The sequence below is a fragment of the Oncorhynchus clarkii genome, chromosome 28 (assembly GCF_045791955.1).
Source record: "Oncorhynchus clarkii lewisi isolate Uvic-CL-2024 chromosome 28, UVic_Ocla_1.0, whole genome shotgun sequence".
NCBI lineage: Eukaryota > Metazoa > Chordata > Actinopteri > Salmoniformes > Salmonidae > Oncorhynchus > Oncorhynchus clarkii.
This window is the reverse complement of record NC_092174.1, coordinates 18,451,712-18,523,800: the sequence shown is the minus strand read 5'-3', so window position 1 is coordinate 18,523,800 and position 72,089 is coordinate 18,451,712. Positions and strand designations below refer to the sequence as shown.

The window sequence follows — 72,089 nt, the reverse complement described above, 5'->3', positions numbered from 1 at the left end:
AAGAAGGGCTATATAAATAAATTGGATTTGATTTGATGAAGCTGGAAACGGCAGATTTTTTTATGGAATATCTACATAGGCGTACAGAGGTCCATTATCAGCAACCATTACTCGTGTCCCAATGGCACGTTGTGTTAGCTAATCCAAGTTTATCATTTTTAAAGGCTAATTTATCATTAGAAAACCCTTTTGCAAGTATGTTAGCACAGCTGATTAAAGAAGCAATAAAACTAGCCTTTTTTAGACTAGTTGAGTATCTGGAGCATCAACATTTGTGGGTTCGATTACAGGCTTAAAATGGCCAGAAACAAAGAGCTTTCTTCTGAAACTCATTAGCCTATTCTTGTTCTGAGAAATTAATGCTATTCCATGCGAGAAATTGTCAAGAAACTGACGATCAGAACAGTGCAAACGGACTTTAAGCAGAATAGAAAGGGGAGTGGGAGGCCCTGGTGCACAACTGAGCAAGAGGACAAGTACATTAGAGTGTCTAGTTTGAGAAACAGACGCCTCACAAGTCCTCAACGGTAGTGTATATAATTTTTAGAATGATGGAGGCCACTGTGTTCTTGCAGACCTTCAATGCTGCAGAAATGTTTTGATGGCCTTCCCAAGATCTGTGCCTCGACACAATCCTGTCTCGGCGCTCTACAGACAATTCCTTCAACCTCATGGCTTGGTTTTTGCTCTGACATGCACTGTTAACTGTTGGACCTTATATAGACAGGCCTTTCCAAAGTAACAGCAGGTGGACTCCAATCAAGTTGTAGAAACATCTCAAGGATGATCAATGGAATCAGGATGTACCTGAGCTCAACTTCGAGTCTCATAGCAAAGTGTCTGATTAATTCTAAAAACCTGTTTTCACTTTGTCATTATAGGGTATTGTGTGTAGATTGATGAGTAAAACACTGAATTTAATCCATTGTAGAATACGGCTGTAACATAATGAAATGTGGAAAATGCAACAGTTGAAGTCGGAAGTTTACATACACCTTAGCGAAATAGTACAAATTCCCTGTCTCAGTTCAGTTAGGATCACCACTTTATTTTAAGAATGTGAAATGTCAGAATAATAGTAGAGAGAATGATTTATTTCAGCTTTGATTTCTTTATAACATTCCCAGTGGGTCAGACGTTTACATGCACTCAATGTTAAATTGTTTAACTTGGGTCAAACGTTTCAGGTAGCCTTCCACAAGCTTCCCACAATAAGTTGGGTGAATTTTGGCCCATTCCTCCTGACAGAGCTGGTGTAACTGAGTCAGGTTTGTAGGCGTCCTTGCTCGCACATGCTTTTTCAGTTCTGCCCACAAATTTTCTATAGGATTGAGGTCAGGATTTTGTTGTCCTTAAGCCATTCTGCCACAACAAATGCTTGGGGTCATTGTCCATTTGGAAGACCTATTTGCGACCAGGCTTTAACTTCCTGACTGATGTCTTGAGACTTGAAACTTCCGACATCTATTTTGTGAAGTGCACCAGTCCCTCCTGCAGCAAAGCACCCCCACAACATGATGCTGTCACCCCTGTGCTTCACGGTTGGGATGGTGTTCTTCGGCTTGCAAGCCTCCCCCTTTTTCCTCCAAACATAACGATAGTCATTATGGCCAACAGTTTTATTTTTGTTTCATCAGACCAGATGATATTTCTCCAAAAAAGTATGATCTTTGTCCCCATGTGCAGTTGCAAACCATTGTCTGGCTTTTTTATGGCGGTTTTGGAGCAGTGACTTCTTTCTTACTGAGTGGCCTTTCAGGTTATGTCGTAATAGGTCTTGTTTTACTGTGGATATAGATACTTTTGTACCTGTTCCCTCCAGCATCTTCACAAGGTCCTTTGCTGTTGTTCTGGGATTGATTTGCACTTTTCGCACCAAAATAGGTTAATCTCTAGGAGACAGAACGCGTCTCCTTCCTGAGCAGTATGACGGCTGCGTGGCCCCCCATGAACCAGACATGTGGAGGTCTACAATTGTTTTTTTTTTAGGTCTTGGTTGATTTCTTTTGATTTTCCCATGATATCAAGCAAAGTGGCACTGAGTTTGAAGGTAGGTCTTGAAATACATCTACAGGTACACCTCCAATTGACTAAAATCATGTCAATTAGCCTATCAGAAGCTTCTAAAGCCATGACATCATTTTCTGGAATTTTCCAAGCTGTTTAAAGGCACATTCAACATAGTGTATGTAAACTTCTGACCCACTGGAATTGTGATACAGTGAATTATAAGTGAAATAATCTGTCTGTAAACAATTGTTGGAAAATGACTTGTGTCATGCACAAAGTAGATGTCCTAACCGACTTGCCACAACTATAGTTTGTTAACATGAAATTTGTGGAGTGGTTGAAAAACAAGTTTTAATGACTCCAACATAAGTGTATGTAAACTGCCGACTTTAACTCGCTCTCTCTCTCTCTCTCTCTCTCTCTCTCTCTCTCTCTCTCTCTCTCTCTCTCTCTCTCTCTCTCTCTCTCTCTCTCTCTATATATATATATATATATATATATATATATATATATATATATATATATATATATATATATATATATATATATATATATATATATATATAGCATCTACAGATGGACTATCCAAATAATATGATATAAAAAACAGTCTAATGCTGAAATAGTGAGCTGGATGACCCATTCCACTTCTTGCTGGTGCTTTCCCCCCTGCTGCCATCTGTGATCAGCAATATTACTCATATCAGGTCCCCTGGTGCGTATGAGATTCAAATTTCTAGAGCTAAAGGGCCCTGGCTGAATCACAGAGTTTTCTATCACAGTAACCAGGAGCCTCTCTAACTGTTGAAGAGTCTATAGGGAACGTCTATACAGTCTCTCAAAGTGCTCCTCCCCTGTGATATCCAACCAAGTGTTGGGATCTAATTTGATCATAAACTGGAAGATGTCTCAGTTTTCATTTTGGTCCCAGTCCAAACTGTTTTGGCAAAACGTTTATGACACTTTTCAAATTCTGTAATATGGCCATAGCTTAGCCAACAATAATGACAAGTATACAGTGCCTTGAGAAATTATTCACAGCCCTTGATTTTTTAAAACATTTTCTAAGTTAAGAAGTGGAATTAAAATACTTTGTCATGTCAAAGTGGAAGAACATTTCTAACATTTGTCAACACAAATTATGAAAAATAAAACAATAATATATATATTTTTGGAAAACTATTCAACCACCTGAGTCAATACATGTTAGACTCATCTTTGGCAGCGATTACGGATGTGAGTCTTTCTGGGTAAGTCCCTAAGAGCTTTCGACACCTGGATTGTGCAACATTTTCCCATTATTATTTTCAAAATTCTTCAAGCTTTTCAGATCTTGCCAGAGTTTTTCAAGCAGATTTAAATAACTACTGTAACTCAACCACTCAACTCCAGTGTAGATTTGGCCTTGTGTTGAAGGTTATTGTCCTGCTGAAAGGTGAATTAATCTCCCAGTGTCTGGTGGAAAGCAGACCAAACCAGATTTTCCTCTAGGATTTTGCCTGTGCTTAGCTCCATTCCATTTATTTTTTATCTTGAAAAACTCCCCAGTTCTTAATGATTATAAACATACCCATAACATGATGCAGCCACCACTATGCTTGAAAATATGGAGAGTGGGACTCAGTAATGTGTTGTAATGGATTTGCCCCAAACATAACACTTTGTATTCAAAAAGTTCATTGCTTTGCCACATTTTTTGCGGTATTACTTTAGTGCCCTGTTGGAAACAGGATGCATGTTTTGGAATATTTTTATTCTGTACAGGTTTCCTTCTTTTCACTCTGTCAATTACAGTATGTTAGTATTGTGGAGTAAGTACAATGTTGTTGATCCATTCTCAGTTTTCTCCTATCACAGTCATTAAACTCTGTAATTGTTTTAAAGTCACCATTGGCCTCATGGGGAAGTCCCTGAGCAGTTTCCTTCCTCTCCGGCATCGGAGTTAGGAAGGACGTCTGTATCTTTGTAGTGACTGGGTGTGACAAAAAATATATACACTTAATCAATTTTATTCAGGCTGTAACACAACAAAATGTTGAAAAGACAAGGGGTGTGAATATTTTCTGAAGGCACTGTAAGTACAATCTGTTTCTAACGTCAGAGTCATCAAGAGTTGCACCAGTTGGGCTTAAAATAAGTTGGTATTAAATTGTTATCTTAGACTCTAGAATGTACACTTCCGTAACATTGGCAACAATGTATTTGTGCAGTGAACAGTATACATGCAAAGGAAAGCACTCTCATTAGTTAATATTGTCTTTTCACAGCAAAGAATGGCCTAGTTTGGGGGAAAAAACGCAAAAGGACACCATTTATTCATTAATACATGATAGAACAACATGTAAACAGTTACAGTGTAGCTCTTCCTAATGTGTCACATCCCTCACTGTCATGCTACATGATGTGACAAGCACACAATGTGCATACATGTCCATGTTTCTGGCCACAGACATTACTGGTAATGTTCATTGTGTCCTAAAGTAATTTCCCCCAATGTTTTAGTGATTCAATGTGCTCAACCAGGTTGTTTTCAGATGCCATCTAAAAGAAAAGTGGAATTGCAGTCCAGAATTGTTGTTATGTGTATTGTGACTGTGACCCATGTGCATGTCCTTTTATATCACTGTTATACATACCCCTTAGTGGTTTGTTTATGTCAGAGTGGTGACCGATCATCATTAGGTTAATGGAACTTGCTTTTGTTCCGGAACTTTCTCATGTTCTGAGAAAAGCATGTTTCCGACAAAGGGGCAATGATGTCATGCTTTTGTAGTTTAGTCCTTTGTTGCTGTTTGTGAAACACATTACAATTTAATTGAAGTGCATTTTGACAGATTTTCTGGTTGAATGGAAAATGTCTTGTTATTCTATTACTAAAATATGACATTTTGGGAAACCAAAAATTCCCCCACAAAGCATGACATTGGCTGTGAATAGATCCTTTATTTTTTGTCATCATGTCCAATGCAGAACCATTTAATTTAATTTATGTTCAATTAATTTCCTGTTTGAGCCACCCCACTGGGTACACACTAGTCGAATCAACGTTGTTTCAAAGTCATTGGTCACCCTAATGTCATGTGGAATCTACGTTGGGAAACACATATTTGAATTTGCTAAAAGTCATCAATCAGTACTGGTTTCATCTCATTTCAACCAACGCTGTAAAGATTGAAATTGAGGTAAAACGTCAACCAAAATAAAATGACTTAACCTGGCTAACAGGTTGTTGCATCAATCTAATGATCATCAGAACTATGTATACGCTGACGTTGTGTTGAAAACTCTACATGGAAACTAGTTACATAATGTCCTAATAGACCAATAAGAAAGCGAGTTCCAAAGCTGTCCCTTTTCCCATTCCGTACTCAGACCACTCCCAGACAGTCTTAGCAAAATTCTTCCTTCAGAAATTGCTCTTTGCTAAGAAGCTATTTTTGTTTTATTTTGACAATTATAATTTAAAACAATCACATTAAGGTGCTTACTGTAATTACTACCCAGAAATGATTTGATATTGAGATAAAAAATGACTGCATTGAACCTTTAAGTGTCATGCAGCTAGGTCTATGCAAGCTTACACGTTACATGGTGATATGCTATTCAACCCAGTCAATTGTGGAGAAAAACATCATTAGCAAATTCAGAGCGAATAAGTTATATGTGTAAAGTGTTTTTTTTTAGAATAAAGTACTCAATTAAAAGTAGAGCTGTGGGTTTCCATTAGTGTACTACTTAATGCTGCCTCCTGCCGAGCATTGCTTTCTTGTGGTGTGCCAACTATGTTAACATGACTTTCTCTTTGATGATACAATATATGGGCCGTTTTACATAAGTGTTGCAAATAAGAGATTGAAAACGTGACGTGAATGACTTGCATGATGAAGGATAGTTTTCTCAATACAATTTTCTCAGTATCAGCAGGAGTTTTTCTCAATATCAACTGAGCTACCCACAACCTATAACAATACCTGAGGGAAGGAGCCTTAGTGGAGTTGCCAACAACCAGAAGTTCCAGTTTTCAGAGCAAATGGAAGAGAGAGAAGGTGAAGCGACTACCGCTTTTGGACGTTAACAATACAACACTCCATCTTAACTCCTCCTCCACATTTACTGGATTGGTTTAATAGTACAGAAGAGAACCTCCCCCGACAGCTTTTTAAAAATTCTTGTCAAGACCAGAATGCCGGCGATCTAGTTTCAGGTGTTTATTTTAATGGCTGGCTACGTTGGGTTAGTTACTCATTAATCTTGGGCTCGGCCTCCAGAACCAAATGGACTAGATACAAACACGAGTTATTGTAGTCTATAAGAAACGAAGAGTTCTTCACCATGTACAGTGCACTGATTATATTCGAGTGAAGTTCCTTCCAGGGAAATGATGTTATTCTTCTCTATACAGAATAAAGAGTTGTTCAACGTGCACAGTATATATTTGGTATATGGCTTTCTTGCACTTGTCTTGTCTTGCAAGCACTGACTTTTCTGCTAGCTGTTTTATTGAGGACGGTTGTAATTACCGTGACTGTGGCTGTTGTACCTAGTTGACTGTATGTCACTCTGGATAAGAGTGTCTGCCAAATGACTCAAATGCAAATGCAAACATATAATGTTCCCTCAGGCAAAATAAAGTTATTCTATATACTGATTCTATTCCATAGGTCAACAAGGTGTGAAGGTGCTTACAATATACTGGAAGCCGTGACCTGCTTGTGCAAGCTTACACATTTAATGCTAATATGTTTAGTTGATTGGCCAGACTAATTGCTATTGTACACATATAGAAAAACATACTTCTGACTATAAAAATATTCCTAGAGGAAATTGAGCAACTGACCTACCCACAACCCACGGCAATACTTGAGGGAAAGACATAACTTACACATAAAGAATAGACATGTTCACCGTGTCATGTCATTCCATTCCAGAGGTCATCGAGGGGTGAAGCAGCCCTGTGATCTGTCCCTCCCTGTGTTCTGCTACTGTATGTGTGAATCCCAAATGACACTATCTATTCCCTAAATAATGCACTATATCAGGTGCCATTTGGAATGCAAACTATGTGGGTGACAGGGACTGTAGGGGCCAGTCCAATGGGGCAATCAATGGCCATGGGCTGGTCACATAGACACATAGAGAATGTTTCTATTGACCCTTCGCACTTTCAATGACATAGATCATGCACTCTACATTAATGCTCATTTGAAACTTATTCTGCTACAGTATATTTTTCTCAGAAAGTCATGTTTCTGGTATGTCTTTAGTTCACAGTTCATATGACTCAGGAACAGTAGAACTGTGGAGTTACAAGTTTCTATGTATTTGTATGAGTATAGCAATTAGGTAAGGGGACACATCCCCACCACATTTTAGGAAATTGCCAGTTGTCCCACTTTTTATTCATAGCAAGCGCAATTAAGTCAATGTATTTCTGTGAAAATCGGATAGGCGTCCTCCCAGCAAAGCCTCTCAAGCAAGGTGGAAACAGAATCAGATAAAATTGACCTGTGTATCGAATGGAATCTAAATCAAACGGCATATGAATCATTCTATATTGTTTTTCCAACAATCATGGTTAACTGTCAATCTCATATTACGCTTAATCAGTTTGAACAAAGTTGTTGACTCATTCTTTCCGGCTCTTCAGTTCTCACCGTTAGTGTAGGATGCTTGATAACAGAGATTTGCCTGTCATCAAACAGTATAGTTTGAAGGTTTCCGGCCCTTTACCGACAGAAGGTTGCCAAGATTGACCGATGTTACTGTTGAATCACACATTGAGATGTTCACTTACAGTATGTTTTCATGGTTTTTATTTTACACATACTGTATAGGCTTCACTAAAGTTGTAATACTTTTTTAAAGCCCCATTAACAGAATCAAAGTACGTTTCGTAAAGATGACTTTACAGATTTTCTTGAACTATCCATTGGCCTCTGACCTCTCAGTTATCTCAAAAACTGTGGCTATGTCACAAATGGCAGATTATGCCCCCCCATAGGGTTCTGTTAAGAAGTAGTGCACTATATTGGGAATAGGGAGCCATTTGGGACGCATCCTATGTGAACAGAGAACATGTTCCCTATTCATCACAAGCAGACCTGATGGGACTCATCCTTTCTCCGGCTCAGCCACAGGGGAAAATGACTCAAAAGAAATTAAAGGGAAGGGACAAACACACACACTGGTTGACCATTCACTCATCTGGAACCAACTTGGAGGCTGCTTAGAGAGCATCTTGCTCAAGTCAAGTCTAGGGCTTTCATTATGACAAGGGGACACAGAAAATATTTTAGATAATGGAGGAGAACAGTCTTCTTCCCCGAGGTTGAAGTAATTGAACTCAGCATTACATAAGAAATATTCTAGTAGGACATTGGTTGTGTCCCAAATGGCACCCTATTTCCTACAGAGTGCACTAATTTTGAACAGAGCCCTAACAGTAGTGCACTATATAGGAAATAGGGTGCTATTTGGGATTCAGACATTCCCTCACAGCATACATTACTGGGGCTTATTAGGGTCTGCACTGTGTAGTCACATGGGTGCATAGTTGGTTAGTACGTGTTACTCCTCGCCCACACTACAGTATAGCTAATCATTGCATCCTGTGCTGTATTTCTCAGATTATAAATGCAAGCCCTGGTGTTGTTTTGTCTTGGTGGGCAGGCATGCTGATCCAGCTGAACAACACATGTGAAACAATACCAAAAGGAGAGGAGCAATATTGTTTCGAGATTTGAATGCCTTCATCCTTAGAAGCAAAAGCTGAGGAACATGAACTCAGCAAAAAAAGAAATGTCCTCTCACTGTCAACTGTGCTTATTTTCAGCAAACTTAGTATGTGGAAGTATTTGTATGAACATAACAAGATTCAACAACTGAGACATAAACTGAACAAATTCCACAGACATGTGACTAACAGAAATTAAATAATGTGTCCCTGATCAAAGGGGGGAGGGGGGGGGGGGGTCAAAATCAAAAGTAACAGTGAGTATCTGGTGTGGCCACCAGCTGCATTAAGTACTGCAGTGCATCTCCTCCTCATGGACTGCATCAGATTTGCCAGTTCTTGCTGTGAGATGTTACCCCACTCTTCCACCAAGGTACCTGCAAGTTCCCAGACATTTCTTGGGGGAATGGCTCTAGCCCCCAGCCTCCGATCCAACAGGTCCCAAACGTGCTCAATGGGATTGAGATCTGGGCTCTTTGCTTGCCATGGCAGATCACTGACATTCCTGTCTTGTAGGAAATCATGCACAGAACGAGCATTGTTATGCTGGAAGGTCATGTCAGGATGAGCCTGCAGGAAGGGTACCACATGAGGGAGGAGGATGTCTTCCGTGTAACGCACAGCGTTGAGAATGCCTGCAATGACAACAACCTCAGTCCGATGATGCTGTGACACACCGCCGCAGACCATGACAGATCCTCCACCTCCAAATTGATCCCTCTCCAGAGTACAGGCCTCGGTGTAACGCTCATTCCTTTGACGATAAACGCGAATCTGACCATCACTCCTGGTGAGACAAAACCGTGACTCGTCAGTGAAGAGCACTTTTTGCCAGTCCTGTCTGGTCCAGCCCATAGGCGACGTTGTTGACGGTGATGTCTGGTGAGGACCTGCCTTACAACAGGCCTACAAGCCCTCAGTCCAGCCTCTCTCAGCCTATTGCGTACAGTCTAGGCACTGATGAAGGGATTGTACGTTCCTGGTGTAACTCGGGCAGTTGTTGTTGCCATCCTGTACCTGTCCCGCAGACGTGATGTTCGGATGTACCGATCCTGTGCATGTGTTGTTACACGTGGTCTGCCACTGCGAGGATGATCAGCTGTCCGTCTTGTCTCCCTGTAGCGCTGTCTTAGGGGTCTCACGGTACGGACATTGAAATGTATTGCCCTGGTCACATCTGCAGTCCTTATGCCTCCTTGCAGCATGCCTAAGGCACGTTCACGCAGATGAGCAGGGACCCTGGGCATGTTTCTTTTGGTGTTTTTCAGAGTCAGTAGAAATTCCTCTTCAGTGCCCTAAGTTTTCATAACTCTGACCTTAATTGCCTACCATCTATCTATAAGCTGTTAGTGTCTTAACGACCGTTCCACAGGTGCATGTTCATTAATTGTTTATGGTTCATTGAACAAGCATGGGAAATGTGTGTATAAGTGTATAAACCCTTTACAATGAAGATCTGTGAAGTTATTTGGAATTTTACGGATTATCTTTGAAAGACAGAGTCCTGAAAAAGGGCCGTTTCTTTTTTTGCTGAGTTTCTGTACATCTGTAGAAGCTCACATGGTATCTCAACAGAATGAAACTGCTTGCCAATCATTACATATATCCTTTTCATAAGGAGTTGTATTCTTATGTCCTCAAAATATTTGTGAACGATCACAGTAACATCAAAGATAAGTTACAGTATTTCAATTAAATATTAAGAAGTGTTTTTAGCTTTAGCAAACAAATGATCACTGACGCCTTTGCAGATTGTTGTCTGAATTTTGTTGTCACAGTCCTTGGGGATAAAACTTGGCTCAAACATTAATGCTCTAACCCAATAACTTTAGGTCTAGACTCCAGACAAACAATACAAGTGTTAGGCTACCACTGCAAGAAAATAGCAGTTTCTGGGAATTTACAAACCTTGAGCAAATCCACGCAATTTCGCATGCACGAGGAGGAATTTCAATGCTTCTAGGGAGAAATGAAATAGATGTTATTGTTTTGTGATATTCAGACTGTGTCTAAATGGATGGTTTTGTGATATTCAGACTGTGTCTGAATAAGTGACTGTGTCTGAATCTGGTTTAAAACACACAGATGTGTTCCTCGTGCTTTTTGCAGGTGTTCTTTGTGACGTTAGAGAGGATTACATGGAGTGAATTACCTACCTGGGGCGGCAGGTAGCCTAGTAGTTAGAGCGTTGGGCCAGTAACCTAAAGGTTGCAAAATCAAAAAATCTGTCGTTCTGCCCCTGAGCAAGGCACTGTTCCTAGGCTGTCATTGTAAATAAGAATTTGTTTTTAACTGACTTGCCTAGTTAAATTTAAAAAAGCATCAACCTAAAGGGAACGTTGGGGGTTTTGTATTGAGGTTAATTAACAAGCATGTGATTTTATTACTGATTTGTCATTAACAAAGTATCAACCAGCTGAGTCATCATCACACTGCGGTGTACTTTTATGTCTGAGCAATAAATCAGACATCCCTTCCTTTCTGTCTTTATTGAATGAAAAACACTGTAAACTGTACTCTGGACAAAGTTCTAGGAACAGAATAACCTCTCTCTGTTGCAGTTTAAGTTTAATATTTACATACTATCCAGTTGCAAGTGTTTTGGAATAATGTAATCAACGGCTTTTGATTACACCAAAACTATGCTCCCATATTAACAAAGCCCATGAAAATGTGGGAAGTGTTCCATTGCATAGTCTGATATTGATACGATGAGAACCGGCTGTGCAGGCTGGTAGACTGTGTATTTGTTAATCTAGACATACCATGAAGTTTTGGATAGCAATGATATCCACTGCCTATGTCCTAAAATGGCACCCTATTCCCTATAACATGCACTATGTTTGACCTATATTTGGAATAGGGGGCCATTTAGGACTGAGACAGTGTTTATAACAGGATGATGGGGTGCCTCTTTCTCTGCTGCATTGTGTGTGGGTGGTCAAGTAGAAAGACATGAGTTTGTGGTTGGTGGTAGGTTGCCAGGCAACATGGATTTGTCTATTGCCTTATGATGTTAGGAACAAATTGAGGGTAGAGTTCCAAATGGCACACTATTTGGCCACTAGGGATGCAGGTGAGATCTTTGGTGAACATAAAGGAGGTAACGTTTCTTATTCCCTTGAAGTAATTATTTCTAGCGTCAACAAAGGGGTCTTCGTTTTTTTGTCACAGTATTCTGCCAACCTCGTCAACATTGTCGGAAGGGCATGATCTACTGTGCTGTGACCACAACAAAATAGCCTTATCCTACACAGTGAATGAATGAGAAAGCTCTCTCTAAAAGTCTTACGAAACGTGAAATCAAATCACTGTGTTTATACATTCCAGTTGATTAGATGGTAGACCGAAACTAACGATAAGAAATGCTTCACAGAACATTTTCACAGAATATGGTTACTGTGATTGTAACATTCACACACAGAAGATAATGGATCTGTCAGCAGCATGTAAGATGTGCTGTAACTGTAATTGTTCTTTAGAAAGATAAATTAGCCACCAATTGTGCAAGTTCTCACACTTAAAAGTTCTTCCACTTAAAAAGATGAGAGAGGCCTGTAATTTTCATCATAGGCACACTTCAACTATGACAGACAAAATGAGAAAAAAAATCCAGAAAATGACATTGTAGAATTTTTAATGAATTTATTTGCAAATTATGGTGGAAAATAAGTATTTGGTCACTTACAAACAAGCAAGATTTCTGGCTCTCACAGACCTGTAACTTCTTCTTTAAGAGGCTCCTCTGTCCTCCACTCGTTACCTGTATTAATGGCACCTGTTTGAACTTGTTATCAGTATAAAAGACACCTATCCACAACCTCAAACAGTCACACTCCAAACTCCACTATGGCCAAGACCAAAGAGCTGTCAAAGGACACCAGAAAAAATATTGTAGACCTGCACCAGGCTGGGAAGACTGAATCTGCAATAGGTAAGCAGCTTGGTTTGAAGAAATCAACTGTGGGAGCAATTATTAGGAAATGGAAGACATACAAGACCACTGATAATCTCCCTCGATCTGGGGCTCCACGCAAGATCTCACCCCGTGGGGTCAAAATGATCACAAGAACGATGAGCAAAAATCCCAGAACCACACGGGGGGACCTAGTGAATGACCTGCAGAGAGCTGGGACCAAAGTAACAAAGCCTACCATCAGTAACACACTACCCCGCCAGAGACTCAAATCCTGCAGTGCCAGACATGTCCCCCTGCTTAAGCCAGTACATGTCCAGGCCCGTCTGAAGTTTGCTAGAGAGCATTTGGATGATCCAGAAGAAGATTGGGAGAATGTCATGTGGTCAGATGAAACCAAAATATAACTTTTTGGTAAAACCTCAACTCGTCGTGTTTGGAGGACAAAGAATGCTGAGTTGCATCCAAAGAACACCATACCTACTGTGAAGCATGGGTGTGGAAACATCATGCTTTGGGGCTGTTTTTCTGCAAAGGGACCAGGACGACTGATCCGTGTAAAGGAAAGAATGAATGGGGCCATATATCGTGAGATTTTGATTGAAAACCTCCTTCCATCAGCAAGGGCATTGAAGATGAAACGTGGCTGGGTCTTTCAGCATGACAATGATCCCAAACACACCGCCCGGGCAACGAAGGAGTGGCTTCGTAAGAAGCATTTCAAGGTCCTGGACTGGCCTAGCCAGTCTCCAGATCTCAACCCCATAGACAATCTTTGGAGAAAGTTGAAAGTCCGTGTTGCCCAGCAACAGCCCCAAAACATCACTGCTCTAGAGGAGATCTGCATGGAGGAATGGGCCAAAATACCAGCAACAGTGTGTGAAAACCTTGTGAAGACTTACAGAAAACGTTTGACCTCTGTCATTGCCAACAAAGGGTATTTAACAAAGTATTGAGATAAACTTTTGTTATTGACCAAATACTTATTTTCCACCATAATTTGCAAATAAATTCATTCAAAATCCTACAATGTGAATTTCTAGATGTTTTTTCTCATTTTGTCTGACATAGTTGAAGTGTACCTATGATGAAAATTACAGGCCTCTCTCATCTTTTTAAGTGGGAGAACTTGCACAATTGGTGGCTGACTAAATACTTTTTTGCCCCACTGTACCTTAATTTGATCACTCTGTTGTCGCAAATATTTTCCTGTACAACAAAGGCTTATAAGTTCGTAATTTCCACTTTAAAATGACTTAAAATGGCAAAAAATGTATCAACCCATAGAAAAATGTCCATGAATTATAATCCATGAAATAATGAGGGTTTCACAGCAAATTCACAGCAAAAACTCACGCACAGACTTTTTTCTAATTTGGCACACAGAAACTAGAGGCCTTGAGTAACTTGATCAAAAACAATGGCACTGATTGGCACTGATTCGTGGTGCTGTTATAAGCAGTCTCACTGAAACCCACATATCTGCCACCCAGTTTGACCTAGAGACTTGGAACTTTGTAGGTGTCGTTTTTTATGCTGAACAAATTTGGGTCATGGACCCATAAGGTCCGTCAGGAGAGATCTTTATCTTGGACATTTTGGAAAAACTTAGAAAATGTATTCTCAAGAACCATGAATCCAAATAACACCAATTGTAGGCCCACGGTACATATCTCAGTTTGAGAAAAGCTAAGAGATTGGTTAAGAGAGGGCTGAACTATTGATTAGTCAGGAAATCTGATTTTACAACCCCATTTAAATCCTCCACTCCACAATGGATTTTTGTGGGGTCATCAAAGACATTACCCTGATGAACCATGTTAAGTTTTTCATTGATATCGAACAATTCACTTTTTTTGCTATGTAACGCTAATGCTTAAAATAACAATTTCAAAAATATTCTCCTCATGGACTAAAAGTCAGATTCACTCAAAATGTGGTCTTTGCACTCATTGCAATAGTCCCTAAAGAGTTTGGGAAAATAATGTGGATGCCTTCAAAGATGGTCACACTATACGAGTAGATGCATATTAGCACATCTTTGAAGATGGCACATAGGCTAATATGCAAAAATATTCTTGAAATACTTCAAAAATCTTCTTTTCATTAACCGTAAGACCAAATGACACCAAATTGGAACGTAGGCCTGTGATACATGTATTAACTTAGTTTGAGAAAACCTAAGACATTAGCTAAAAGATGGCTGAGTTATTGACAACTCAAAAATCTGTTTTTACTTGTCCATTTAAACCATTGTAAATGTATTCCACAGTGGCCTACCAAATTGAAACTTGTCATCGCTATTATGGACATATCTAAGAGTAACCACACTGAATTTGGTATTGATATCTCAGAAAACAAGGGAACTATCAACAACTCATTATTTGCAGATGTAACCCTAATGCTCAACATCTGCATTCATCTATGCTCATGGACAATATGTCCAATTCACTCCAGATTTTGTATTTAGACTAATTTCGTCAGTCTTTAATGGTTTTGAGAATTCAAATATGGATGCACTGTACCTATTGATGCAAGTTAGCACATATACTAATGCTAAAATTACTTAAAAAATCTTCTTCTCATGAACAGTAAGTCAGATTGACTACATATTTGTCATATAGACTCAATGAATTAAGGCAGGTATTCCCAAATGCAATGCCGTCGTCGGGGGTACGCCAAATAAAATAAAAAATAATTCCTTCACATTTTCTAACAGTCCATTTATATTTTCCAACGGGGCTAAACATTTGGGTGAGGTTCTGTGAAAATGTAATTTAATCAAGCCACTGCCAGATCTCGAGATTGGTCTGCGCTCAGAATATCCTGCCTTGGCAAATCGCGGTGTTAAGACACTGATGCCATTTGCAACCACGTATCTATGTGAGAGTGGATTCTCGGCCCTCACTAGCATGAAAAACGAAATACAGGCAAAAATGATTTAAGACTGAGACTCTCTCCAATACAACCCAACATTGCAGAGTTATGTGGATCCTTTCAAGTACACCCTTCTCTCATTAACCTGTGGTGAGTAATTCACAATTTTCAATTAACAAATAAGGTTTTATATGTAAGATGGTTAAATAAACAGCAAAATTATTGATTATTATTATATTATTATTTGAGCCCTGGTCCAATAAGAACTCTTTGTCACCTCCCATGAGCCGGGTTGTGACAAAAACTCATAGTCATTCTTATGTTTAATAAATGTACCGTATAGTGTGTGTGTGTGTGGCAGGTTTAGCCCTGGTGCTAGCTGGAGGTTGAATGTTTGAAGATTTTTACACCACTAGATGACACCATATCACACCAGGACTATACTTTGTCTCATGTACAGTAAATTAATGTTAGATTGAAATTATGCAGACAAACAATGTGAAATATCATCAAAATAACGCTGAAAATACTTCACAAATCTTAACAAAAACCATTAGTCAAATTGACGCCAGAATAGACTTTGATAATGATCACCTGCTGCATTCAAAGATAACCGACCTACAAGACTATACAAAAGTTCACTTGCGTCATCCTTATGCTACTGAGAGATAAACATGGTAATGCTTTCACTGATTGCACATAAAGGAAGCTAGTTCCTCCATGACAGAGTGTTTGCTTTGTAACTGATCGTGTGTCCTTTCTGTCATCCTGTGAATTTCACGGCACTGTCAGAATGTCCCAGGCAGGTATAACCATGTCTAAGTAGTGTGCGATTACATGGTTGCTATTGTGCATCTTCCCAGTATTTAAAACATTCCCCAACCCCTACTGTATATGTTCCACCTCATGTAGCTGGTGAGACAAATGTTCAGTGAAAACCCCTTTTCCCTGGAGATACCAACAATTATAGTTCTGAATGAGGACCACTGAACTGTTCACTCCCTGAAGAGTTCACAATGTGCACAATTATCAAAAGCACACAAGGAACTAAATATTTGCCATTTTGAATTACAGTATAACCAATGAGAGGAATCATTTAGCAGTGAGCATGGTACATGTATGTAGAGACTGAATAATGTAAGAAGTGAGATATATATATATTAATTTATGACTTAAGACTTGGATGATGGACAAATGTTTGGAGGAGGGTACTAAATAAAGACATTTCTGACTGAAATGTTGACAATAAATGTGTAGGTAAAATCATGTGTGTGGGAGTTATTTCAAAAAATATCTACAATGTCAATATTGGGGGAAGTAAATCCCTGCACCACACATGAGAACAGCATGGTAGTGTGCTTGTTAAACCTTCACTTCTAATGTTTCTCTCCCTATCCTATGTGGGGGTAAAGGTCAAATAAAGAGGCGTGAGAGGAAGGAGAGGAGCATCTACTCCCTCCACCTCAACCCCCTCCATCCCTCATTGGATTATGTGGATTAGAAAAACCGACATGTCGATCAGATACCCATGTGGTGTAGAGCGGTGTGGATCTAAATCCATCATAGTGGAGACAGATGGTCTGGCATGGACACTGCCATCTGGGAGCTGCATGCACTGCTGAAGTCAACACACACAGACACACAGACAGACAGACAGACAGACAGACAGACAGACAGACACTCATAGCCAAAAATAAAACGCAACACCTGGAAAATAGAGTCACAATGGCATAACAAGCATTAGTCAAAATGCTCGTAATGTCCACATGTATGTCATTTCATGGAAGATACAGTAACGTACAGCTTGTACACTGCCCAAACAATACCTAACACCTGCCAATGTTGGCCTCAATGTACCAAACACCTGTTAACTTTGGCCTCAAAGTCTTTGCTCTCCAACTGAGGTGCATGGATTGAGGAGCAATCGGAAGTGTAAAGAAAATTCAGCATCTCTTGGAGGACAGTGGAAGTTGATAAAAGAGCTTATTTATTGTTAAAGTAATGACTTAACAATACGGCACAGGACGCACATCGTACCACCGTCTCTCCTCAGCTTAACCAACAACACAATGATTGACAATGTAATAACCTCTTAGGGTGCTTGGACACTGTGAGCCCAACAGTTGAGCCCAAAAGTTGAGTGCAAGTTTATGAAAAAGATTCTTTATTGTTATGTATTTAATGACATTGCCAATTATTGCGTTGTTGGTTAACCCGAGGAAAGTTCAGTGGTGCCACAGGTGAGCCTCAGCCTCCTGTGCCTGTTGATTAGCCTGCTGTGCTCTGGGCTGACCTTTTCACGGGGCACGACTCAGACAGCAGGAGAGGACCAGGCCCAGACGTGGTCGATAGATACCAAGGAGAGTAGTGGGAAGCAGTGGCACACAGGACACCACATGGGAGAGAGGGCCCCATACTAGTGTTATGATGAGAGCGACAGGATAGAGGAGCCTCCGTCTGTGCAGACAGGATGAGAGTTAATTAGGGAGATGAGGGACTGAGAGTGGACACTCAGACAGACAGACAGGCAGGCAGGCAGGCAGGCAGGCAGGCAGGCAGGCAGGCAGGCAGGCAGGCAGGCAGGCAGGCAGGCAGACAGACAGACAGACAGACAGACAGACAGACAGACAGACAGACAGACAGACAGACAGACAGACAGACAGACAGGCAGGCAGGCAGGCAGGCAGACAGACAGACAGACACACACAGGCTCGCTTTAGTCATGCTGTTGAACAAACCAGGGAAGTGGTGGCCAGTGGAGGAAGAACTCCAAAGCTGGACTCATAGTCGAGGTTGGAATTAAATGAATGGAACAGTATCAAATACATTGTTTTATACCATTCCGTTCCAGCCATTACTATGAGCCCATCCTCTGATTTAAAGTGCCAACAGTCACCACTATAGGGAACATTGTGTGCATGGTAACCTAGTGGGTTCTGAGAAGATGAGATGTGGTTACTTCCCAAAGTACCATGTTGATGTTTTAGTCAGTTAGAGCAGAAGAATTTTACCATAATGGTATCTGTCAAATAAAGCAGAATATATACTGATACATCCTATACTTCTGATGTGAGTTATGTGTGTGGTTGGGGGTGTAAAAGGTAGACTCCTCTTATACTGCCTGCATCCCAAATGGCTCTGGTCAAAAGTAGTGCACAATATAGGGAACAGGGTGCCATTTGGAACGACCTTTCTTGAACTACACTACTGGTCAGAAGTTTTAGAACACCTACTCATTCAAGGGTTTTTCTTTATTTTTACTATTTTCTACATTGTAGAATAATAGTGAAGACATCAAAACTTTGAAATAACACATATGGAATCATGTAGTAACCAAAAAAGTATTTAACAAATATATGTTATATTTGAGATTCTTCAAAGTAGCCACCCTTTGCCTTGATGACAGCTTTACACACTCTTGGCATTCTCTCAACCAGCTTCATGAGGTAGTCACCTGGAATGCATTTCAATTAACAGGTGTGCCTTATTATACATTTATTTGTGGAATTTCTTTCCTTCTCAATGCATTTGAGCCAATCAGTTGTGTTGTGACAAGGAAGGGGTGGTATATAGAAGATAGCCCTATTTGGTAAAAGACCAAGTCCATATTATGGCAAGAACAGCTCAAATAATCAAAGAGAAACAACAGTCAATCATTACTTTAAGACATGAAGGTCAGTCAATACGGAACATTTCAAGAACTTTTAAAGTTTCTTCAAGTGCAGCAAAAACCATCAAGTGCTATGATGAAACTGGTTCTCATGAGGACCGCCACAGGAATGGAAGACCCAGAGTTACCAGAGGTAAGCTGCAGAGGTTAAGTTCATCTGAGTTACCAGCCTCAGAAATTGCAGCCCAAATAAATGCTTCACAGAGTTCAAGTAACAGACACATCTCAATATCAACTGTTCAGAGGAGACTGTGTGAGTGAATCTGGTCTTTATGGTCGATTTTATGCAAAGAAACCACTACTACAGGACACCAATAAGAAGAAGATACTTATTTTTTTTATTTTTGAATTTTCTCCCCAATTTCGAGGTATCCAATTGTTGCAGTACTATCTTGTCTCATCGCTACAACTCCCGTACGGGCTCGGGAGAGACGAAGGTTGAAAGTCATGCGTCCTCCGATACACAACCCAACCAAGCCGCACTGCTTCTTAACACAGCACGCATCCAACCCGGAAGCCAGCCGCACCAATGCGTCGGAGGAAACACCGTGCACCTGGCCACCTTGGTTAGCGCACACTGCGCCCAGCCCGCCACAGGAGTCGATGGTGCGCGATGAGACAAGGACACCCCTACCGACCAAGCCCTCCCTAACCCGGGCGACGCTAGGCCAATTGTGCGTCGCCCCACGGACCTCCCGGTCGCGGCAGGTTACGACAGAGCCTGGGCGCGAACCCAGTCTGTGATTTACTTAGAAATCAAGGCACAACAAGGCTACCACAGCATTCTGCAGCGATACGCCATCCCACCTGGTTTGGGCTTAGTGGGACTATCATTTGTTTTTCAACAGGACAATGACCCAACACCCCTCCAGTCTGTGTCAGGGGTATTTTACCAATAATTGGAGTGATGGAGCGCTGCATCAGATGACCTGGTCTCCACAATCCCCCGACCTCTACCAAATTGAGATGGTTTGTGATGAGTCGGACTGCAGAGTGAAGGAAAAGCAGCCAACAAGTGCTCAGCATGTGAGAACTCCTTCAAGACTGTTGGAAAAGCATGTGTGTCTATTCGAAGAATCTCAAACATGAAATATATGTTGATTTGTTCAACACTTTTCTGGTTACTACTGTACATTATTCCATATGTGTTATTTCATAGTTTTGATGTCTTCACTATTATTCTACAATGTAGAAAATAGTAAAAATAAACAAAAACCCTTAAATGAGTAGGTGTTCTAAAACTTTTGAGCGGTAGTGTGTGTACAGAGAAATGCAAACATCAGCTTTTCCCGTGCATTGAAAAACAGATATTTACATGGATTTTTGAGGGAAAATCATTGACGTATCAACCAACATGGTCTTAATCCTATTTCGAAAGAGGAAAATGTTAGGACAGAATTAAGTGCCAACGCAAAAAGGCCTTGAAGCATTCTCAGCCCTTCAGGTGAACTTAATACCACTCATCTGACAGGTCATCAAGAGATCTTCATTACAAAGGTCACAGTGGTAAGAGAAAGCGGAATGTGTTACCATAATGCTAGCCTGGTCCCAGATCTGTTTGCATTCTTGCTATCTCCAATGCTGTCATTGTCAAGCCAAACATGGAATGGAAATTAGTGAAGGAGTTGGCACGATGGCACAAACAGACTGGCAATAAGGCTAGTCTAATGCCTATCTTGTCACTGTATTAAATCATTTATTTACAGTCAGCTGCTAAGATGTATTTTTGTTCTGATATTAAGGTGAATATTCAGATGACTTAAAAGAGCCAGAACTACTTTGGCTCAATTTGGTGAAGCAGAATGCAGCGCATTGACTTTGTTTGTTGTATTCAGGTTTAATGTTACAAAATATGCTGATGAGGTAGAGTTGAGGTTAATTAGAACAGACAAGAGGCCCGTGATGAACAAGAGGGGTTTGGACAGAAGATTGATGCTGGCTAGAGAGCTGTGGCCATTGATGGAGATAGTCATCTCTCTGCTCTCTGCCTGATAAACCAGAGTGACAGACGGCTCAAGGAGCAAACTGCGGAGACCCCTTCAACCTGCCCCTGCCTGCCTGTGTCCGTACGTCCACCCTCTGACTTGTACACTGGCTCTGTCCCAAATGGCACCCTATTCCCATTATAATGCAATACTTTTGGTCAGGGCCCATAGGGGTCTAGTCAAAAGTAGTGCACCAGGGAATAGGGTGTCATTTGGGACACACACACTGTGTGTTCTGAGTAGAACACCACTGCCTTCCTGCACTGGCCACTGACTGTCTACCCTGAGTCTTCACTCTCATCAGCAATCCCTTGTCACCAGTGATGCCTTTTCACAGTCATTTCAATGTTATCGCTCCACATTTTACTGACAGGTAGAGGACGCAGTGGGTACGTCCAAAATGGCACCCTTTTCCCTACATAGTCCACTACTTTTGACCAGAGCCCTATTCAAAAGTAGTGTACCATAAATATTATAGGGTGCCGTTTGGAACGCAGGCATAGGGGAACAAAGTAGTTTTGTAGTGCTCATGAGCCAAAACGGGTCCCCGAAAGTTTTTGCACACTTGTGCACTACATCATGTATTTCGTATGATATGTTACGAATTGAGCAAAAAATATACAGTATATAGCTATTTATAATCCAGCTGTTAAATCCCAGATAGCCCCTTTAACTTTTGTCCTGATGAAAGTCTGGTTCTAGGAATTAAACAGAGATACAAATAATGTTTGTTGATTCAGAGCCACTCCTCCAGAAGCCGTTGTGAAAGGGTAATAAATAGATGAGAGAAGATAAAGTGCTTCTCGGGGATATACACAGAAAATTATGATGACCAGGCCATAGTAACTCCACATCCGTCATTGGGGGATTTTCAATGACATTTTACATTTTCCTATGGTAGGTAGCTATCTGCTTCTACATAGGAAAGAGGCTGCCATTTGAAATGCAGACCACATCCCCTTGGTATCAGCAGTGTTAGTGAAAGCAGCGCTAGAGGCAGAGGGAGTTTGTTTTTTCCTCTTTGATGAGGACATCAAAGTCAGCACTGGCACTAACACAAAAACCATTGCCCTTTAATTCAATGAAACCTAGTGCTGAGGGAAACTACCTCAACCCAACTCCAGGCTTGTGTGATGTATTACAGAGATTTGCATATGCATGACTATGTCTCTATGTCTATGTCGCTAGGTTCAGCTTGTCCTCCAGTGATCATTAGCAAATAGAACATGAAACAGTTGGGGAGGGTGGGATGTAGAGACGTTTTTTTACCTTCAGCATTACTACATGAAGGGAAAGTAGTCATCGACCGTACATATATCTCAGGATGTTGTGTATCCCTGGAAATCTAATCAGAAGTCATGTAAACATAGCAGTTTTGAACAGGGGCTTCATGCACCCATTAATTTAGAGGGGGCACAAAGTATGTGAGGATGGGGGGGGGGGGGGGGGGGGGGGGTCTTTGTCCGAGAATTTAGCCTATTGTCTGCAAAAGATTGTTACATTGTAACTACTGTACATAGTAAATATAAAGGTTATACTCTACTGGGTTTCACTTTAAATGAAGTTCCTTGCTCCTAGGTAAGTACAGTACATGATCATTACTAGTATATCCTATGTAACTACAGTTCCTACATTACACTTGATTTAGCATAGCCTTTGAGCCAGGTCATAACATAGAAAAAGGTAATACAAAATTACTGGTAGTTAACGACAGGGTGTGCCTTGTTACATTTGTTGTTACCAGGTCCTAGTCTATTTATCAACCCTGGTATTACATGTGGATTCAATGGCAGTGGCACCTTGTAGTTAGTTACATGTCACAAGGTTCCGATTTTGGTTCAAGTTATAATCGTTGTAATTCATAAGTGACTTTCAAACGTGTAATTACAAAACACCAGTTACATAGTGAGACAAGAAAATGTATAATAACATACAAAGTACCCTGTAATTACATAGTAACACAGTAAGACTTATATAACTACTATGTTGTTACCACGGTTATTACTGTGTAGTTACATAGTGTAATGTAAAGCGTTACCAAGAAACGAATTATGCTTCTCTGCGTCTCTGCTAAAATTTGGGTAAAAGATTGAAATTAATGTGAGTATTTTTCAGTGCATTTAGTAATCTACCAACCTTGCCAGCAGGCATGCCAGCTAAGATAGTTCGACAAGCCACTCTACCTTGATTGACAGCCTGAAAAGGTTTGGTAGCTAGTTATGAGGTTGAGAGATTGGGAACCTATCTAGCTGGCTAGCTAAAGCCAACTTCATACAATTGCTAGGTGACTAGTATTACAGAGATACAAGTTTTTCTTTATTCATTCATCAAGAAGGAATCAATAGGCTACATAGCTTTATCAAATTAATTCACAAACACAACTCCTGCGAGTCCAGCCAATCACTGGCAGCTAAAATCAAATCAATTGCTGTGTGTGTCCCTCTCTACACTCTCTCGCATCCTCGACTGCATGATACTGTCTGCACTCACACCGTGCCTGCACCTTGGAAGGAAACACTTACTAGGGAGAATAGGGTGGGGGGGGGGGGGGGTACTCTTTGCCTGGTCCAGTCAGTGTGCCCCCTCCGCAAAATTATTTAAAATTATTTAATGAATGGAATGTGGGTTTTGTGTATTGTATATCTTAAATGTATGCCTACATTCAGATATACCTTGAGTATACTACCCCCCCCCCTACACACACACGCACGCACACACAAGTGGAATCATAGCCATGTCCTTGACATATATCTACAGTATGCATCAATATCCTGTCTGTGGAGGTGGGAGAGAAGAGAGGTGGATGTGGGAGAAAGGAGGGAGAAGGAGAGAGATGAAATCGCAGGAATTTCAGCTTCCTGCAATTACAGGAAGTGACATAATTGGGGTTCATGGGGGCGGTTTTCAAAGGTTTAAAAAGGTTGAAAAAAGTTTTTTTACTTCCACTGGACACAAAGGTCTTGCTGTTTAAGAAATTCAGAGCCTTCATAGAATGAAATCTGTCAAAAAAAAATTAGATTGACTTGAAACTTAAAACTGTCTGTGTCTGTCTGTCTGCATGCCAGCGTCTGTCTGTTTCTCTGTAAGTGGATATGTCTGCCTGTCTGTCTCCGTCTGTCCGTCCGTCCATCTGTCTCTTTGTCTCTTTGTCTCTTTGTCTCTTTGTCTGTCTGTATGTCTGACATGAAAATGAAGCTCTTTGGCCACACCAGTGGTGGGCTTGGCATCAAATTGAGAATGCATGAGCATAAAATACCCCCATACCTACTGTAAAATGTGGTGGTGAATCCTTCATTTTATAGGGCTATTTTGCTTCATCTAGTCCTGTGGCCCTTGTCAACGGCATCATGAACTTTACTCAGTATCAGGACATTTTAGACAAAAACATGGATGCCTCTGCCAAGAGGCTGAAACTAGGCTGCAAGTGGATCTTCCAGCAAGATAATAACCCCAAGCACACATCAAAATCCACAAAGAAATGGTTAATTGGCAACATCATCAACATTTTCGAATGGCCATCTTTCTCAGTCTCCTGTGGTTTGATTTGAAGAGGGCAGTCCATAAGCGCAGACGAAGGATATCAAGGATCTGGAAAGGTTCTGTATGGGAAATGGTTTAAGATGCCTCCCAACGTGTTCTCCAACTAATACAACATTACAGAAAAAGGCTCAGTGCCGTTACCTCGCAAGGTGAGGTATTGAAATCTATTGAAAACAAGAGTGTCAATCATTTTGAATTAAAGAAAATCTCATTCTCTGAGCAATTGTATTAGTATAAAATAATATAATTTCCCAATTTCTTTGCGTACAATATAGATCAGTATATACATTATTTTATACAGTAATTTTTGCAAATCTTTCTCAAAGACTTTTCGCATTGAATGCAATGTATTGAGTTATGCGTCACATTTCAAGATACATATCATTTTGCAAAAGCATACCAGACTGAAGCTTATCAGTTGATACCAGGCTGGTACACCCTACCTCTTCCTGCTCCTGAAGGAATGAATTGTGGGGGTGCGATGGAAGCCAGTTAACTTGTATTGTATATGTCAGCTACATTTACATAAGTTTATACCATCCAAAGGAACCACAGCCATATTCTATAAATGACTCTGAAAAAGACTATATGAGTCATATTCACAGAACGGCGTTGAGATATCAAATGTATCTTCAATAATTCAACCGTTGAACCCAGAACTAAATTAGACATTGTGTAGTTTGTCATGAACAATTGTACTTCCAAATTGTCAGTATAGTTCTGTAAGATTTCAAGTTGTCAACTTTGTACTGTAAGGTGAACATTTCATCACTAAGGCAACAATCAAATCCAAAAGTAATAACATCAGGGATTCCTCACTGTTCTCCACACACATTTATTTGAGCTTGTTTACCTCATACATAAAAAGGAAACACAGGGGATAGCTCTTTAATAGCTCTGTGATTGGCTGAGTTAATATGTTCAATTCATTTACTGTGGGTTTCTGTAACGTGAGCCTGAACAAACAACCTACAGCACAGACCATAGGCTAGGCTTTCTTCCCTCATGTGGAAAGAGATTTTCGACATCCCAAATGGCACCCTATTCGCTACAAAGTTCCCTGTAGTGCACTATTTAGGGAATAGGGTGCCATTTGGGACTCAGATATTCTAATCTGCTCCTTGACTGAACCCCATAAACATGTTAACACATCCCTTCTCTATGATCTAATCAGGAGGATTATGCTGCTATAAATACACATGCTATAAATCTGCCCATCAGTTCAATGAGCCACTCTTGTGTAGCAGAGGCTCCTACCGAGTGGTTTGGGTGGAGATCATATTTTAGAATTTCTTCTAGTTACTGCTTCAGGATTTCTGATCCAAATGACAACTATCTTGCTCATTGCTCATAGCCTGGTCCAATTTCTTGACATAATATATAAAGTCCAGCGAATAAGAACCAAATACACCCATTTCATGATAAAATGATTAAACTTGGTACACTAATACTAGATACCGTAAGGAACATTTTAAGATGTTTGGGATGCCTGTCAATTAACCAGGGCAGCCATTTTGATAAAATGGCTGCCATTTTGATTTCCTGTTAGACGAAAATAGAGGAATATAAAAACATGAGCTGGCGCACACCCAGAAAAATGTGTTTGTGTGGAGGTGCTGACTAACGGCGAATAAACTATAAACAATCAAAATAAATATATACAGTGCCTTGTGAAAGTATTCGGCCCCCTTGAACTTTGCGACCTTTCGCCACATTTCAGGCTTCAAACATAAAGATATAAAACTGTATTTTTTTGTGAAGAATCAACAACAAGTGGGACACAATCATGAAGTGGAATGACATTTATTGGATATTTCAAACTTTTTTAACAAATCAAAAACTGGAAAATTGGGCGTGGAAAATTATTCAGCCCCTTTACTTTCAGTGCAGCAAACTCTCTCCAGAAGTTCAGTGAGGATCTCTGAATGATCCAATGTTGACCTAAATGACTAATGATGATAAATACAATCCACCTGTGTGTAATCAAGTATCCGTATAAATGCACCTGCACTGTGATAGTCTCAGAGGTCCGTTAAAAGCGCAGAGAGCATCATGAAGAACAAGGAACACACCAGGCAGGTCCGAGATACTGTTGTGAAGAAGTTTAAAGCCGGATTTGGATACAAAAAGATTTCCCAAGCTTTAAACATCCCAAGGAGCACTGTGCAAGCGATAATATTGAAATGGAAGGAGTATCAGACCACTGCAAATCTACCAAGACCTGGCCGTCCCTCTAAACTTTCAGCTCATACAAGGAGAAGACTGATCAGAGATGCAGCCAAGAGGCCCATGATCACTCTGGATGAACTGCAGAGATCTACAGCTGAGGTGGGAGACTCTGTCCATAGGACAACAATCAGTCGTATATTGCACAAATCTGGCCTTTATGGAAGAGTGGCAAGAAGAAAGCCATTTCTTAAAGATATCCATAAAAAAGTGTTGTTTAAAGTTTGCCACAAGCCACCTGGGAGACACACCAAACATGTGGAAGAAGGTGCTCTGGTCAGATGAAACCAAAATTGAACTTTTTGGCAACAATGCAAAACGTTATGTTTGGCGTAAAAGCAACACAGCTCATCACCCTGAACACACCATCCCCACTGTCAAACATGGTGGTGGCAGCATCATGGTTTGGGCCTGCTTTTCTTCAGCAGGGACAGGGAAGATGGTTAAAATTGATGGGAAGATGGATGGAGCCAAATACAGGACCATTCTGGAAGAGAACCTGATGGAGTCTGCAAAAGACCTGAGACTGGGACGGAGATTTGTCTTCCAACAAGACAATGATCCAAAACATAAAGCAAAATCTACAATGGAATGGTTCAAAAATAAACATATCTAGGTGTTAGAATGGCCAAGTCAAAGTCCAGACCTGAATCCAATCGAGAATCTGTGGAAAGAACTGAAAACTGCTGTTCACAAATGCTCTCCATCCAACCTCACTGAGCTCGAGCTGTTTTGCAAGGAGGAATGGGAAAAAATGTCAGTCTCTCGATGTGCAAAACTGATAGAGACATACCCCAAGCGACTTACAGCTGTAATCGCAGCAAAAGGTGGCGCTACAAAGTATTAACTTAAGGGGGCTGAATAATTTTGCACGCCCAATTTTTCAGTTTTTGATTTGTTAAAAAAGTTTGAAATATCCAATAAATGTCGTTCCACTTCATGATTGTGTCCCACTTGTTGTTGATTCTTCACAAAAAAATACAGTTTTATATCTTTATGTTTGAAGCCTGAAATGTGGCAAAAGGTCGCAAAGTTCAAGGGGGGCGAATACTTTCGCAAGGCACTGTAAACTCGCAGTAATTTATTGGGTATATACTATTTACCAACGTTTTGGCATCACTGTGCCTTCTTCAGGGTAATGTTATGAAAACTTGAACCAGGTTATGTAGACAAACAGTGCAATTAGTGCAACCAATGACAATAGTGAGGGGTGTGTCATAATGATTAAGTTAATTAGAATGAATTAGTGATGGCATATTAAATGTATTAGGCTATTGTTATCATAGGGTAAAATAATTCCAAACAATATCAAAATGACTTTGTAATGTAATCTACTCACTAAATCAACCCCACCGATAATGTAGAAAATTATTATTATCATAAAGCCATCTTAAGACCTTCGTGGGGGTGATATTGAGGTCATATTTGACCATTGCCTTGTGTAAATAAGTATTTTTGGCTATAGTGCCATTGCAGACATTTTCTATTACCACCCAGATGGCCATTTCCAATATGCCCCACCCCCCCAGATGCCCCCCCCCCCCCCTCTAAAACGACATCGGAGGCAGTTTATGATAGCGAAATGCACATTAAATTCTCTAGAACGTTTCTGCAGTCAGCATACCAATTGCACAATCCCTCGAAACTTGATTCATCTGTGGCATTGTGTTGTGTGACAAAACTGCACATTTTAAAGTGGCCTTTCATCGTCCCAGCACAAGGTGCACCTGTGTAATGATCATGCCGTTTAATCAGTTTCTTGATATGCCACACCCGTCAGGTGGATGGATTATCTTGGCAAAAGAGAAATGCTTACTAACAGGGATGTAAACAAATTTGTGCACAACATTTGAGAGAAATAAGATTTTTGTGTGTATGGAATTTTTTTTTGTAATTTCTTTTTTACAGCTCATGAAACACAGGACCAACACTTTTACATGTTGCGTTTATATTTTTGTTCAGTGTAGTTTGAGAGAATTAAATGAAGCATGCTTATTCGTGGCAACATAATCCATGTAACATTTTACCTCTACTGCCGATAAGCTTGAGTGATGGTATTTGTCACGTCCCTCATATGCTCACTAGCATTTGTTTGCAATCATTCCAGAGGAGCCTTGTGTGGTCTCTACTACTCAAAACAATCCATTAGTGGAGCCAGTGATGTGGGAGGTTCCCTCAAGCTGTAAGGAGGAGGTTTCTTACCAGCTTTGAGGAGGAAGTATAACGAAACAACTGTTTGATCTCCATATATGGCTCAAATCTATGCGTAGTAACACTATTAGCCTGAGGCCTCTCATTCTTAAAAGTTTTGGTACAGATATTTTGACAAGATAGTAATTTACAGATTCTCATTTTGAAGACGTGATTAAACCCACTCATAATTCCCATATCCCATCCTCTCATATGCCAAATGCTAGAATAGGGGTATAATATGACAATCAGGATGTGTAGAGAAATAGAGTGAATCCAGTGTGGATCAGTGGTTCCTTCTTGGACAGCATCTTCTCTTCCAATTAGTGCTGTTGCCTCCGCCCCAGAGCAGCTATGTCAGCTCAGATCACCACAGCTCCCCGTCTCTGAGTCAGCAACACGTTCAGCTAGCATCCTCGCATCCTGGCCTGCGTCCTCACATCCTGGCTTGCGTCCCAATTGGCACCCTATTACCTGCATAGTGCGCTACTTTTGACCAGAGCCGAATAGCCCTGGTCAAAAGTAGTGCACTATGTAGGGAATAGGATGATTTGGGACATATCTGGAAAGTAACCCAAAGCTCTTAGCAGAGTCTATGAACCAGCAGAAAGGACAAGGTTTAATCAGTAACAGCAAAACATAGGCTGTAACAAATATCCTCATAGTGGGATCTCCTTGATCGTATTAGCTTTCCTCTAACTTTTATTCTCTCTCCATTTGGGTTGTTTACCACGCAACAAGCCCTTTAGGGATTCTTCTACCTATTAATAGTCATTGGTATTAGCATCGGAAACGACCTTGGTGGTGCCCTTCAAAATGAGTTCATGGGCCAAGCCTCATCAATGACGAGATGAGTCATAAAAGGTGCTGAATTGTTTACTCATCATGATCTCATGACATACATGTACCCAGACATTAAAACAAAGCATCATTCAATAGCATGTTGCTAATATATAAAAATGTTTGTTATGCAACCTTATAAAATGGCTCCCCGTGGTGGGAGGGTATAGCGGTGAGAATGCAGCTAATGGAAAGATATATTTGACCATAAAGGCAAACATTTTGTTCTCATAAGGACATACAGCCTTGTAGCCTAGTCCCAAATCTGTTTGTGCTCTTGCCAACTCCATGGCTGTCTATGTTAAACCAACGACAATGCGTATGGCACTTAGCCTGACAATGAGTGACAAGTTGTTGACATGAAAACACAAACAGACAAACATTCAGGCTAATCAAGACAAGGATACATCACTAATGTTCATCAAAGCTATGGCATTTAATATACACATAGGATGCGCCCTAAATTATACCCTATTCCTATTTTGTGCACTACTTTTGAACAGAGCTGGTCAAACCTGTTGCACTATGTAGGGAATAGTGTGCCATTTGGGAAGCAGACATAGCAATAGGATGTGGAATAAATAATTACGATTAAATAGCAAATATTAGGCACTTAACATTTTGATTGACTACTGTACATCAATGACAAACATGCCCAAAAAAAACACACAATCCTGGCAGTATTTTACATGGCAAATACACGAGGTCGTCTGAAATATCTTAGGTGATCAGGGAATAACCTTACAGTAGATATAACCTTTGGGAATCATTTTTTACTAAACACAAAAGATTTCAATGTTGGAGCCAAGGTTTTGTTCTTATGTGACCTCAAGTCTAAACATTGTCACCTTCTCAGTGAAAACACTTCTGAGGAAAAAGCCAAGCTAATCAGCATTCATTTCCTGTCTTTCTTTCATATCTACACCAAGCACCTGAAATCACGGTCTAGTACGCCGGGTGGATGTGTGTATAGCATCCCAGACTGGAGCATTTAAGTTATCTACCACAGAACTCATACCTCGAGTTAACATTTACATGGACAACATAGCTGTATAACTTACATCAGAGAAGGCTTTGGTTGATTGCCTTGACGAATGAAAAAAATAAAAAACATAGCATACTGTAAAAGACAGAGGGAAATTACATTCACATGATGCAACACTTGATGCAACACTACACCACAATCATGTGGTATAACATTCGTGGTCTTTGCAGAAAATAATTCTGAGTAATAACTCAGCAAACATGACATACCAGTACTTTGCAGTAGGTCAAGATACTCTTATGTACACAATGGTCGTTCACCTCCTCTAAGCCCTACTCTTACGGTTCTTAGACAACTGATGCAGAAAACCTGTGTTAACAAAAAAACAATCTTATTTTATAATCCTTTCGATGGCAACCCAAAGCAACATGTAAAATGTACACATGTAGTAGAACTAAAAGACATCCTTGCCCTGACAATTCTAGTTTCATTGTAATCATGTTTTGACAACATTGCATTGGATTTACTAGAACCACAGTCAGCTCGGCTAATATAGCATTAAAAAAAATGAAGGAACTCAAACCTACTGTTGAGAGTTAGAATAGCAGAATACACCAGGTGCAATTTAAAAATGTGGTTGTGCATCAGCAGCTTTTCTCTTGTTATGTCAGTCACTGACAGTCACTCAATTAACCCATGTCAGCTAAAGTTTTTTAGATTGGTAAACTAGTCGAGCCAGCGATCTAAACTTGTCGTAATCATGGTTGAATTACCGAACATGGGGGCCCCATTGATTTTGTTAGTCACTCTCACTCAGATATCCTATTAAAAACTGCAAACAATTCAGTCCACCCTATATGACTAAACGTGTAGAATTGAAGGATATTACCTATGAACCTGAACAACTATCTCTGCCCCATAGCAAAAGGAGTAGAATTGCATGAAATATATATATTTTTTTAACTACAACATTATCTGAGGTGAAGAGAACATTTTACCGTTTTAAAGCTAATTTCTTGCAAATCTACACATTTTGCCATGATTTATGTCATGTTCATATGATATGAGTGAGAGTGACTTACAAAATCAAATGTCATTTGGTGATGATTACTACAGGGTTTAGATTGCTGAGAAAGGTAGTCTACCCAGCTATCTAAAGAATTGAGCTGACATAGCTGGGCTAATTGAGTGACTGTCAGTGACTGACATGACAAGTGGCAAACTGCAATGCATGACCATATTTCTAAATTGCAACTTGTGTATTCTACTTTGTAACTCTCAACAGTAAGTTGAAACCCCGACTGAGTTCCTACGTTTTTTTCCTTTTTGGGTCGGGGACACCTTAGTGGCCGTGGAACCGTGGGCGTATAGGCAGAGGCATCTCTGGTCGTTAACCACAGAGTGAAATCCATTTTACTACAGGGAGAGGGAGAGAGAGATAAAGATTTAAGAGCCATGCAGAGCACTTCTCCTTGGCATCCAGTAATGAAAATGTTTACTTAAACCAATTATTACAAATATTGACATTAACGCAGCATAGCTCAATTGATTCATATCTGTTCAAAAATACCCTGTTACGCCATCTGCCATAAAAATAAAATAAATAAAACCCTGTACCGGGGTCCAGGTTTTAGTGACAAACTCATTAGAAGATCCTAGAGTGCCATTGTGCCAATTGTTCTGCCAATACCGTGGTCCAAGCTAACTTTTTAGTGCCCACAACTGTAGGCTGTGTGTGCTGTAGTGTGTATTTAGGCCAATACCAGAGTTCCAGAGCGTTTTAATGGAGACCGATCCCTCTTTAACACGCAGCCCTCACACTACAGTGGTCTCTGACTGCAGGAAGGACTGAGCACGAGAATTACGTTGGAACTGAGCCATGTTCTCTGAGCCGTTTCTGGAGGCGTAGGTGTTGTGCTGGGTGTAGTTTCTGGCCATATGGCAGTTGAGGCATATACTCCGCCATTTTCTCTTGAGTTCCCCTTGAACCTGAAGTAGCAAGGTAAATCTTTTAGCACAGAGGAAAAACTAGCCCACATCTGTCACTACATTAAATGGTATAAATGTTCTTATAAAATGCCGTACTCATCGTTTTACTACAATGAAAACAAAGCAGACAACAATTAAAATGAACATTTGTAGTAACTGCTAACAAAATACCTTTAAACATTATATATATATATATATCTCATAATTTACACTTATCACTGTCAAGTACATTTTTCCTCAATAAAGTTGAAACCAGCCAAGTCAGAGCTAGTAAGGGGGAAAAAGTCAAGTGCGAGTGTTAGTTCACAAATGTGTTTTTGTTTTGTATATTTTGGGGGGGCTGAGTGTTGAGGAGGGGGTGCGAGGGGGGGGGGGGGGGGCTGTGGGATTATTTAAGATATTGTTAAAAGAGGTAGGTTTTCAGTTTTTGAAAGATGGGCAGGGACTCTGTTGTCCTAGCTTCAGGGGGGAAACTGGTTCCCCCATTAGGATGCCAGGTCAGGCAAAAGCTTGGACTGGGCTGAGCTGAGCGGGAGCTGCCATCCCGTAGGGGTGGAAGGGCTTAGAGACCAGAGGTGGCAGAACGGAGTACTCAGGTTGGGATGTAGGGTTTGCGCAGAGCCTGAAGGTAGGGAGGCGCAGTTCCTCTTGCTGCTCCGTAGGAAAGTACCATAGCCTTCCAGTGGAGTGTGAGGAGGAGCGGGGTGACATGGGAGAACTTGGATAGCTTGAAAACAGGCAAGCTGCACCATTCTGGATAAGTTTCAGGGGTTTGATGGCACAAGCGGGGAGCCCAGCCAACAGCAAGTTGCAATAGTCCAGACGGGTGATGACAAGTGCCTGGATTAGACCTGCGCCGCTTCCTGTGTAAAGTAGGGTCGTACTCTACGGATGTTGTAGAGCATCAACCTGCAGGAGCGGGTCACTGCTTTGATGTTTGCAGAGAACCACAGGGTGTAGTCCAGGGTCACAGCAACGTTCTTTGCACTATGGGGGGGGGGGGGGACACTGGAGTTGTCAACCGCGGAGCTACTCCGTCTTGTCGAGGTTGAGGTCAATTACAATGATGTACACAACAGCTTTTATAAAAGCCTGAACATTGCTTGTCATCTATCCTAATTTGTGCCAAGGAAGACTTTGTCAACACTGATTCAACACTAATCATTTACGATGTTGTGCGTCTTCTTAACTGGGCCATCAGTGCCCAAGGCAACCTATTCATTCCAGAATAACATGTAATTAAGAGCAATCAAGGCAAGAGCTTACCTCACTGTTTAAGAAACAGTACAGGATGGCAACCACCAGGCCCTGTCAACAGAAAATCTTCAAAATGAGAAACAACCAAAAAACAATCCAAAACAAAAATGCCCCAAATATAGCCAAAATATATTGTGATAGATTAAAATATCCAAAAAGGATCAGTTTTACCTGAAAGGATCCGATAGCAAGGTCAAAGAAGATTTTATAATTTTCCATGGATTCATTGAGAGACACAAAGACAACGTAATGGATGCCAAACAGGGGGATCAGCAGGAGAGTGGATTTGGCCAACCTCCTGAAACCAGACACACAATATTACAGAGACACTCTATGGGGGGGACCTAGAGACTACACTGTTATACAATCACATACACCGAGTATAGCCAACATTGGGAACACCTTCCTAATATTGAGTTGCACCACCCCTTTTGCCCTCAGAACAGCCTCAATTAGTTGTGTCATGGACTCTACAAGGTGTCGAAAGCATTCCACAGGGATACTGGCCAATGTGAACTCCAATGCTCCCCACAGTTGTGTCAAGTTGGCTGGATGTCCTTTGAGTGGTGGACCGTTCTTGATACACACGGGAATCTTTTGAGTGAAAAACTCAGCAGCGTTGCAGTTCTTGATGCAAACCGGTGTGCCTGGCACCTACTTCCATAGCCTGTTCAAAGGCACTTAAATATTTTTGTCTTACCCATTCACCCTCTGAATGGCACATATACAAAATCCTTGTCTAAATTGTCTCCAGCCTTAAAAATCCTTCTTTAACCTGTCTCCTCCCCTTCATCTACACTGATTGAAGTGGATTTAACAAGTGACATCAATAAGGGATCATAGCTTTCACCTGGATTCACCTGGTCAGTCGGTCATGGAAAGGGCATGTTTTGTATACTCAGTGTATATTTTAATAATAATTGTTGTTAATACGTCCACAAAACGTTGGTGTTTACCCATTAAATGATAGGGAGCATGAGGCAGGGATGGGCAACTTTGATGGGGGTGGGGGCCACAAAAAAATCTAAACTAATCATGAGGGGCCACAGTGGCTTGTGGGTCTATGTACGCACATCCATACCCACACATGCAGTCAGAGCCTTTTGAGGGCCCCATGTTGTTTGCGGTGCTGTGAGAGTAACCCATAGTGCACTACTTTTGACCAGAGCTCTATGGGCACTAAAAGTTGTGCACTATGAAGGGAATGGGGTGCCATTTCAGACACATCCTAAATCGTGAAGGGGCCCTGACTGCTAAGTGCCAACCGAGGTGGACTTTCCTGTAGCAGTAGACAGCAGCTCATCCAGTCTTTATGTTGCCAGCCGCTTCTCAGCCCTTAAATCCGCTCAGACAAGATGGGAATATTTCTCCCTGAAGGCAAATACGTGCTGTGCTGACCACCTCTACAGCTTAGCCGAATCTAGTGTCAGTCTAGTGTACAATTTGCACAATAGAACAATAGGCTACATATCTATGTCTTTTGCTTGAGAAGTCAACTAAAATACCATATGTCAGAGTGACATACAAAGGCATGCTGAAACATTTGAGCACTTAATTTCTCCGTTCAGGAATGTTGACACTGAGTATTCATGGTCTGTTGCCTGAGTGCAGTAACACATAGGTCTCCCTGTTTTGTGACTGACTGAGCACAACAACACATACCTGTATTGTGACTGGTCGTTGCCACCCACATCAGGACACCTCAGCTTCTGAACCAGAATCCTTATAATACTGATGAACAGGAGGAAGTTCACCTGGAAACCCAGTCAACATATATTGACTTACAGTTTGTTTTATTTAGTGAAATTTGGTTATACATTGAGGGATGTGTTATGGAATCAGATAAGACGACAGTACTTAGTTCCATTTAAATCGTCCCATATAAATCACCTGTTGTAAAATACAATGACAGTTTGATAAAGCTAGTTCAACCTTGAACTACATCCAGGCCAGCATCAATTCACACGCATGCAGTCTCTAGGTTTAACATGCTCTAGCCGTTACAGTCCTATCAGCTCCCCAGTATGCGCTGGCTACCTAACATGACAGATCGGAATATTCTCTGTGTGGCATTTACTTATCTCCTGGACGCATTCTGTTTAGTTAATGCTTGGGATGTAGCAAGGGTTTGATCCTGCATGTGGTAAAGGATATTAAAACAGCAGCAACCGAGAAGGATAAATTATATATACCCACCATGATGGAGAAGCCTATGGGTACATTGATCACCCACTTGGGGATTGGGTTATCATTCTGTTCCCAGCATCTGAAGGAATAGGAAATTATACCCATACGAAGATGTTAGTCAACACGTGCCATGCATCCCTGGCCATACTAACCTAAGCACAGCACTCCCAGGTTCCTGCATTTCTAAGGAGTTCTTCCTAGCCACCGTGCTTCTACATCTGCATTGCTTGCTGTTTGGGGTTTTAGGCTGGGTTTCTGTATAGCACTGTGACATCGGCTGATTTAAAAAGGGCTTTATAAATACATTTGATTGATTGATTGATTGATTGAGCACTTTGAACTGGTTTAAACTGATTTGAGAAATAAATTAAAATGACAAAGGTTGCCAATGCTTCATTAACTTTATAATCACAATCAAATTCTTTCATGCAATCCAAGACAAACAGCACATCTACATTAAGTCTGGCAACAGGCACAGATTGGGTTCAACCAGTGCCCAAACACCTGCCCTTTTCCCCCCTTATGGAAAAGTGCCCACGCAGCTCATCGATCATTTACATGTTATTATAAAAAATATATAAAACATTAAAAATATATATATATAAATAATGTTACCTATTTTAACCCACATTTGATCATAATATACAATTGGTAGTTACGACCTTATCCAAATGCTGCAACTCCCAACGAGCTAGAAAGAGATGAAGGTCGAGACGTGAAACATGACCCGCCAAGCTGCACTGCTTCTTAACACACTGCTCGCTTAACCCTGAAGTCAGCCGCACCAATGTGTCAGAGGAAACACTGTTCGACTGACCAAAGTCAGCTTGCAGGCGCCCAGCCCGCCCATAACAAATTACGCATATAATTAGGTAATTTCATAAACTCTTGAATCTCATAAAATACACCCCCTCCCCGAAGACCACACTCATCTGACTTGCATGCAGTAGCCACCGGAGGGGAGACATTGCCCCGTTCTTTGCCCCTAACAGTGAATGAGACTCATGACAGATCCAACTTCAATAGTAGCCTCCTACCAGGAAAGAATGGGGCAATTTGACTGATTGTTAGTAAGAGGCAGATGTCAGCAGCCGAACATACTCAAATCAAGTGATTTTTTTTTTCTCCCCCCGACAGCATTGCTAACTAGCTAGCATATTTAGCCTACATCATCATTCGCTCTCTGGTTGTCCCCAGGCCTAGGAGTCACTGGTTTGCTTACAATGTTTGATGAGTGAGTGTGTTGTACCAGAAAATATTAGACCGATTTTCTTTTTTTGGGGTGCGGGGTGGAGGGGGCTGCCCTTATTTTGAGCACTGCCCCCGAAATGTCTGTGCACGGCCCTGTCTGGCAATCACACATGAAAAGAATCCACTACCCTACCAACCATGTACATTTATGCTTTCCAAGGTGACTTACCCAGTATCCTCAAAATAAACCCTTGTTATAGCCCATGCAGAAACAAACACGGTTGGGAATCCTGAAATACAGATGGAGAATTCACTGAATACAATCTCATAGCATAAATGGATTGGATGTACTGTATGTTCCTCACTGTTTTTGATACATTGGATATATATTAATGACTAGCTTACCCCAGCCGATGAGAAGATAAACAATGAAGTGTCTATTTTCAGAGAAGATGACAATCAGGAGCGTATGGAGGTAGAGGCCCTCAACCAGCAACCAGAAGAAGTTGGCCATGATAAAGTATTGAAAAATCACCAGGCTCGCCTTGCATCCAATCTGGAAAAACATTGTAGTACATCACTTGTGCTGCTATACAAAGAGAAACTACAGGACACGCAACACAAATAACCAGTGTATCTATATGGAAGCTGAATTCCCTGTCCTTATTCTGATAGAGTGGTTACCAGATCTTTGTCTAAAATATACTCACACCAACACAATCGGAGTGAACTGAAGGAGCAAGAATCAAAATGTGTCCAGCGGAAAATGAATTCCGTACCTCAATTTCAAAGGAGTGAAAGAAACATGTTTCATAGCAAATCTATACAAATACAGTTGAAGTCAGAAGTTTACATACACCTTAGCCAAATACATTTAAACTCCGTTTCACAATTCCTGGCATTTAATCCTATTAACAATTCCCTGTCTTATGATCACCACTTTATTTTAAGAATGTGAAATTAGAGAGAATTATTTATTTCAGCTTTAATTTCTTTCATCACATTCCCAGTGGGTCAGAAGTTTACATACACTCAATTAGTATTTGGTAGCATTGCCATTAAATTGTTTAACTTGTGTCAAATGTTTCGGGTAGCCTTCTACATGCTTCCCACAATAAGTTGGGTGACTTTTGGCCCATTCCTCCTGACAGAGCTGGTGTAACTGAGTCAGGTTTGTAGGCCTCCTTGCCCGCCACGCTTTTTCAGTTCTGCCCACAACTTTTCTATAGGACTGAGGTCAGGGCTTTGTGATGGCCACTCCAATACCTTGACTTTGCATACTATTGTTTGTACAGATGAATGTGGTACCTTCAGGCATTTGGAAATTGCTCCCAAGGATGAACCAGAATTGTGGAGGTCTACAAATTTTTTTTCTGAGGTCTTGGCTGATTTCTTTTGATTTTCCCATGATGTCAAGCAAAGAGGCACTGAGTTTGAAGGTAGGCCTTGAAATACATCCACAGGTACAACTCCAATTGACTCAAATGATGTAAATTAGCCTATCAGAAGCTTCTAAAGCCATAATTTATGTGCTGGATTACTTTCCGCCTGGAATTGTGATACTGTGAATTATAAGTGAAATAATCTGTCTGTAAACAATTGTTGGAAAAAGTACTTGTGTCATGCACAAAGTAGATGTCCTAACCGACTTGCCAAAACTATAGTTTGTTAACAAGAAATTTGTGTAGTGGTTGAAAAATGAGTTTTAATGACTCCAACCTAAGTGCATTTAAACTTCCAACTTCAACTCTACATCTATACCAATACATATCAGTTGGAATTGTCAAATGATCTATAAGAACCAGAGGTATACAGGCTGATGAACAACCTGACTCACCAGTGAAGGCTGCTCAGAGCACTGATTGCGAGAGAAGAGGATGTCGTCCTTCACAAGGACTGCCACCGCTCTCAGGATGAAGGAAAAGAACAGGTTGAGGTGAATGTAGTTCCGCGTGCAGTGGAGTTTTCTATAGAGGGAGTGGAAGAAATGATTTATCAGAGGATCTCTGCTGTGTGACAATACCCTGCTGCTTCTCTTTACAGTGAGTGACTAAGACTGTTTCCCAAATAGCACCTTATTTCCTACAGTATATGATGCACTACATAGGAAATAGGGTGTCTTTTGGGACTCATCCTAACTCTCACCTGAATAGACAGAGAATGGCGCTCCCGGTTGTGAGGGCGATCAAAGACAAACTGTGGCCCAGCGTATACAGAGTCTTCACCACCGTAAAGAAGACAAGCTATAGGTGAGAGAACATGCAGTACACAGTCATTGGCAGTATCAAAGCTGTATATATAATGTATCTCAGATGGGCATTCACTTCAGCACCATAGAAGAAGAGTCAGGAGAAAGAACATACAGGGCACAGGCCCAGCACATCGGTCACTTTCAGAATGGACTTTGATCCGAACACCAAATGACATGTGTAAAATCATATAAATTATCAGCAACATCAACATGTTGATACTGAAAGACTGTATGATCTTTAGAAACATCATTTTCAGAGTCACAAAAGTGTACTTCAGAGACTGTGTTTAAAAACAATGGGGAGAAAAACATGTACCGAGCATTACTGTCAGAAAGAGCCTTCCCCTGAAAGGAGCCATTGTAAGTAGTTTTCTGCCAATCATTCAACCCACTCAAAGAGTGATTCACAGATTCAAAGAGATTAAAATCTGTCAATAAAATGACCTGCTCAAATTTGCCCTCTTATCTTGTTTCCCCAGGAAATTAGTCAATGGTTTGATTCCCCCCCTCCCCTTTTTTACTACAGCCGAGTGAAAAACAAAGAGACTTCCTCTAAAACAAATGTCAGACAAGGACCGTACCAACGCACCAATGCTCGCAGTCATTCCTTTGAGGCAGTGCCAAATTGACATTCTCTTAGTAAAACAGTCACTCTTTCTAAAAGCATTGAGTGAGCTCCTATCCTGTAGCAGTGACATCTCTTCTCCACCTGCACTTCACACTTTCCATTGCTCATTGTTCTACAAAACGTGGACACACGCACACACTTCCTACAGAACGAATGTATCCCTGTAGACAGTTGTAAACAGTGAAAGGACAGATAGTCAATTTGAAGAAAAGGTCCATTTGTTTTGATGCTGCATCTCCTCCAAAAGACTTAAGAAAACTTTGCGTACATTTAGTTGATAAAAACACCCCAATTGATTACATGAAATACACCTTCACGACGAAGTACGTATCAAAACTGCAAGGTGTCTTCAGTACACTTTCCAAGCGTATTCAGATGGAACTGTTGAAAGTTATCTATGGGAAATGCCTAACACCTATCAACCAATAAGCATCCAGGATCCAAACTACCCATTTTATTCTACATAATGATACCTCACATAAATAATTAGCCACAGCAAAACTGTGTTATGAATTTTGTATAATTGGTAGGGATCATCATGTCAATAGGGCAATCAACATCTGTCCCGCTAATCTGCTCATCTGTATCACCAAAAATAGCCTTTGATCCTACAAATATTGTTATTTAAAATAGCTTTAAGGTATGAGAGGAACAAGTGAGAGTCCTAAATGTTTCCCCTGACTGCCACATGGACTGAATTGGCTCTCCAGGGCGTCACGTTGTTCTTAGGAAATTGCCTTTAGAGGACACACAGCATGCCACTGATGTGCTTTATATGATAGACAACCTAATATACTGTCAAACTTACATAATTGCTTCAGTAAGAATGTCAATGAATCTATTCATGTATTATCGCGGAGATATCACACTTAATATATATTAAAGGTTACATTAGGTTTGAACATCACACATCAATGAACATCATAACTCACCTTCAAATACAACTAGAAGAAAAGGTTATATACACCCAACGTTGATGTTAAATAGTCTGGTCCCAGATCTGTCTGTGCTCTTGCCAACTCCATTGTTGTCATTGTCAAGCCAAACATAACAATGAGTGACAAGGAGTTGGCATGAAAACACAAACAGACTGGCACTCAGGCAAGAGGTTATATCCCAAAGAGCTTGCACTATATTAGTAATGGCAGGGGGCATCGTTTGGTACTTCTTGCCCCTCCATCACCTTCAAGAATTCCTTGCTTCACTACTAGTTGCAGCCCAAAATGTATTAACTACAGGTGTGAAACAAGTTATTGAGGAAACGTGTTCCATTCTCTTCATACTGAGAAGATGAACTTTCCTTTCCGAAAGACTGGACTGAACTTAACACAGATGGACTGGTGGAAGGCTACACAGCTAAAGGAAAACCTTTCAGTACATTTAATACTCCATATTTTTTCAGATGGAGATAAGCAAAGTGCCAATGGTGGCCCTGTGATCCAGACCAGAGATGCATCTTGGATAACCTCCAACAGAAGAGAGATTCATGCCCCAATCTGAATAAAACAAGTGAATGGGAGGGAATCGTTGACAGCAATTTTACTTCAGTCAGTATGTCAAATGTGAATTACTGGTGTTGGGAGAAGGGATGCAAGTAATCTGATTACAAAAAAAGGAACTGTTCAGTAATGTTACCAGCAAAATATTGTAATCTGTTTACAGATACTTTTGAAAAACGGATGTTAGATTTTTTTTTTTTTTACAGAAAGGATGTTTGCGAAAAAACACACTGCTCAAAAAAAATAAAGGGAACACTAAAATAACACATCCTAGATCTGAATGAATGAAATATTCTTATTAAATACTTTTCTTTACATAGTTGAATGTGCTGACAACAAAATCACACAAAAATGATCAATGAAAATCAAATGTATCAACCCATGGAGGTCTGGATTTGGAGTCACACTCAAAATTAAAGTGGAAAACCACACTACAGGCTGATCCAACTTTGATGTAATGTCCTTAAAACAAGTCAAAATGAGGCTCAGTCGTGTGTGTGGCCTCCACGTGCCTGTATGACCTCCCTACAATGCCTGGGCATGCTCCTGATGAGCATGCCAACTCCTGGACAGTCTGTGGTGTCCCAGATGTGCTCAATTGGATTCAGGTCTGGGGAACAGGCGGGCCAGTCCATAGCATCAATGCCTTCCTCTTGCAGGAACTGCTGACACACTCCAGCCACATGAGGTCTAGCATTGTCTTGCATTAGGAGGAACCCAGGGCCAACCCCACCAGCATATGGTCTCACAGGGGGTCTGAGGATCTCATCTCGGTACCTAACGGCAGTCAGGCTACCTCTGGCGAGCACATGGAGGGCTGTGCGGACCCCAAAGAAATGCCACCCCACCGCCAAACCGGTCATGCTGGAGGATGTTGCAGGCAGCAGAACGTTCTCCACGGTGTCTCCAGACTGTCACATGTGCTCAGTGTGAACCTGCTTTCATCTGTGAAGAGCATTTGCCAATCTTGGTGTTCTCTGGCAAATGCCAAACGTCCTGCACGGTGTTGGGCTGTAAGCACAACCCCCACCTGTGGACGTCGGGCCCTCATACCACCCTCATGGAGTCTGTTTCTGACCGTTTGAGCAGACAAATGCACATTTGTGGCCTGCTGGAGGTAATTTTGCAGGGCTCTGGCAGTGCTCCTTCTGCTCCTCCTTGCACAAAGGCGGAGGTAGCGGTCCTGCTGCTGGGTTGTTGCCCTCCTACGGCATCCTCCACGTCTCCTGATGTACTGGCCTGTATCCTGGTAGTGCCTCCATGCTCTGGACACTACGCTGACAGACACAGCAAACCTTCTTGCCACAGCTCGCATTGATGTGCCGTCCTGGATGAGCTGCACTACCTGAGCTATTGTCTATTCCATTTGCACAACAGTATGTGAAATTTATTGTCAATCAGTGTTGCTTCCTAAGTGGACAGTTTGATTTCACAGAAGTGTGATTGACTTGGAGTTACATTGTGTTGTTTAAGTGTTCCCTTTATTTTTTTGAGCAGTGTATATTACGACACCTTCCTGTTTTCTTAATGACATTCAATTTAGCATGGAAAAAAAGCGCAAGTTTAAGTTTGTTCCACCTGAGGGAGTCTGACCACAAGTCAGAGACCACTATGATGACACACAAAATGTGTTTGATGGATCCTTTTTGTCTTCTTCGAATGCCTCTTAAGGGGAAAGTCATCCAGAAGTAAAATCAGATTAGGTTACTGATTACAATTTTGACACATAACTAGCAACTGCATTTACATTTACAAAGTAACCTACCCAACCCTGGTTGAGAGTATGATTTTAATTATCTCAGTTTGATTTTCCTTTTTCAGGTCTCATCTCTGATCAAATGCTGGGCAGTGGAATAGCTTTATGAATCAGTCTTCTCCTAGTACATTGTTGCTACTTGCTTGGCCTCTTGCTAACATCTGCTGTAGTGGGCCAACCAGGAGGACAGTAACTCGGAGTCTGCATCCAAAATGTCACCCAATTCACCACCAGGGTTTGGTAGGTTACCTGTCCAAAATTGTAATCAGTAACATAACTTTTGAATTATCCAAAGTCAGTAATGTAAACAGATTACATTCAGTTACTTCTGGATTACTTTCCCCTTAAGAGGCATCAGAAGAAGACCAAAAGGATCCATCAAACGCATTTGGTTTGTCATCCTAGTGGTCTCTGACTTGTGGTCAGACTCCCTCAGGTGAAACAAACTTAAACGTGCACATTTTTGCAATGCTGAATTGAACGTCACTGAGAAAACAGAAAGGTGTTTTGAATTTTAAAAAAGACAATATTTTTGCTGGTAACATTACAGAATACAGTTACAGTTTTGTAATCAGATTACATGTAACTGATTACTTTTATTCACAGTTACTCCCCAACCCTGTTCTACCTCATGGCTCTGGTCAAAAGCAGTGCACTATAGGGAATAGGGTGCCATTTGGGATGCAGCCTGGTACAATGTTTAGATTGAGGAGACAGCTGGGTGCCACAGTGAACAGGATGTTTTATTTAGCCTTTAAGGCGCCTGTGTTTCATCTGTTTTTCAAGTCATCAGGTGGAAGTGAGCACACAAACACACACTGCAGTACACCTTCCCTATCAAAACAGACCCAGGACAGAATTTCAATTAATTTAGCAAAGGGTTCTTAGCAAAGGGCTCTACTGCTAATTTTCATTATCAGCATGAGGGCCTTGACACTCAGAAATCAGACCAAACTAAATCTAATTATATTTATTATAAAACCATGGAAAAATCTATCACACAAGAACATTGTCTTGTTTCTCTCTCTCTCTCTGAGGTCCAACGTATCAACGCCTTCATTGCAATATCTAATATATGATAGAGTACTGTATTGTATTTCCAAATAAAGCTACTTTCAAGTCACATCATCTAATTTCTTGGTCAAACTAAGAACAATGATACAACACCAGAGAGACAATAGAGGTAGAGATCTAGAACTTAAAGATCATCACCCTGCTTACCTTATCATGCTTTTCTTCTGCCCCACACACACTGCTGATGTTGGGGAAAACATCAGACCATCCGTCCGCTGTACAGTTCTTGTTTATGTTTCCTGTGGATCGGAGAAAAACATTGTTTTTGCCAGCTAAATGTTTCTATTGCCTGTTCTCGAAAACCTTTAGAAATGGTTATCCAGACCCAATATTCCTTTCATAAATCATAGTCCAAGAAACATGCAGCATGTTTATTTGTTTGGAGATGCAGGGGTTTGATTTCTCTGGTGAGTTTGATGAAAGATTTCTCTTCAGCCAAGACTATCCTCTATTGTTGTCACAGATAGTAAGCCCAATCAAGCTGACTGAAATATTGGCTTCACACACAACCCCAAAGTGAATGGCTGTGATCCCATTTTGAGCATGACAGATGATGGCTTCAATTAAAGTTTCATTCATCAGGCTCTTGTTTACAGTGTTCTAATATATTTTAAAGGCTGTTTGTAAATCATTATCAAATGAATATATCAAAATTATTTCTGGGTAACAAGGAAGTACCTTACTGTAATAGTTTTCCATTAAAATTGACAAAAATAGCTTTTAATCAAAAAACGAGTTCTCAAGCAAGAATTTAGCTAGGACTGTCTGGGAGTGTGTAGGGGAAAACTGAAAACTAGCCTTATTGCCAGAGAACTCTTTGGAAACTTCTTTGTTATTGGTCTATTAACCAGTTTACCACCTGGTAATGGTCACCCGGCAAGCCAAAACTCCCATCCATGCAAACCTGCTGATTAGAAAGTCCTGTGTAGATTGTATTTTCAACACGGAAATTTTTCACACTGTTACTGTTAGTTTCATCAGCTGTTGTACAATACGATTTAAAAAACACAGAAAAACAGAATTTTTACTGTACTGGGCCTTTAAAAGATATTCAGACAGACTTTTCAAGGGCAAATAGATGTAATTTTGAGAGATTGGTTTTTGACAAAAACCACTCACTCTGGGAAGAACAATCAATTGTTCAATGCTTGATTCAAAGGAGCCTTCAACTTAGTCGGTTAAATATTGAATGTGTTTCTTCTCTTGGGTTTGGCATTCCACAGAGGTCTAGATGAGAGAATGTGTCTGGAGATATAAACGTCTGGAGTGTGCTCTGCTCTGTGGCAGGGACAGACAGGGGCAGGGGGAGAATGTAAGCGGAACAGAGGATGTGAGAGCCTGTGTTTATTCTCTCTGTGTTATTCTCGAGGAGACAACGATGACTGTCCCAAATGGCACCCTATTCCTCACAATGCACTACTCTTGACCAGAGTCTTATCGTCCCTGGTCAAAAGTAGTGCACTCTATAGAGAATATGGTGCCATTTGGAACGCAGCCGATGGCAGTGCCTGAACCCAGTGTGCAACGTCCTGTAATGTACTTTGCCACATACTATGTATAACCACAGGCCTCTTTCTTTCTTTCTCCACTTCTGTGATCGGAATGAGCATGTCTCACTCCATTAGTCTACTCTACACAGACCCTGCCACAGCAGCCTGCCTAGCCGTAGGTTTGACGAGTGCTATAGGGCTTCCCAGAGGTTTCTGTTACAAAGAAGTCTTCCAAGCCAATTTACATGCCCAACTCGTCCTTTCCAAAACAATTTCACACAGCTAGTTTTAACCCAGACGTACACTATACAGACAAAAGTATGTGGACACCCCTTCAAATGAGTGGATTCAGCCACATTGGTTGTTGACAGGTGTATGAAGTCGAGCACAAAGCCATGCAATGTCCATAGACAAACATTGTCAGTAGAATGGCCTGTACTGAAGAGCACAGTGACTTTCAACGTGGCACCATCATAGAATACCACCTTTCCAACAAGTCAGTTTGTCAAATTTCTACCCTGCTATAGCTGCCGACTCAGCCGTGAAGTGGTAGCTCACAGAAAGGGACCGTCAGTTGCTGAAACGCGTACGGCAAAAAAAAAATGTCGATTCTCGGATGTAACACTTACTACTGAGTTCCAAACTGCCTCTGGAAGCAACATCAGCACAAGAACTGTTCGTCGGGAGCTTCATTAAATGGGTTTCCATGGCCAAGCAGCCACACACAAGCCTAAGATCACCATGCTCAATGCCAAGCATCGGCTGGAGTGGTATAAAGCTCGCCGCCATTAGACTCTGGAGCAGTGGAAACGCAACATTTGGCAGTCCGATTAGCGAATCTGGGTTTGGCGGATGCCAGGAGAACACTACCTGCCCCAATGCATAGTGCCAACGGTAAAGTTTGGTGGAGGAGGAATAATGGTCTCGTGCTGTCTTTCATGATTCAGGCTCCTTGGTTCCAGTGAAGGGACATCTTAATGCTACAGCATACAACAACATTCCAGACGATTCTGTCATTCCAACTTTGTGGCAACAGTTTGGGGAAGGCCCTTTCCTGTTTCAGCACGATAATGCCCCCTTGCACAAAGCAAGGTCCAAACAGAAATGGTTTGTCGAGATCGGTGTGGAAGAACTTGACTGGCCTGCACAGAGCCCTGACCTCAACCCCATTGAACACCATTGGGATGAATTGGAATGCCGACTGCGAGCCAGGCCTAATCGCCCAACATCGGTGCTCGACCTCACGAATGCTCTTGTGGCTGAATGGAAGCAAGTCCCTGCAGCAATGTTCCAACATCTAGTCGAAAGCCTTCCCAGAAGAGTGAAGGCTGTTATAGCAGCAAAAGGGGGACCAACTCCATATTAATGCTTATGATTTTGGAATTAGATGTTCAACGAGTAGGTGTCCACATACACTAAATGGCCAAAAGTATCTTGAATGTGGGGAGTTCATCATAGGACTGGAACCTGTCTTCAAGAGAATAAGATAATCTAACAGCATAATCCATAATTTATCATCCTCTTTGTCTGGGTAATTAGTTTATAATGAATGAAGTGTCCGTGCAGATTCATCCAGACTGATGGGAAGGAGGAGAACTCCGCAGAATCCTAGTCTGCCACACGGGCCATTGGAGATTGTGGAGTGAGCAGACGTGATTCATTTTGCCTCTAGTCCATGCAGTGCAGAACATATTCTCTGAACCTTGCTTGGTACAATTCACCATGATTCAGTGCCACACTATATAAAAAAGAACGATACAGACTTGGGGGCCATTTTTGTCCCTGCCTTTCAATGCACTCCAAAAGGTAGAACATCTACATTACACTGGTCTATACATCTCAGTAATTCTGTGAAATGAGAAACATGGGTCTGGTGTGACTCCAAAGCCCGAACATAGCGTGAGCTTTAACCCGAAAGAAAACGTACATAACATTGTAGTGTAGCTTTAGATGTCACAGACCACATCAGAACATTGCTTGAGGAATATCTCAAACTACCCTTTCATCTCAGCCTGGGTTTGAGAACAGAACACTCCAGAAATGTTACTTTGCCATTGATATCAAAATGAAAAAAATACAATACTTTACCATTTCTGCCAAAAAACATCTTGAGCACTCTGGGGCACTCTCTAGTGACAGTCTCTCCAACCTCTGCACGGTCCCAACATGCTATGTTATCCCAGATCGCTTTGCATCCTTCTCCTGTCAACAGATCAGACAGCAGCGTCTTAGAAAAATACAACACTTTAAGTAAATAAAACATGTTTATCTAAACTCTGCCTCCTGTAACTGTTGAAATTGTGATTCAAGGTCATACCCTCTACAGCAGGGCTCTCTAACCCTGTTCTTGAAGAGCTACCCTCCTGTAGGTTTTCCAAACCCAAGTTGTAACTAACCTGATTCAGCTCATCAACCAGCTAATTATTAGAATCAGGTGTGCTCGATTAGGGTTGGAGAGAAAATTTACAGGATGGTAGTTCTCCGGGAACAGGGTTGGAGAGCCATGCTACGGTGCCTTCGGAAAGTATTCAAACCCCTTGACTTTTTCCACATTTTGTTACGCTACAGCCTTATTCTCAAAATGATTAAGTGAATAAAAAAATCCTCAGCGATCTACACACATAACACCACTAATGACAACGCGAAAACAGGTTTTTAGAAAACCTTATTTACTTAAGTATTCAGAGCCTTTGATATGAGACTCAAAATTGAGCTCAGGTCCATCCTGTTTCCATTGATCATCCTTGAGATGTTTCTCCAACTTGATTGGAGTCCACCTGTGGTAAATTCAATTGATTGAACATGATTTGGAAAGGCACACCTGTCTACTGTATATAAAGGTCCCACAGTTGACAGTGCATGTCAGAGCAAAAACCAAGCCATGAGGTTGAGACAGGATCAGCGGCAGGGACTGGGAGACTAGTCAGGATCGAGGCAAAGATGAACGGAAAACAAAGTACAGAGAGATCCTTGATGAAGACCTGCTCCAGAGCACTCAGGACTGGGGGGGAAGGTTCACCTTCCAACAGAACAATGACCCTAAGCACACAGCCAAGACAACGCAGGAGTGGCTTCAGGACAAGTCTCTGAATGGCCCAGCCAGAGCCCGGACTTGAACCAGGTTGAACATCTCTGGAGAAACCTGAAAATAGCTGTGCAGGAACGCTTCCCATCCGACCTAACAGGGCTTGAGAGGATCTGCAGAAAAGAATAGGAGAAACTCCCCAAATACAGGTGTGCCAAGCTTGTAGCGTCATACCCAAGACTTGAGGCTGTAATCGCTGCCAAAGGTGCTTCAACAAAGTATTGAGTAAAAGGTCTAAATACTTATGTAAATGTGCTATTTCAGTTTTAAATGTTTTATAAATTAGCAAAAAATTCTAAAAACCTGTTTTTGCTTTGTCATTATGGGGTTTTGTGTGTAGCTTGATGAGGAGAAAAACGATTTAAATCCATTTTAGGAAAAGGCTGTAACAAAATGTGGAATAAGGCAAGGGGTCTGAACTTTCCGAGGGATAACATCATAGAATTATTGAACATGATCAATGCCTCACGTAGTGTAGACACAATATACAATATACACTGCACAATATACACTACACAATACAGCAGGGTCTTTCAGAATGAAAGGTAGTCAATTAGGCTGCTGGTGTTTGGAACAATATGATAGACTCTCTGTGTGGGAGTGAAAGTGGCTAAATGTGTGACTCTATTTGCTTCACCAATGTCAGGAGGAGGACCACGGCTGAGAAAGCCTTTCGCTGAAACTTGATTCCTGAAATGGCTTGTTATGAAACAAAAGGGTGTGAAAGTCCCAAGGGCAGACTTAACAGTCAAACCCTTTTAAGCCACTTAGTGGAAAAAATGGAGCGCTTAAGCTCAGTAAAACGTAGCTAGCAGAGAGAATACACCAGTAAACAACGTGGCTAGCTCTATCAAAAGAAACCTTTTAACTAACATCAGATAAAAATAATTAAATGAAAACAAAATTGTGAAACCCAGACAAAAAAAATACATATTCATGATGTGACCCACATGAGTGGTATAATGTGTGTCCTCCTGCGTCTCAAATGGCACCCTATTCCCTTATAATACACAGGGCTCTGGTCAAAAGTAGTGCATTATAGGGGATAGAGTGACATTTGGGACACACCCAATGATATTATTTTAAGTGCAGCTCCTGCTTGCTGTATGGTATCTTCATAACTGTGATTCAGTGCATGGTAATGGCAGTTTTGTATCACACTTTTAGATGATACTGTTGAGCACTTTGCCACCCACAGTGCGCACTGGCACTAATCAACGCATAGATTTCTTTCATAAATGTTTCATAATCACATTGGGCTTTAGAACAAGAACAAATCAATTATCGATTTGCATTAAGCATGGCTTCATTCCAGTACCAGGGTAACTGACGCATGAAATTCCAGCTCCCTTTAATGTTGACCTGGATGCCCTTTATACTTTCATACTACAGTTGGCTCAGTTAGTATGAGCATTGTGCCAGCAACGTCATGGTCCTGGTTTATATTCCCCCTGTTACCACCCATATGAAAAGGCATACATCTATTAATGAAGTCAAATGATTGTGTTCTCTTTTGTGTTATTTTATGTTCAGAAAAATGATTTGTTCCTGCTGTAACTGGGTACTTTCAATGCATATTGTACTTAATATTGTCTATGAGAACTGTTTTATACCTATGCTCATGTTATGGTGAAAGAAGGCAAGTTACATTGCAAAATAACGTATAATTTTAACTATACGGCAAAGACTAAGTGTCTTGTCTTTGATAACGTGCACTAATTCCCTTGACAGTTCACAGTAACTCTACATCCAATTAGTTTAAATTATGTAGCACAGCCTGGGTTACAACTCGCAGTAAAGTGTCAACATAGTGAGTCGGCAGCATGGTGGAGCTGCCAGGCATGAAGTTTAGTTTAATAATAAGAAAAATAAATCATTAAAACTGCAAGCAGAAATGCCAGGGTTCAAGCTGTGGGACCACTGTGCTACCATCAGGACAAACTCGACACATTGCCCTAGGATGAGCTACTTCTGTAATCCATACCATGCTTGCCAAATATCAGAACTAAAACATCAAACAGATCATGCAATATGTCTTTGATGTATTTTGGACCAATTGTAATGATGTTGACTACTTTAAATGCCTTCTTCTCCAGAACCACCTGACCGATTTGCACCAAATTTGGTACATGTATCCATGTTTCTGGCTCAAACAATATGGCCTCTATGAGCCAATGAGCTTGCATGTTTTTTTCTGTCCAACAGTGCCACCATGCAACCATACTATACAGGTTAGCTAGACTCATATCCCTATCAAACAGGTAAAGATATATAAATATGTGCCTGTTTTAGCGTCACCGTGTGATCGATCTGAATGTGCTTGCATATGTTGAGTCTTGACAGTGTTTGGAACATGTGTACCAAGTTTGGTTACAATACAAATATCTGTGTCTGATAAAGATGCATTAATGTGCCAGACCACACTCACATTAATGTTTATTGGTTAGTAGTAGTCATGTTGTTTGACATACTAGTCTGGAACATATTGTGTTGAGAGATCTTGGTCCATAGATGTTAAGATTCATCCAGATCAACCCAGTGGTTCCAGAGGAGATTTAAGTGTTTTTAACTCAATTCTAACTGGTGGAAAATCCATCATGGCGAACCTTATGGGTCATTGAGGCAACTTTGTTCCTTGTGAGAAGAGGGACCGATTTACTCCATTTCAGGACTCTAGGTCATATGGGGTGAGGGATGTGATGTTTCAAAGTTTGCAACTTCAATCGCCTGTTATAGAGCCACCTTGTGGCCAATTGGCATGGCATTGCATGAGAGGGTGTGGACTATGGGCCTTTACCATCATGTCAAGTCGCACCGTCCTCGGCTTTACCATCTCACAGTCATTTGCATGTTAAATTAACTTGCAAGAATAACCGGTATAATGATAATGAACGGCAACAAATACAATAGGGTTTCACCCAGCTTCACTAAATATTATAACCCTAAATTATTAACCCTAAATTATAGAGCGACTGCTCATAGGCATGAGCTGTAAAACATTCACTATGTACAACATTTACTTCAAGATAGCTAAAGTGCGAGCTATTCAGATTTTAATATTAAGTGCCAATACAGCAAAGGTTTGTGGTCACAATCTGAATTGTGGCGCTTATCTGGACTAGGAAACACTGCACAACTACTGAAGGTCTTCATTGAATTTGACATTTACGTTTCAAAGGCACTCGAATAGGTGGCATTTCATATTTTCGTTTAAAAGTTTCATCAAATTAATTTAGTTGAGTGACCTAAAAATCTATGTAGCTTGTACTCTTTCACCACTAATCAAAATATGCAGTTGGTTTCCATTCCCGAAATATTCAGAAATCTATTTTCAACCCATGGTTTATTCTGTCTGATGAGAAGAGATGAATGGGAAATCAGTGATGTCACCTTTGGAGTAATTTGAAGATTCTTCGTCCCTCAGCTTCACAAGACATTCTTCCTGGTCTGTTTCAAGCTCCAGGAGGAAGTTACATGTTGGATGCCTTCCACTCACCTAAAAAAAAAATGCAATATAAGTTTTATTCAAATGAATTGAGTCGTATTTTGAGATCATATTAAAGAGATCAATTGCGTAGTAGAAAGAAAGGTGTAGTTCATTTATGTTGTAGATTCAATACATTTTTTTCACAGGACATCATATATTTTCTTAAGCAGCAGAATGCAGGGAAACACCAGTGAACAAGACATCCACAATATCAGGGACGGGTTATACATCAGCTGTTCTACATCACATAAATCGAATCATGTTTAAAAATACATTTATTTTATGTTTTTAAATGACACAGCAGTTCATGATAACACCACCTTACTAACTATATAGATTAGTTGAGAGAGAGAGAGAGAGAATTAAATAATAAATAAAATGAATGAGAAGTTTTACTGGAGGAGAGAGATTCCCATTAGAGGTAGAACAAAATCGATGGTGAGAAAAATTGCTAAACTTGTCACATGGAGAAGATAGATAGAATAACCAACATGTTTATGCATCATGACGTTCCACACTAAACAAGCAGTGTTAGTATATGGTTTTGGGAGATAGGACGGTAGGGAATTCCTTGACAAACACCTTCAGCATTCTAAATGGGAACTGTATACGTTCCCTAGATCCACTGAAGGGTTTCAGACATATGTGATGACATACAGTATGTGTGGCTGTGTGTTGAGGTTGTGTGTGAGTGGGTGTGCATCAGTGTGTGTGTGTGTGTAAGTGTGTGTGTGTTAACCACGTTAGGCCCTTTCTGGAGGATTCAAGTGCAGTAAAAAGGTGATGATGGCCTGAGTGTAAAGAACAGAATAGTCAAACTGGGCATTGTGCCATTATGAGGTGTGCTGGAGGAAGAGAGTGGCCTGAAAACATGACTGAACATCAGAATGAACTGTCGTTTCTGAATTGACCCAATCCCTGCCAGGAGAAACAATTGGCATGTCACAGAAAGGGTGAGAGACACACTGTGTGCCGCAGAGAGCACACCTCAGGGGACACACACAGCACCAAGTAGCATTGTCAGAAGCGTTAACAAGCAAATCGGGGGCACCAAGCAGAAGAGACCTCACACTGGGTCAATAGGCCCTCAATTCTGCATCCATATTCCCTACATATTGTACTACTTTTGACCAGAGCCCTATGGGCCAAAGTCAAAAGTAGAATACCACTCTCCCCTATGTATTTGGACAGAGATGCTAAAATGATTTATTTGTCTCTACACTCCAGCATTTTAGATTTGAGATCAAATGTTTTATAAGAGGCGACAGTACAGAATGTCAACTTTCGTTTGAGCGTATTTTCAAATATATCTGTTTTATTGTTTAGAAATTAAAGCACTTTATGTACTATATCTAGTCCCCCCCATTTGAAGGTGTCGTACTTAGAAGAAAATAACTTATAGTGTATTACATTTAGTAAAAAGTTTAGCATTTGGTCCCATATTCCTAGCACGGAAAGACTACATCAAGTTTGTGACTAACAAACTTGTTGGATGCATTTGCAGTTTGTTTTGGTTGTTTCCAATTATGTTGTGCCAAATAGAAATGAATGGTTAATAATGCATTGTATCATTTTGGCGTCACTTTTATTGTAAATAAGAATAGAATATGTTTCTGAACACGTCTACATGAATGTGGATGCTATCATGATTACTGATAGTCCTGAATGAATTGTGAATAATGATGAGTGAGAAAGTCACAGAGGCATAAATATCATAACCCCCCCAAAATGCTAACCTCCCTGATTATTGTAATGGTGAGAGGTTAGCATGTCTTTTGGACATGATCTTTGTGCATCTGTAACTTTCTCATTCATCATTACTCACGATTCATTCATGATTATCCATAACCTTTTACTACAGTGGGCTAAATCAGGGTCACACAGTGTTTCTTGGTAGTCAAACAAATCTACTTTGAAACAAAAGTATACACCTCACACACATGGTTATGGGCTTAAAAAGGAGAAGACATCTGTACCATGTCAGACAGAGATGAAATGTATTACATTTTGAATTTGCATCCTAATAATACAGTATATACTTCACAGAAGACTAAAATATAACAAAACTGTTTGACATAGAAACACCAGATTTTTGTCCGTTTTTGGAAATAATCTTTATTAATCATGAAATTATAAAAAATATTAATAACATTTCATCCATGAGGCCAAAGAGAGCACTTTTGATCATTGACTGCAGGAAAGGGCTACATCCAAAATGCTGAAGTATAGAGCTAAATTAAACGTTTTAGCTTCTCTGTCCAAATAAATACGTAGGACAGTGCATATATGAAAAAGGGTTCTGTTGTTTGGGACACAGGCACACAGAACTACACTACACTCACAGTCGAAGATGCATTCAAAAGAAACTATGTCACACTTGAAGCAGAATGTTTCCCCTGGCTGACTAGGAAGGGTATTGAGGGCATTGCTACCTTTCGTGAGTGTGCAGTGAGAGAGGAGATATTGACTCTCACACCCGGGACTCTCACAGTTTCGCCCCAAAATGGCAGTGACTGTCAGGTCAGTGGTGGGAGCATCTATCTCTGAGAGAGAGTCAATGACCCACTCCCAGTCAGCTAAAGGGCCTTTTAAATTAAGCTGCACACAACACACCACTAATTACTGGGTCTACTAACCGTCGCCTAGGCCGTTACAACTAGGCTCTGTCCCTAATGACATTCTATTTCCTTTAAAGGGCACTATTTAGTGCACTATTTAGGGAATAGGGTGCCATTTGGGACATAACTAATCTGTAGCCACACACATTGGTGTTAATGCACCAGCAATCCCATCCACTGTATGTTTTGCTAAAGCAAATGTATTTTAACGCTTCTTTGCTCCACCGAATTGTGGTACCACACACATTCAATTGGAAGGCCATTGGCGGTAGAAGATATTGCTCTGATTAATTCTTAGTATTCTGTCAGAGAGGGAGAGAGAGAGAGGAAGTGGAGAGTATGTAAGACATCTTAGTAAGTGCAACTCAACGCAGACCTTCAGGCTAAAATGTGAGAGCCTAACATTTTGATATGAAATGTATTGCGCTGCCATTACTATACCCCACAGCTGATTTGTAACTAACAAAGCTAAAAACACTGAAGCACTGGGGACAGACAGTAAGCCTTTGCACTTCTTATGCATAAACAAACTTCACAGCTTTTTATTTAATCATCCTCTATCCAAAAATATGTTTTGATTCCTACAATAATATCAAATAAATCCATAATGTTCATCACCTTCCCCTAACAGATGAATCTGTGTCCAGTGATGCTCTGTAAACGGTTTATTGGTCTATAGCCAGATGGACTTGTGAACCCAAGACTGGTACATAGCAGCTTTACACTAATCATACTGATTTGGCACATACTGTATTAAATCTGTGACATAATAGTAATTAATTTGATGAAAGACAGTGGCTAGAACTTGCTATTTCACAATTCACATAAACCTGAGACTGCATGGGACGTGCTTTTGTAAAGCACAATGAGGTGAGATTAGAACGCACTGACTATTGAATGAGACTGACTGTGTGTTTGACAGATCCAACATGCTTTATACTTGAGAGTCAAGGGCGTGTCATTGAAATCAGCAACCATTTCAATTAGCTGTCATGTCATGTACAGGACACTTGCACATCTAGACAGCTGTTGATCATGATCTGCTGATTGGGATCTTTGGAAGTACAGGATAATCATGAGAGTCTGCTAATTACCTGCACAGAGTACATTTCAGAAATGAAAAGAGAAGGCCAATTACTAGGTCTGATTTTGAAGTTATCTTTGTAGCTGCTTACAGACAGCGCATACAAATGATGCTCAGATAGGTATTTCTGTACGGTACAATATTACCTCCATATCATCGATTACAAAGTAAGCACTGTGTGTTGTATTAAACATTAACACATACTGTAGATAGTCCGCCTCAACATACAGTGCTAAAGATTTCTATGAAGTTACGCCACTGTAGAGAGATGGGGGGTACATGCAAAATACATCAACATTCTCAGTAGCTACTGTACTTGTTGAATTTCTATACAAATCCATATTAATATGTGATAAATGAATTATTATTTGCTGATTTGTCTAAATACAATATCCAGAGAAAGCTCTGCTTTCCTCAGGTTGGTGGAGGAGAACTATCATGACATAAAATACACAAAATATTATTATTATTTTGAGAGAGGGTGTTCATTCGTCCTGGCAATAGTCCTGCCCTCTAGTACTATGTGAAGATGGGTCAAAACTGGAGAGTCTATTTGTATCAAGAACATTGGCACTCTACCAAACCAAAAGGTGCAACGGTACATGAGGTCTCGCTACAGCATGTTCTGAACAGATAGGAGCACCTGTGTGCTACAGACACTGAACATGCCTGAGGTGCATTACAGCATATTAGTTACCAGTGTGATTGCCTGGTCTCAGACCTGTTTGTGCTTTTGCCAACAGCATTGCTCCTTGTCAAGCCAAACAGCATGACAATGGATGACACAGTTGCTAGCATGATAGCACAAACAGACTGGCACTCAGGCTACCAGTGTGCTATAGAGAACAAACCTGTTGCGATCTGCTTGCCTAGTCAGATGGTGAAGTCTGGCGTGTTTCAGGTGACCCATATTAAGTGTGACTTGAAGCAAAGTAAAAAAAGTACTAGAATGGGGTTTGAAAAGTCAAAAACTGTTAGACCATGTTAGACCATGCAGTTTACTCCAATTTTCAGAGTTGAACATCTTTGTGTGAGAGGGGTTCTACCATAGAATCTCTATTGCTTCTACTTTCCAACTTTTTGTGTAATGTTGTGATGTTAACAACAAGAGTATTTCTAGGTAAATCATTCTCACGAGTCACATCATTACATCAGAATACACTGCGTTGAACAGACACTGAACAGCTGCTATCTCTTGTTCTGATGGGTATAAGCTCATTACATGCACTATGGGACCAGACTCCCATTCACACCTGTGTCCCGATCACTCTGCCACACATTGGGGGCACAGCCAACATAGGCACAGCATTGCATGGGTAAATTCCATAGAGGTAGATAGAGGACTCTCGTGCCCAAAATACAGTTTTAGCGTGGGCAGCGCCATGGAGGACTTTCACCATTTTCAAGTAGTCAACAGGGTGGGAATTCCTATGGGTTAAGGAAGGACCACATAATTCCATCCAGGTCAACAGGAAGGATCAACCAATGAATTATACTTTTGTGCCAACATTCCAAAACTGTGGTGGCAGTAAATCAGCAACCTTGGCTTTGTCCTTTATCCTCGTCTTTTCAGTTCGCTGCAGCTAGCGACTGGAACGAGCTGCAACAAACACTCAAACTGGACAGTTTTATCTCAATCTCTTCATTCAAAGACTCAATAATGGACACTCTTACTGACAGTTGTGGCTGCTTTGCGTGATGTATTGTTGTCTCTACCTTCTTGCCGTTTGTGCTGTTGTCTGTGCCCAATAATGTTTGTATCATGTTTTATGCTGCTACCATTTTGTGTTGCTACCATGTTGTTGTCATGTTGTGTTGCTAACATGCTGTGTTGTCATGTGTTGCTGCCTTGTTATGTTGTTGTCTTAGGTCTCTCTTTATGTAGTGTTGTGTTGTCTCTCTTGTCGGGGTGTGTGTTTTGTCCTATATTTCATTTATTTTATTTATTTTTATCCCAGCCCTGTCCCAGAAGTAGGCCTTTTGCCTTTTGGTAGGCCGTCATTATAAATAAGAATTTGTTCTTAACTGACTTGCCTATTTAAATAAAAGGTTAAATAATATAAATCATATAAATAAATTATACCTGTTCAAACAACACACTCCAGGTGGCGGTATGCACCTTTTCAGTTTGTTTTTTACCAATGCATAGACAGGCTGGTTGTTTAGCAACAAAACCGATGTGTCTTCAACTATGGGGCAAAACAGAAGGGGTTGGCTTAGATTGTTGACAACATGTAAACTATATTTCGTATCCAATGTTTATTGAAAACACAAATACATTTTCACAATGAACACTTGTCTCTCAAGTACATCGTTACAATTGTTGGTTAGCTAGGTATCGAATTTTGCCGATATTGGCATAGACATGACATCAGTCACCCCAAAACAAGACATTGTATCAAGAACAAGATAAAACTAGCTGAAACGAGCCACCTACAATTCCACACATGGCAGCTTCTTGTCATTGTTGCTATCTGGCCATCCAAAATCACAACAACACACATACTTCTGCTTATTGAAGCGTGCACATAGTTTTGTGACATTGTCAGCTTACCCATCAATAGAAGTATAAAAAAAATGTACTTCTTAAAAATTGAGATTGCCTCAATGGCGCTGCCCATGCTCTCACAGACACCACAATGCGACAGATACAATATTATGTCCTCTAACTATATCTATGGTCAATTCAGAGCAGTCCTTGAGGGGTAGATAATGAGGATGCTAGTTAGCTGAAAGATGAAATTACCTAGTCTAGAATTTGACCTGTAAAGTGGATGAAAAGGGAAGAGGGCACTCCAATGTCAGCATTATGGCAAAATCTTGATGTTTTGAAGACCACAACCCTATTCATTACTGCTGTGTTTATATCATATCTCTTTGGACTGTGAAAAATGCTGCTTAAATCAAGAGCTGAACTACTGTAGACTGCACAGAGCAATATGTTGTAATAAATTACAACACAGTAGTGTACACTGTACAGTTTCCTATACCCTATATCGACAAAAGCCTATTAGCAAATGCACCAATCATAATGCCACACATGAGGTACATTTCTGTTATGTCTTTATATTTATTATGTCATATTTTCAAGCATTAGAAAGCCCTTCTCTGCAATCCTTGTGCGCATTTTGATCATCACGCATAAAACGAAATATAAAATAAAAGTATTGTTGTGTCACACTTACCACAGACAGACACGTTGATAATGACAGAATAAAAGCAATCAAATATGTCATCTTAAACTCGTCGGTCACCTGCCTGTTCTTCTAAAAGAGAAAAATCTGTTTAAAACTGATGCCGGACTTCATTGACGAGAGGTCGTAATCCCATGTAAGTGACTAAGTAAGAGTGTTTTATTGAGAAGAAAAATCTAAAATCTCAAGATTTAAAAGTAAAACCAACCAGCTATGAAAATGGCTTAAATATTTTGATTTGTCAAATCCAAATACTTGACTCAGAGAGACAGAGGGAAAAACGCGCACTGCTTGTTTGTCCGCGCACACTTCTTTGGCACCTCTTCGGGTTGTTGGGAAGTCAGAGGTCTGCAGCAGACGTGTCAACTATTACATTGAACGCTTATTTAGTAAGTCCCGAATCACCGAACTGAGCTTGGAATTTTGAAATTCCATTTCCCTGAAGCCATCAAACCCGAGAACCATCTGCATGCACCGGACAATAGTACAGCAGCACGCGCGTCCGTGGAGGGACGCTCCTTTCTCCTTGTGAACTTCGAAATGACTGAAGTCAGCTCTGCGCTGTTGTTACGCAAGGCAAAACGCGTGCACATCAGTACAAACATGATATTGACCTCAGCTTCTAATCAGCTGATCGTTCAGGCTACTAACCACGCTCCCTTAATTTCTTGGATTTCTAATTTGGATTTTGTATACAACATGCCTAGCCTACAACACATAAATAACAGCATACTTATTGTAAATTATTTGTGTAAATTCACTTCCATTAAAGTAAGTTTCACTCATTTGATAAGTAATGTAATAGGCCATCATCCAGGATAATAAATTTTTTAAAAATCGTTATGGAAATTTTCCCTTCTCTTGAACCTGATTTACTGTTCAAAGCTGAGCTTTGTGTGATAGTGAAGGGAAACTAAAGTGACAGCACGCAAAGCCTAGAGCAAAGTCGACAGAATGATGACGAAACAATTCCTTAAGATGTATGTGATGCACAATGTTGCAACAAGTACCTGAGGAGATCCTCCAACAGCAATGTTTTCATTTTCAAGCCAAACTCACAATCCACATCTCCAATGAATGGACTAAAGGTGTGTTTCAAGTACGTAAAAGATAAGGGGAAAAATGTAAGGCAATTTCAGATGCAATACATTTGACCTCTAAATAGCAGCAGCACTGCTTTTCTCAACCAGACAATCTCCTGTAGTTGTCCGCTCCACTCACTCCACCCTTCACCCACTGCAGCCAACTAATCATGCATTCATTCCAAGGCCTCCTTTTTTGTTGAGCACTGACGACACTTTGCACTGGCCCTTGTGTACTCCATAAGCATGGGATTCAATTAAGAATATAGTTTTTTTTTTCTTCCTTTTTATGGTTTGAGTGCCAGTACCTGCTTAACCTAGTTATGTATTTATCTAACATCCCGGCCACCATTCACCAAAGACCCTTTCACCTCCATGGTTCACTCTACACACCTTACGCAGGTCTATCCATAGTGGGGGTCTCCATTAGTCCCCTGGTCAATGATGAATGTGATAAGCAGAATAATATTTCCAAGGGGAATGGTAGGAGACAGTAGAGCCTTCGGTTTTCCATGAGGAAGAAAGGGGATGTCGGAGGCATCAGTGTAACATGGTTTGTGGAGCTGAAGCAAGGCCAATATAAGCAAGGCAGCCAGCACTGCAGAGGTCAGTGTAGCATACCTCACACTGTATCCATCATTACACTTTTCTGAAGGACAGGCTGTCTATCAGCAATGTTACATTAGCATATAGGTGTTTCATTTACCTTGAGAGTATTGACCAGAATTATATTTTCCCAGTGGTGGAAAAAGTACCCAATTGTCATACTTGAGTAAAAGTCTAGATACCTTAATAGAAAGTTACTCAAGTAAAAAACACCCAGTAAAATACTACTTGAGCAAAAGTATAAAAATATTTCAATTTATATATACTTTGTATCAAAAGTAAAAGTATAAATAATTTCAAATTCCTTATATTAAAAAGCACCACCTTTTGAAATGTTTATTATGGATAGCCAGGGAAACACTCCAACATAATTTAAAAACAAAGCATGTGTGTTTAGTGAGTCCGCCAGATCAGCGGCAGTAGGGATGACCATGGATGTTCTCTTGATGAATTGTACAATTTTCCTGTCCTGATAAGGATTCAAAATGTAACAAGTACTTTTGGGTGTCAGGAAAAAATGTATGGAATAAAAAGCACCTTATTTTCAATAGGAATGTAGTGAAGTAAAAGTAAAAGTTGTAGAAAATATAAATAGTAAAGTACAGATACCACAAAAAAACTACTTAAGTAGTACTTTAAAGTATTTTTACTTAAGTACTTTACACCACTGTATTTTCCCCAACATTTAACAGATAATGAACCATTACAGCGTAGTGACAGAGTTGAGTCATATGTTCTGGGAGTGCATATTACTGTGCAAATATTTAACATATAGCCAATCAGATTACGTGGAATGAGTACTTTCAGATGTAAAAGCCATCAAGTTTCTGTTTTTAGGTGTAGTGTAATATTTACTCACGGCAGGGGATATATTTTATAGCTCAATTTCATAGCTCCAATGAAATTCATCCCCATATTTTTTCGATCAATTCCACTTCCCGGCAGGCAAGTGTTCCGTTTGTGTGACCTTAACTAATCTGTAATATGATTGGTTGGACCCAGATGATGGCTGCACACATTAACTCCAACATGTGGGATTTCTTCCTGTGGTAAAGCAGTACAAGGGAGGTTATTTCATTTGAAGGCCTGTCAGCAGTTAGCACTAGACAACGGGGACATTTCAATCATTTCACAAGTTTGTCTCTTTGATGTGCAGTGTTTCGCCTTGGATTTTTTTTCAGCAGTGGTACTAGCGTAAACGCAATGACATGCTAGATATTCCCATAGACCTACAGTCATTGAGCCAACGACTAGCCATTTAAAAGCACGCGTCAGAGTCGGAGGTTTACGTACACCTTTGCCAAATACATTTAAACTCAGTTTTTCACAATTCCTGAAATGTAATCCCAGTAAAAATTCCCTGTCTTAGGTCAGTTAATTTTGAGAATGTGAAATATCTGAATAATAGTAGAGAGAATTATTTATTTCAGCTTTTATTTCTGTCATCACATTCCCAGTGGGTCAGAAGTTTACATTAACTCAATTAGTATTTGGTAGCATATCCTTGAAATTGTTTAACTTGGGTAAAACATTTTGGGTAGCCTTCCACAAGCTTCCTACAATATGTTGGGTGAATTTTGGCCCATGCCTCCTGACAGAGCTGGTGTAACAGTCAGGTTTGTAGGCCTCCTTGCTCGCACATGCTATTTCAGTTCTGCCCACACATTTTCTATGGGATTGAGGTCAGGGCTTTGTGATGGTCACTCCAATACCTTGACTTTGTTGTCCTTAAGCTATTTTGCCACAACTTTGGAAGTATGCTTGGGGTCATTGTCCATTTGGAAGACCCAAGCTTTAACTTCCTGACTGATGTCTTGAGATGTTGCTTCAATATATCCACATAATTTTCCTACCTCATGATGCCATCTATTTTGTGAAGAGCACTTGTCCCTCCTACAGCAAAGCAACCCCACAACATGATGCTGCCACCCCAGTGCTTCACGGTTGGGATGGTGTTCTTCAGCTTGCAGGCCTCCCCCTTTTCCTCCAAACATAACAATGGTCATTATGGCCAAACAGTTATATTTTTGTTTCATCAGACCAGAGGACATTTCTCCAAAAAGTACAATCTTTGTCCCCATGTGCAGTTGCAAACCATTGTCTGGCTTTTTATGGCGGTTTTGGAGCAGTGACTTCTTCCCTGCTGAGCGGCCTTTCAGGTTATGTTGATATAGAACTTGTTTTACTGTGGATATTGATACTTTGTACCTGCTTCCTCCAGCATCTTCACAAGGTCCTTTGCTGTTGTTCTGGGATTGATTTGCACTTTTTGCACCAAAGTAGGTTCATCTCTAGGAGACAGAACACGTCTCCTTCCTGAGCGGTATGACGACTGCGTGGTTCCATGGTGTTTATACTTGCATACTATTGTTTGTACAGATGAACATGGTACCTTCAGGCATTTGGAAATTGCTCCCAATGATGAACCAGAATTGTGGAGGTCTATCAGGTCTTGCCTGATTTCTTTTGATTTTCCCATGATGTCAAGCAAAGAGGCACTGAGTTTGAAGGTAGGCCTTGAAATACATCCACAGGTACACCTTCAATTGACTCAAATTATGTCAATTAGCCTATCAGAAGCTTCTAAAGCCATGACATAATTTTCTGTAATTGTCCAAGCTGTTTAAAGGCACAGTCAACGTGTATGTAAACTTCTGACCCACTGGAATTGTGATACAGTGAATTATAAGTGAAATAATCTGTCTGTAAACAATTACAGGGGAAACACTGATAGGGGAAACAGGGGAAACACTGATATGGAGTCCTTTGGTGACGTTTGCTACTTTTCAATGACAAACTTCAGAGGTTTCTAACATGTAAACTAGACACTAACCATGATCAATAGGTCAGTCAGCCTAAAACAATTAAATCCTGAATGCCTTACCTTGCATCACTAGAATTGGAACTTTTAAGACTTTTCTGGTATTCGACTCGATGCACTCATTTAAACACCAATCGTATGGGGATTCTGGAATCGCATGTCAATCGCATGGGGACTCTGGAATGGCTCCATTAACCGTGCTATATTTGTAATGCCCTAAATAGTTTCACCTAAAAATAAAAGACAAGATGTGAGCATGAAAAATAACATTCAATCAATAAAATGTTAGCTAGTCTGTGAAAAGAAAGATAGCCCACTGAAGGCTCAAACATAGAACTTCAAAAATACCCAAAACTTGGTGTGTCATCTGTTTCTCATTTAAGTTATGCTAGTAATTCAGCACTTATAGGTTATAATCATAGGAGGCCCATGATGTTAGTCAGTTCAGTGAAATCAATTAGTTCTAAAAGTTGAGCTTAGCTTTGCACAATTTACTTCATTAAAAGATATGATGACCTGTCATTTCTAGACTTAACTCACCATCATTGTCGAATATTCTGTTGGATGGCATTCCACCACTGAAATACAAGAAAGAACATAAATGCAAAGTCATAAGAACGAGCTCAATGCCATAATGAGGAATACATTAGTAGTTGTTGTGCTTGTTGGGTCAACATTACATGTGTAGACTTGTTATTATTTGTAGACCTGTTACAACATACAAACTACATTTCCCTCAAATATTCCTTCCTTAAAATTAGGAAAAGTGTTAAACTTGACCCATTTAGCCAAATAATTGCTTCCCCTGGGAAGTGAGGCAGCTCGGGGAACATGGGTCATCTCCTTTCTGCACCATCTGCTGTCATGGCTGTGCTACAAGTGTTGAATTTCATGTTGTATAATGACACCAAATCTGAACAGTCCTCATGCCTGATATTAGTGTACATTCCTTTTGTTGGTGTATGTGCCCTTTCTAATGCCGACTTCCTTCTCCTCCTGTATTCCCCCTCAATCATCCCTTGCCTCTTTCCCTGTTTACTACACTCATGTGGTAGAGGTATGTTACAGTACAATTGTACATTTAAATGAATCCTAAAATCACAAATAATGTGTTTATATGGTGTTGACAGTGTATTATAATGCTTTCCTACCAATATATTGTGATATCTATGCATTTCATGCATTAATGAACTGTATCTTGTAATGTGTCCCTACTGTACATGTTAGCTAGCTACTGTACTTTCTACTGTAGGCTCCGTGTCTTCATTGGACTAGCATGGCTATTCATGTGCACTTTCATTGTTAATTTGTACTTTGCAGAGGAGTTGGCGTATAAGGGCAGCACAACATTTTGGTTTATGGAAGTTATTCCTTTCCTTATCAAGGAATTGAATATCAACATCAACCCTGATCCTACGGTCATACATAAGCCGATCAAAAAATAACGCAAAGGCAATCTACACCGGTCACAGCTGGAAGGACTTCCCTCTCGCTGAATCTGGGTTCCTCAATTTCATAATTTCCCCCAAAATCTAAGGAATTTTGCCCAAATCTGTGTCTGGGGGACATGAGTTAGTGGTCCTGAGACAAAAATACTATAGCTTTAGGTTATTGTTGACTTGTATCACATTACTGCAATTTAATCTGTTGCTTTGCATTATTGCTATTGCTAAAAGCTTTTGGGAGTTAGTTCAAAAATATTTTCCATTGATTAGGTAGTATAAAAACATTAATCGCACCAAAATGTACTTAAAATGACTTTTTAGATACAGTATTTAGACTAAACATTCAATTCAATCCAACATCCAATTCAGACTCTCATTTTGGAAGGTATCCATATTACTTCAAGCTACCATTTACATAGAAGCTGTTTACCATTCTCATCATTTGAATCTCAGTACAGCACATCTGAAGCATATTCACAAAATGAGCTAGCACAAAACCAAATAATAAATGACTAAATATGGAGCTATCTAACATAGCTAACATTCCAAGAGGGTTCAATGTTTATTTTAGCAAAGTACTAAACCGTAAACAACACCCTTTTATCGTCTATTTAACAGCTCTATACCAGGTGGTGTCAGAGGAAGGCCCGGAAAATTGCCAAAGACTTCAGCCACCCAAGCCATAGACTGTTACTCTGCTACTGTCCAGCTGTCTACCTGAGCATCGGCTCTCAGATCAACAGGCTCCGTGACATCTTCTACCCCCAAGCCATAAGACTGCTAAATGTTTAATTAAATGGTTACACGGTCCATATCTTGCACTGACTTTGCACTCTCACAAGTCTATACACTCTGTGTTATCTAGAACCTTAAAGGGATCTTGGGCTGTCCCCATAGGAGAACCCTTTAAAGAAACATTTTTGGTTGCAGGTAGAACCCTTTCTACAGATGGTTCTACATGGAACCCAAAAGGGTTCTAACTGGAACCAAAAAGGGTTCTACCTGCAAAAAGGGTTCTACCAGAGTGTACAGTACATATATACACACACACACACACACACACACACACACACACACACACACACACACACACACACACACACACACACACACACACACACACACACACACACACACACACACACACACACACACACACACACTACACTGAAAAACTCACACAAAACCCACACAACACACACATACACTCATACCGACAACACACACGCACAAACACACACTTGCACACTCATCAAATGCTGCTGCTACTCTGTTATTCATTACATATCTACCTCAAATACCTCGTACCACTGCACATTGATCAAGGACTTCTATTCCCTCTATGTACTGCAGCTCCATTCTTGTGAATTTTATTCCTTGTGTTACGATTTCTATTTTTATCTCTGCATTGTTGGGAAGGGCTCTACACCCGTTGTATTTGGCGCATGTGACAAATACAATTTTATTTTATTTATTTAGACAGTACTGATAGTAAGTGTACCACAAGCCTGGGGGAACACAATAGTGTGTAAAACTCTACTGAGAGGTCCACTCAGGCAATGACCAGTCCCCTTGTTAACGTAAGAAGATTGACGATTCCCCGCTGTTCTGTTTTAACTGGGCAATCTGGGATTCAAACAACAACAAAGTGATCACACTGCCTAAAATGGATGTAACAATTCCAGATTTCCCCTTTAAGGATGCCCCCGTGATGCACTTTGGGATTCTTCTGGTGCTTTGAGGAAGTGACTCATTTGTAAACAGTTATCTGTGATTTATCAAATAACTGTGGCCGAGTAGGCAGTCTCAGAGTGCATCCCAAATGGCACCCTATTCCTTATGTAGTGCACTATATGGTAGGTTGCCATTTGGGAAACCGGTCTTAGTCTCACACAGTAACACTGCTCTCTCTCATATCTTTGTCCAACATGTCAAACTGTATAACATGTCTCACCTTGTCTAAATGCGTTTAGATGTAAATATACTACCTGAATATTATTATACAGTTGGCTACTTTGATTTACTTTGGTAGCGACTACATAAAACACACCTGGATGGTGACCAAAAATGTCTGAGAAGGTCCAGTCCAGACAATAGTTAGAAATAGAGAAATGTAGACAGGAGACTAATGTGAGATCTTTGTCTGCACTAAACGAGTTTAAAAGGAGAAATCGGCGATTGCGACTTTTAAAAGAAGTATACATTACCCATTGATTCTTAAAGAATGTAACTTATAAATGCCTCCTGAGCTTATTTAAACTGTCTCACCTCATCAGAACTCAAAATAGAAGCTTGTTTTACTCCTTTTTTAAGAAAAACAAAAACAATGTAATTGTAAACAATCACTATATAGACTAAAAACATGGTTAAAACTATAATTCTGATCTCATGGATGGTCAGCTCTTGCATCGATAGCTCTGTCTATGAATTTGAGAGTGGTTGCATTTCTGCAGCCCCATCCCTCAGCTGTTTACCAAAAACAGTGGCAGGGAACAGGCTTTGTTATTGTTTGAACTGCAGATTGCCATTTTAAAGATGACATGAAATGATGCAGCTGAGCTGCATACCGAACCATGACACTTTGGAGTAAGGAGATTGTACTCATGATATGTGTTTTGTTTAACTGTTATTAATTCAATCGCAAACCTCACAGAGTGAATGCTGGATCGTGTGTGAATGTGGGCTATAAAGATGTGGAGGCATACCTTCACAAAACTATAGTTTATTTAGCTTACTATAAAAGGGAAAGAAGACTTTTGAAAACCAGGGAAAGAAAATGTATATATTTTGGGTCGATTACATTGATTAATTTGGAAACATACTTGCAAGGGCCAAGAAATGTAAAAAGTCACGAAGTCTAAAGATTAAAATAATGAGATGTACTACACGGATTCAACCATTCCAAATAAAACAATGCCGAGTGATTTTCATATCATCGTTATAAGCGGAAGCAATGAAGAAGGCCTGCTATTTATGTCGGGAAACATAATTAATGTGTTATTCCTCTACCAAAACGAGAAAACAAATAAATCTCCTTTTTCTAAATGAAAGCAGTACAGACATACGCTATCAGAGGGCATGACAAAATACATCTTGAGGAACTTTGACAAAGGAGTAAGCTGCCCTTCAACATTCAGTAGGACGTAATCATCTGAAATGGCCAGACGCAGACAGTGACCACCATGTCATCAGGCCAAAGTACTCAAAGCAAAGGAGGCCGGCAAAAATTGATAAAGGTTATCAGGAGAGTGCACGAATAGATGAATAAACATGTGGACAATGTACAGGACTGACTGTACACATGCATACACAATTCACATAATGGATTAAAGTACACTGTGAGAGAAATCCTAAAAAACATGCACTTTCACTTAGTCATAGATTGATGTCCAGGGCTTGACGTGGGCAGGAGCTCACCGGAGCTGAGTACCGGAACTTGAGTACCAACTATCTAAAGTAGTGAAAATAAGATTTGCCATTGAATTGCTAAAATATCCCAAAAGTCTGAACGTTGTTTTTTTGGGCTTGACAATCCTAGACTACTGCTTGTAGTGCAGCAAAATTGCTGCCACTTCATAAATGATTAGACCTTGGCTTTCTCTACCCTGCAATAGATTTTGGAACAGAGAAGTTGTGGAATGAACAATACAGACAGACCTCTTCTGTTTTTGTCTGGTGACGTGCAGAGGATGTCATGTCAGTCTGACTTCGAATGAAGTCAAATTCTTCAATGGAGAAATACTGAGTCACCGGCGTATCCTGTGAAAATTGGTTTACACGTTTCCTAAGTGCTATACACCTTGGTTGGAGAGCGATGTTCCAAACCTAAGATCTATAATGGAGTATGACCATATCCCGTGTACTGTCACTCCAAATTGAGTGCCGCCATTACAGTCGGAATAGTGTCACCCTATTCCGTGAAACTATGAGAATGTCCCAATGTGATTCGAACAAATGGCTTATATGAAGTTCAGTGTTCATTTGCAAATGAAACTTTGACACACTGCACTGCAGAATACAAATGAGTTGACTTGTCAACCAATGGAATAACTGAACACCTACGGGGTTTGGTGTACACTGTGGTATTTTCTATTGTCCTGTGAATAAAGTGTTGTGACAGGTTTTATGTAACATGTCCTTTCTCACAAATGAGCTACGCACAAACTGTGGCACTGGGTCAATCAGTACTTGTTTCTGGGCAAGGATAGAGGGGGATTCTGAAAGACCCAGAAATGCTAGACAGACCGAGGGGTTCCCATGTAAGCTGTGTCTGTGTTTGTGTCTCCGATTCAAAGACACCTCTGCACAACAGGCATTAATGTCAAAGAGATTACTTGAGCTGAGTGGTAAAGCAAAAATGTGCTTGAGAGTCACATCTTATTGATGCATATGGTTGCTATTAATATGATTGCTTTTCATTTCACTATCGATTTGGTCTGTGTTCAGATGCTTGGTTTACATTCTTCCCTCACCCCTCTGCCACATTGTGTCTATGTGAATTAGCTGCTACTACAGTTCACCACTCCTCTTAAAAATACAAATATGCATAGGCTACCCTCAACGGAGATTTAGATTTGATGTATACAGTTTTATGTACAGTGTCAAGCTGATGAAAGCATGATTCATGCTGAGTTAATGCATGACCTACTGCAACAAAAGACTAGGAAAACCATGCCCAGATGTCTTGCCATGGGCTAAATTATCAACATTGCATCTACTTCTGCTTGTAAAGGCTTTAGGTTGCCAGTCTGTTTAAAATGCTTTGTAGTTTGTGTACAAAACAGTCTTTTAAACATTCTTAAGCGTAAACATATACATCCCATCCTCAATGAAAAGAAGAACGAATTCCCATACGAGTTAGATCAACAGCAACTGTCTGCTGGAATATGTTCAGCCCGTAAAACGAATGCATCGTTTTCCTGAAAGATAAATCCACAGAGTACATCCCCAGTATCCCCTTATGACAATCTCAAATGAATATAGGACCCCTGTGCACTTACTGTAGAATGGAACATAGAACAGACTATCCATCCAGATGTAGTACAATAGTCTATATGTCAATCACTTGATATAGAGGTGTCTTGTCTGGCCACAAAGACATATTGATGAACTTTTATTTAACCAGGGAAAAGCACATTGAGACCTAGGTCTCATTTGCAAATGTGCCCTGGGAACAATACAGAAAATAAAATGATACACAATTTAAAACACGAAATTAAAGAATTAGCAAATATTATATACACAATAAACTAACAAAACAAACACATTTATCAATATAAAAATCCCTTTCCCCTAAACTGACCCAGAGACAACAACACATCCAAATGAAACGTTACTTGGAGATGATTCCACTGTAGGTAAAGGCAGATTTACCCAACTCTGTGGATACACGTGGCGTCTCCAGCATTAACCAACCCTGTGTTGTAATACTAGTTTCTGTAGTTCAACAATATCAAGTAAATTGGTAGTTTATTGAGTAAGGCTTTAGAAACAAAAACAGAATAAGGAAGTGACTTACATGTTTTTAGCGAGGTCCAACCAACTTTATGATAAACGATGCAGGGGTGAGTGTCAAAACTGTCAGATGTTATAAAACGAATTGTGCTGTGATAATTGTGTCCAAGGGCTTCAAAACACTGGAAGCTGCATTCATGTATATAATATCACCATAATCTATAACAGGAATGAATGTAGACTGAATGACCTGTTCTCTACTATTTAATGAAAGGCAAGCCCTATTCCTACAGAAGAAGCCCAACTTAATTCTTAATTTCTTCACTAACTCGTCAACATGCTTTTAAAAAGATAGCTGTTCATCAATCCAGATATTTATAGGCGGGACACGACCAATGGGGGCACCATCTAACGTACTTGTACACAAATCATCAGTTAGATTATTACATGATTTGGAAAATAACCTGTACTTGGTTTTAGCAGCATTTAGTACCAACTTCAGGTCAACGAAGAGCCAATCGTAGAATAAGTAACGTGTGATCCACAGTGTGAATGCCTTGGACAGGTCAATGAAGAGGGCAACACAATGTTTCTTCGTATCTAAACAATTTATGACATCATTTAAAACCATAGAAATAGCAGAGATGGTACCTTGAGCTGGTCTGAACTTTGTAGCAGTTAAAAGGGATCTAAGTTGAGTACTAATCAATGATTGCAGGATATTTGCTAGGTAACAGAGCTTGGAAATGGGACGATAATTATTTAGATCACTCGGGCCGCCACCTTTATGCAGAGGAGGCACATGGGCCGCCTTCCAAACTCAATATAATTGTCAAGTTAAATATATGTGTTAACGCTTTCACAATCAATGGAGCAAAAAAAATGTAATAAGAAGGCATCAAGCATATCAGCCCCAGCA

General features: G+C 40.4%; 1 protein-coding gene across 2 annotated transcripts; it reads right to left on the bottom strand.

Annotated features, from left to right (window-relative positions):
• Positions 1-30,009: 30,009 nt before the first annotated feature.
• On the bottom strand, positions 30,010-60,276 carry LOC139386486 (vasoactive intestinal polypeptide receptor 2-like). Of its 2 annotated transcripts, XR_011629057.1 has the most exons (14): positions 59,754-59,965; positions 52,770-52,875; positions 48,383-48,496; positions 44,952-45,043; positions 39,742-39,839; positions 39,434-39,563; positions 38,002-38,152; positions 37,826-37,886; positions 36,415-36,484; positions 35,881-35,972; positions 34,390-34,516; positions 34,228-34,269; positions 32,736-32,961; positions 30,010-32,388 (listed from the first exon to the last, which is right to left on the bottom strand). XR_011629057.1 is itself a non-coding variant. In XM_071132054.1 (13 exons), the coding sequence occupies exons 1-13, from the start codon at positions 59,802-59,804 to the stop codon at positions 32,788-32,790; spliced, it is 1,308 nt and encodes a 435-aa protein (XP_070988155.1). In that variant the 5' UTR covers positions 59,805-60,276; the 3' UTR covers positions 30,010-32,787. The 2 variants fall into 2 exon arrangements, 1 of the variants encoding a protein (XP_070988155.1); XM_071132054.1 differs by having other exon boundaries at positions 30,010-32,961; positions 59,754-60,276.
• Positions 60,277-72,089: the final 11,813 nt, after the last annotated feature.

Bases quoted from the DNA above. Each gene is read 5' to 3' on its own strand.
- LOC139386486 (XM_071132054.1), bottom strand. From the start codon at position 59,804: ATGACATATTTGATTGCTTTTATTCTGTCATTATCAACGTGTCTGTCT. The intron at 52,876-59,753 runs GTAAGTGTGACA...TTTTTTTTTTAG, and splicing joins TATCAACGTGTCTGTCTGTG to GTGAGTGGAAGGCATCCAAC. The intron at 39,564-39,741 runs GTGAGAGTTAGG...CTCCCTCTATAG, and splicing joins GCCATTCTCTGTCTATTCAG to AAAACTCCACTGCACGCGGA.